This window comes from Silene latifolia, chromosome 4, assembly GCF_048544455.1.
Source record: "Silene latifolia isolate original U9 population chromosome 4, ASM4854445v1, whole genome shotgun sequence".
NCBI classification, from domain to species: domain Eukaryota; kingdom Viridiplantae; phylum Streptophyta; class Magnoliopsida; order Caryophyllales; family Caryophyllaceae; genus Silene; species Silene latifolia.
In genome coordinates, this window is record NC_133529.1 from 13,995,087 (window position 1) to 14,067,175 (window position 72,089).

At 36.4% G+C, this 72,089-nt stretch overlaps 6 protein-coding genes across 6 annotated transcripts; 3 read left to right on the forward strand and 3 right to left on the reverse strand.

Annotated features, from left to right (window-relative positions):
• Positions 1-3,904: 3,904 nt before the first annotated feature.
• LOC141653040 (peptidyl-prolyl cis-trans isomerase CYP63-like) lies at positions 3,905-10,457 on the forward strand. The gene is made up of 14 exons (XM_074460677.1): positions 3,905-4,108; positions 5,210-5,315; positions 5,820-5,874; positions 6,118-6,206; positions 6,623-6,647; positions 6,829-6,867; positions 6,961-7,078; positions 7,236-7,396; positions 8,005-8,350; positions 8,590-8,675; positions 8,836-9,022; positions 9,162-9,470; positions 9,637-9,708; positions 9,857-10,457. Exons 2-14 carry the CDS (start codon positions 5,238-5,240, stop codon positions 10,227-10,229), a joined length of 1,938 nt encoding a protein of 645 aa, XP_074316778.1. The 5' UTR covers positions 3,905-4,108; positions 5,210-5,237; the 3' UTR covers positions 10,230-10,457.
• Positions 10,458-13,206: 2,749 nt separating this feature from the next.
• Positions 13,207-15,660, reverse strand: LOC141653041 (2-methyl-6-phytyl-1,4-hydroquinone methyltransferase, chloroplastic-like). The gene is made up of 3 exons (XM_074460678.1): positions 14,913-15,660; positions 13,672-13,978; positions 13,207-13,590 (listed from the first exon to the last, which is right to left on the reverse strand). Exons 1-3 carry the CDS (start codon positions 15,440-15,442, stop codon positions 13,435-13,437), a joined length of 993 nt encoding a protein of 330 aa, XP_074316779.1. The 5' UTR covers positions 15,443-15,660; the 3' UTR covers positions 13,207-13,434.
• A 21,396-nt stretch (positions 15,661-37,056) lies between these two features.
• LOC141653042 (uncharacterized) lies at positions 37,057-43,192 on the forward strand. The gene is made up of 4 exons (XM_074460679.1): positions 37,057-37,452; positions 37,802-39,091; positions 39,279-39,513; positions 42,325-43,192. Exons 1-4 carry the CDS (start codon positions 37,285-37,287, stop codon positions 42,912-42,914), a joined length of 2,283 nt encoding a protein of 760 aa, XP_074316780.1. The 5' UTR covers positions 37,057-37,284; the 3' UTR covers positions 42,915-43,192.
• A 6,408-nt stretch (positions 43,193-49,600) lies between these two features.
• Positions 49,601-51,693, reverse strand: LOC141653043 (histone H2A variant 1). The gene is made up of 3 exons (XM_074460680.1): positions 51,574-51,693; positions 51,109-51,249; positions 49,601-50,154 (listed from the first exon to the last, which is right to left on the reverse strand). The coding sequence occupies exons 2-3, from the start codon at positions 51,214-51,216 to the stop codon at positions 49,858-49,860; spliced, it is 405 nt and encodes a 134-aa protein (XP_074316781.1). The 5' UTR covers positions 51,217-51,249; positions 51,574-51,693; the 3' UTR covers positions 49,601-49,857.
• A 993-nt stretch (positions 51,694-52,686) lies between these two features.
• On the reverse strand, positions 52,687-55,608 carry LOC141652097 (putative F-box/LRR-repeat protein At5g02930). Its single transcript, XM_074459737.1, has 2 exons — positions 55,493-55,608; positions 52,687-54,292 (listed from the first exon to the last, which is right to left on the reverse strand). The coding sequence occupies exon 2, from the start codon at positions 54,177-54,179 to the stop codon at positions 52,785-52,787; it is 1,395 nt and encodes a 464-aa protein (XP_074315838.1). The 5' UTR covers positions 54,180-54,292; positions 55,493-55,608; the 3' UTR covers positions 52,687-52,784.
• An 8,703-nt stretch (positions 55,609-64,311) lies between these two features.
• Positions 64,312-68,989, forward strand: LOC141653049 (acyl-acyl carrier protein thioesterase ATL4, chloroplastic-like). The gene is made up of 5 exons (XM_074460687.1): positions 64,312-64,722; positions 67,183-67,283; positions 67,437-67,543; positions 68,376-68,471; positions 68,594-68,989. Exons 1-5 carry the CDS (start codon positions 64,511-64,513, stop codon positions 68,702-68,704), a joined length of 627 nt encoding a protein of 208 aa, XP_074316788.1. The 5' UTR covers positions 64,312-64,510; the 3' UTR covers positions 68,705-68,989.
• The last annotated feature ends 3,100 nt before the right edge of the window (positions 68,990-72,089 follow it).

The following is a 72,089-nucleotide window of genomic DNA, read 5'->3' on the forward strand; positions in this document are numbered from 1 at the left end:
ATGGTTTTGATCCCACCATTATTAAAGATCCATTGTGGGGCGCCAGAAAGGTCGGGGTCCGCTTCAAAAAATCCATGCCGAGGACGATCTTGAAGTCATCCATCGGGACGCTGGTGAAGTCGAGCTTCCCCGTTCATTCGCCCATCTTGATCACCACTTCTCTAGCCACGCCCTGAATCGGCAAGGCTTTGGAGTTGACAGCTTTCATGCTTCCTCCTTCTCGGTTCAACTTCATTCCGAGTCTCTTCGCTTCGTCGGAGGTGACAAAATTATGGGAGGCTCCTGTATCTATCATTGCTCGAGTAGCCTTTTCATTGACGTTTATCTCCACGTACATCAGTTCCGTGGACTTGGTCTCGGAGCGCTCAGCGCCTTTGTCCATTGAGCACATCATGTGGACTGCTCCCATTCGAGCCATTTCTCCTTGCTCACTGGCCTCATCATCATCGCACCCCTCTGCATCATGGCCTATCCCCTCGAGATTCTGTTCTACCGACATCTTGAACAAATTCTTCTTAAGGGTGTTGAACTCCCCCTGGTGAGGGCACTCGGACATTCGGTGCGGTCCTCTACAAAGGAAGCACGCGAACGGCTTCCTAGCAGTCGACGCTTCAGAATTACTACCCTTAGAAGAGGTTGGAGTGGAATTCGTCGGACCCCATCTCCTATTATCACCTCCGGGACGGAACCGACTATTACCCGTAGAGGGAGGTCTTGCTTGTGAAGTCGTCCCTCCAAACCTTTGGTTGCCTCCGCCCGTTGCAGCGAATCCCTTCTTCTGGGAGGTTTCACGCTCCGTGTAATAGTCAACTAGCCTTTCAGCCGCTGTCATCGCAGCTGAGAGGGACTCAGGTCGCTGTTGCATGATTTCTCGCTGAGCCCACTCCTTCAAACCATCAATAAACTGAAACACTCGATCCTTCTCGGTCATGTCCGCTATCTCCAACATACAAGCCGAATACACTTTCACATAATCGCGAATCGAGCCTATATGTTTCAAGTTCTTTAATTTCCTTCGAGTTAGGAAATCGGTGTTCTCCGGGTAGAATTGTTCCTTGAAGAGTCGTTTGAAATCATCCCATGACTCTAGTCTAATGGTCCCTGCCTCGATCTCGGCATGCTTCGAGCGCCACCATTGTTTAGCGTCATCCGTTAGGTACATACTCACGGTACTGACCTTTAGACCTTCGTCGAGCGCACTCACTCGGAAGTATTGTTCCATGTCGAAGATGAAGTTATCGACTTCTTTCGAATCTCTCGCCCCACTATACTTGAGGGGTGTAGGCGGCTTCACTTTAGGAGTTCCACCAAAACTCCCGTCCGCGGCCATTTTCATCAAGGTATTGCACATGTTCTCGAGTTGCTCGACTTTTTCATAGAGATAACCCATATCCGAGTTATACTCTTTCGGAATCGCCTCTTCGACGGCCACAAGGCGGCTCTCATGCCCCTCTATGGACTCGTCTACGGCCTCGAAGTGGGCATCATGCCCCTTTACCGTCTCCTCAACTCCTTGGTGAGTATTCCCCAAACTCACAATGAGAGCCTCCAAGGATGGAATTTTCTCGTCCATCAATTTCTCTAAAGCCGCCACTTTGGCCTTAGTGTCACTTTTAGTCCCACTTGGTTCTACCGCCTTTGTTGCCATCGTATACAGCAGCCCGTCAAGAAGACCGGGCTCTGATACCAAATGTCACGGTCCGAAACTTTGAGTCGGGGCGTGACGCGCACCTTTGTCTAAACACTTTGACAAGAATGAAAGCGAGAGCGTTAGGCACTAGTGTTTGTCAAGCACTAGGCACTCGTAATCGGTCTCGGGTTGTGGGTGTCGAAATCCTAGTCTCGATCGACACACACGGGCTTGTTAGAGAGGTGAAGACAAGAGTCGTTCACAAGAAAGCAACAACAAGCAATAAGAAGGCAACTTAGTGGGAAGCAGATGTTTGATTGACTAGTACTCCCCAAAGAGGGAAATTTGATATTTACATCCTGGTAGCAGGAAACATTGATTTTACAAGTTTAGTTCAGAATAGCGATACACCCATTTAGGGAAAGAAAAAGCTAATGCTAACTATGCTAAACTAGGAAAGGAATTACTAAAAATATACAAGAGGAAATGAAACTACATAGCATAAATAAAACTAAGGGTTCGAAGTGTACGGATCGTCACACCCGGGTACTCCCGGCCACATGCTCACCACACGGTCGCAGGGTTGCTCTGATACCATTTATAACAACCCGACCCTCCACCGTCGTAACACACCCCCACCTAAAGGTAGGATATTCACTTTTGGGCCCGTTTTGTCCCCACTTAAGCCCAAAAGCACAAGGCCCTGTTATTAATTGGTATCAAAAGCTCCATATTTTCCCGATGTGGAACAACCTACTCTCAATCATCTCTTGGGGTGTTACAGGATTTGACTGAACTTGAGGTTCCTTCTTTCTTCCTATCTCGTCAGCTTCTCCGTTGCAAGGAGCACTCGCGTGAAAGGAGAAAAAGGCTATCAATCCTGAAGCACCACCACGAACACTACCGCACGTCCACCTGCAGTGGTGTAAGGCACCACCCTATTGTGCCAGTAACCAACTCCGGCGTGTCAGCTTAATTGTCCTCATCCAGCCACTTACTTGATGTCTAGCTTTCCAACTGGTATACGCTTTATTTTTCCCGGGCCAATGAAAAAGAAAGAAGTCTAAAAATTAGACAATGACAGAGCGGCGAGTGATAGATCGATTGACGTCCGAAGAAGGGCGATTCCATCCTAGATGACGGGCTCCCATCCCCGTCAATGTTCCCATAACAGCTTCCTCCCACACTGAAGTTGGAGGGTAGGCTTTTGGCGATCGTAAAGACGACAGTAGTCTCCTCAAATAATCTCAAGTTGTCAATGTTGTTTCAACTTTGCACACATCTTTGACACCTTTAATTTTTTGTTAAATAATTTGAAGGAAATATGAAAAATAAAATATATTTATTTTGTTCAAAAAACGGGTATTTCACTAATTAAAAACATACAAAAGTCCAAAATTGTTTGTTTAAAAAAACAATTTAAAAACAAAAGAATATTAATCAAAAAAAAATTTATAATTTAAAACAAAATGTTGTTTTTATCTTTTTTATTATCTCTAATTTTTACATAAATTATACCGTATAATATTTGTAATGTGTTTTATTGGAATTTGAATATACTTAGGCTTCATTTGGTTGTCCTAAAAAAAGGGTGAATTGGATAATCCATAATTTGGGAAAATGGAGATGTTTATTTGATACACATAAACATCACAAAATATGAGCTGGTTCGTTATTAGAAGGTATGGTGTTTAGGTTGGATTTAATTGAGATTATTGATAGGATGGAGTGATTATTGCAGACCACCAATAGGATGGATTATTGTTATGAAATAACCCTACCCTAAATCATGACATTTTCTTTTTTTCCCCATGAATTCTCAACTAATGGAGGTGTTTAATCACCTATTCTCATTAGGAAATGACACTGGTGATATTTGACGTTAATGTGGTAACATTTAGCTCGTTTTGCTTAAAATGGGTGGATATTTGGTCTGTCTAGCTATAGACGGATATGCACCGTCTATAATGAGAATTTGTACTAAGATAGTTGAAAACTTTGTGTTATTTCAACTCCAAAATATCAACCAAACGAGTTTTAGAGCAATAATGTCTTTTGTAAACCATGGGAAATTAATTTCCGTATACCAATCAAACGAGGCCTTACATTTCAAAATATGGAATTCCTTTGACGCGGAATGGTAGCAAAATTAGAACCATATTTACAACTTAGAATTTTTAAAAGAAAATTGTTACTCCGTACTTAATTACTTTTTTTTTTTTTTTTTTTTTTTTAACATTAGTATTTTATAAAAATAATAAAAAAAAAATTATCAAAAAAAATATCAATAAAATACTCAAATTTCAGAAGGCTTGTGAGCTCCAGCAGTCAATCTCACTTGTTCCTCAGACTTCTCTAATGGCCTCCTTGACGAACATCCCATCTCTTCTTCTTCTGATTTAACCCTAATTTTTTTTCTGCAACTACAATCACTCACCCACTCACACACACACTCTCTCTCTTCTTATAAATTCAAAGGTAAATCCCTCGATTTCTTTTATTTTATATGTTACCCTATTTTTGCAGCATAATATAGTGTATTTATTTATTTATTTATTTTTTATTTAATGTGCATAAATTTCATTGTTAAAAACCCAATTTTATGATGTAAAAATTGTATTGATTAATGTTAATTCGTGGGTTGTTTTAGTTTGAAGTTCGGGGTTGCTAGGATTTGGGGTTTTAGGGTTTATGACAGAAATTGTTGCTTTGGTTTTGGGTGTGGTTTAGTGTTATAAAATGTAAAAAAGGTTAATACTTTTTAACATTTGAGGTGGGTTTGTGAGAAATATCAATTTCTTGTTGATGAAAGACTTGAACTTGTAGAGTAGCCTTTACTTGATTCAGTTCTTTTGTGTTTTTGGTGGATTGTTTTGTGTGTAGTTTAGCTCAGAGCTTTACGGGTTCGCAGTTTACTGTGATTAGGATGCATAATTGAGTAGATAGTGTAATCTGATGAATTGATGAAGGGTGCATTTTATGATTTTAGAGGAGTTTTTTGACAGAAATGTCAGTACTTACAAAGTTACGATGTTGGTTGTTGGCGGTAGTTATATCGGCGGTAGAATATAGCTAAAGAAAGTACATTGGTGTATAGAACTTTGGGGTATTCAGATTCACAATTAGCGCCCATATTAACAAGCTCTGGGGCTCTAAAATAGCATTTCTGATCTGAATTTTATTACTTTACGTGTAAGGGTGTTTTTGGATAGCAAAAGTGGAGGGAAAGGGAGAAGAGGGAGAAGGGGGAAGAGAAATAGAGGGAAGGGAAGGGAAGGGAAGGGAAGGGGAAATGGGATATGGGTATTTGGATACAATTTCCTTCCAAATCTTGCCTATTGCGGAGAGATTTTGATTTGCCTTGGAAGAGGGAAAATGGATCCTTCCCAATCTCTCCCCCTCCATTTCTCTCCACCCTTATTTCCTATCCAAACAAGGGATTTTAAGTCCCCTACTTTCCCTCCCTTTCCTTTCCCTCCAAATCCATCAATCCAAACATACCCTAAGTGTTTCCTTCCATTACATTATTGTAACGTCATTGAAATTGAAACATGAATCTTAAAGGATTTGCTTTCTCAGGTTTTGAGGTTTTGTGCTCTAAGCTGAGATGTCCAAGAAAAAGAATCCACGTGTATTTCTAGATGTATCCATTGGTGGCGATCCTGTTGAAAGAATTGTTATTGAGGTAACTAATTTTAGCACTCTCTTATATACTCTGAGCATGTTTGTGAATACTTAGGACTAATCGTTTTTTACAACAAGCACCATATAGTTGAAAGTGATTAAAAAAACATTCAATTCTACTTATGAAATATGAAGTGTCATACTGTGTCTCATAGTATTATAACTCGGTTTCAGTCATGGTATCGGTTGTCGCAACCTAATATCGGTAAATACTGTCAATGATCATGGTAAACTCCAAACCATTCCTTAGTTCAGTCGGGTATCGGTGTTGCGGCCGATTTTTAAAACTATGCCATCATCTCTCCACTTGGAGTGCTAGCATCGATAGAGACCCGGGGTGATGATTATGATAGTGAATTTAGTGATGTTACGAAACCGTTCTAAAAGCTAGTGAAACACATACTTGGTGTGTACCTTTTTGTCTAAGTTTTTTATCAACTTATGTCCCTTTTCTTTTTTTAATGATTATTTCCACTATCTAAAGGAATCGATTTTCAATGTGCAGCTGTTTGCAGATGTTGTTCCAAAAACTGCTGAAAACTTCCGTGTACTCTGCACTGGTAATGTTTTACTTGTATTACTTGTGGTGATAGGGAGACTGTCAAACTTGAAAAAGTTATTGCCTTTATTTTCCGGAATAAACGTTTTTGCTATCCAGCTACATTAAGCTGCTTGTCGTTGAAAGTGGTAACTGGATGGATATTGATGTGTCTTGACCGTTTTAAGGCCCAAGTTTCTGTGCTTTGATCTTAGCTGTGGACTGTGCTCACAAGTTATCTCAAAATGTCATTTATTTGTCGCAGGAGAAAAGGGTGTGGGACTTACCACAGGGAAACCTCTACACTATAAAGGATCCAATTTCCACCGCATAATAAACAAATTCATGGCACAAGTAAGATTTCTACAGTTCTTGCAACTTGGAAGTTCTGAAGCTATCCGTATTCTGTAATTTAGACAAAAGTAAATCTTTTTAATGTTTTCTTCTGCAAACACGTAACTTGTAGTACGACTGTGAATATCATACCATTCCCTGTATTATTGTGGAATGCTCTACATGTTACATATCTAATCTGTGTACATGTATTGAGTGTGCTAAGGAGCTTTAGACTCTTTTCATAATACTGCTTTTATATTACCGTCTCTTAGGTAGATAAAGCATAGATCGTTTGATTTCGGTATCTTTAGCATGCCTGAATAAAGATGATTTCATTTTGTTTCGATTTTGTTGATTAGTGTACTGTTGCTACACTATGATTCAGCAGCATATGTTCAGACATTGAACATTGACGTTGTCACTTTTTTGTGCAGGGGGGTGATTTTTCAAAGGGGGATGGTATGTTGTTCCTATCTTTTTTTTTTTTTTTTTTTTTTTTTTTTTTTTTTAAATTCATTTTGCTTTCATTGATTCTCAATCATTCTGCCTTCTATGTTCAGTATTATGGTATGCTACAGCGACACCATGATACAACATTTTCATGGCGAGACCTATACTGAACAATTTCAATGTATTGCAGGCACGGGTGGAGAAAGCATCTATGGGGGGAAATTTGCAGGTACTGTTTGTTTATTAGGTTACCTAATGATTGTGATTGTTTAAGTGTTAGGTCACTTAGGTGCCTGACTCTTGTTGTTTCGATTTCTTGCAGATGAAAATTTTAAGTTGGAACATAGCGTCCCTGGACTTCTCTGTATGGCAAACGCAGGTCCCAATACCAACGGATCACAGTTCTTTATCACGTTTAAAGCGACTCCTCATCTTGATGGGTAATATTAATATTCATTTTGCGAGAAAAACCAAAATTTTAATCTACTTCTCATTTAATTATATGGGTGGTTAGTTAGTCTTACATAAAGAGGGTCTTGTATGATATTGTTTGTTATGAGTATGTGGACAATTGATGTTTAACCCATGATATGGCAGGAAGCATGTCGTTTTCGGCAAGGTAGTCCAAGGGATGGATATTGTCAAGAAAATGGAACATGTGGGAACTTCTGACGGGCGTCCTCTAAAACAAGTTAAAATTGTTGACTGTGGAGAAATTACAGCTGCTAAAGTTGAAGTTGCAGTTTTACCCGGGAAAGGTGAGGTTAGAAGTTTTGTTAAATGAGTGCTACTGCCACCATTCATTCTATGTTGTCCTCATTTGATTTTAATGGTCGACTTTGACCATTAATATCTCTCCAAATTATTTAGCGTTAAAATATAAAATCTGTTGCTTCTGATTTATTGGAACAACTATTTTGATATTGTGATTTGTGAGTTGTAATCTGTGTTACTCAGACACGTGTCGGCGTGTAGGACACGGCTGTTTGGGGCGAATTTTCCTGTTTTCTGGTCTAAATTGAAGTGTCGAAGTGTCGTGTCGTGTCGGGCACCGACACGTGTCTGACACGCGACAAGGCAGTTAAGTGAAGTGTCAGAGTAACATAGGTTGTAATTGGGGTAGGTTGTGAGAAAATATTGGTAAATATAAAATCTGTTGCTTTTGAATTACCGAAACAACTATTTTGATATTGTTATTTGTAAGAAGTTGTAAGTAATGTATGTTGTGAGAAAATACTGGTAAAAGTTTAATTGTTTGACCACTGTAGTCAATTGAGGATAATGTATATGGCATGGAGGAAAATTGTTAGTTTCTTATCATGTTCACATCACATTGTGATACCGCTTATATGTTCAAATTCTTCAGGGAAATTAAAGAAACCAAAAAAAGCTTTAAGCTCCGATGAAAGTTCAGATGACAAAAGGAAAAGGCAGCCTAAGAAATCTTCTAAAGACAGGAGGAAAAAGAAAAGGCGTTACTCATCCTCAGACTCTTATAGCAGCTCCTCATCAGAATCTCACAGTGATTCTGATTCTGATTCTGATTCAGATTCTTCCGTGTATGATTCTGATGACTCTAGCTCTTCAAGTGATGGTAGACGCCGAAAGAGAAAGAGACCCAGTAAAGTTACTAAGCGGGTGCCGAAAAAGAGTGATAGCAGCAAAAAGAAAAGAAGTCGGCGTGATGGAAGATTGGGGCGCAAATCTAAAAGGTATATTTACACCATACTTTAATCATGCTTTTTTTTTAAACCGCACAAGTTTCCTGCATTTCTACGACTTTGTTAGCTTTATTTGTATGTTGAGTAATTATCTTGTTTTTATTTCCTTTTTTTTTCCATTTCATTATTTGTCGTTAACGGTTTAAGGCTGTCTTGTTGTTAAAGGATTTCTGTAATTATGCTTTGTCAACTTTCCTTGCCTCACTACTTTGTGTTTGATAATCTTGTAGGAATTCTGATAGCTCTAGTGATAGTGAAACCACAAGCACCCAAAGCAGCTCTGAGGATGAAGAGCCTAGACGTCGTACTTCATCAAGTAAGATGGGATGACTGGCAATTCCTGATTCTTTCTATTAAATTTTGTGTGGCTTCGCTACTTTATTAGTGTGCTTTTATTGTATGATCGTGTCATGCGTAGTACATTTCCCCAAATCAAACACTAAACTTCAGTCTTCATTATTTTCATGTTTTTTCAGAGTTGAAGAAAATTTCTGAATCTGGTAAAGATCAAAAGAAGGCTGAGGTTCAGACGGCGATCAGCCCAGCTAAGGAAGAGGACGATTTTTCACGAAAGACCGAACATACGTCAAACAATGGGCATGAAAAGGAAACTAAATCTGCACGAGTCACGGAACCACCAGCTGACGGGAAAGAGAAAAACAGGTTCAGTTGCCGAACGACTAATTTCTTCTTTGATTTTAATGATTGCAGTACGTATAATAATGTGAACCAACCAGGAATGTGATCCCCAATCTAGATGGATGTCAATTACGTATCAACTTATCAATAGTTTTATCTCCAGGGTCCGATCTCTCAGTCCTAGAAGTCAAGAAATTGTCCCGAGTGATAGTGAGATTACAGATCGACATCAGAAGGCAAATGCTAAGTCACAACTTGATGATGTAGTTCCTGCTGTTGAAGGTGTCCCACCTCCTGCTAAAGAGTCTGGAAGCCCTTCTGGTAATGAACCAAAGCGCATAAGAAAGGGTCGAGGATTCACTGAGAAGTTTGCCTTTGCCCGACGGTATAAGACTCCTTCTCCTGAGCGATCACCACGAAGGCCTCCGTACAATTATGGTGGCAGAAATTACTACGACAGGAATCGTGACAGGTAATATGTGGGCATCTTGTTTTTGAGATTGAGAGAAACAACTTCCCGAAATCTCGTGTTTATTTCAGTTCTGTGAAGTGCTCAGACTTCAAGAGTTTGTAAGTTTGTTGCTTGACATCGGATGTAAAAGGCAACATCAAGATTAACTCACTATTATCTTTCTCAGATTTTCAAACTATCGTGGTTATTCAGATCGTGCACCTCGCTATAGAAGCCCTCCAAGAAGAAGATCCCCGAGGTACTTGCGTGATCCCTGGAATTATATTACAAAAGGAACCGTCAATAGATGTCTCGTTTTTATGGCAGAGCCAATGTTTTATCCCACAAACTTGTACGAAATGGTCTCGCATGTTAGCCACTAACCTTATAATTTCTGTTGTTTATAGGACCAGAAGAAGTCGAAGTCGCTCCGGAAGTCCAAATGATGAGCGAGGCCCAAGAAGACAGCGAAACCGAAGCGCAGACCGAAGCCCAGCCCGTCGTACCAATCTAAGAGAAAGACGTCCAATTAGCGAGAGGTTAGGATCTCGTGTTGGCACTAAAGCAGAAGATGAGCGACGTTCTCCTCCCAAAGCTAGATCAAGGTCCAGGTCAAGAGACCGAAATTTGTCACGTTCGAGCTCTCCAGAAGCTGGGTTGATAAGGCATCAACGGAAGAAAGGATCAGCATCACCAAGAAGGTCGATTTCAAGCTCACCAGTGGGTCAGAAGGGTCTAGTAGCCTATGGTGATGGTAGCCCGGATGCAGGTTCCAGGTAGATTTCAGTGTTAAACTTGGCATTTATGTTAAATTACCGTTGCTATCCTTTTGTGAATGTTGGACTCGAGTTGGGGAGTACTATGTATTTGTATCATGGATTTTTCCCTTAGTTTTAAGGTGTCAAATGAAAAAAAAAGTAGCATCTTTTTTTTCGCTTTTTTCGATCAACTGAATGAATTGGAGTTAGCATCATTTGCTGTCAACTAACAATGAATTGGCTTTTCAAAGACTTGGTTCGATGCTTTTTCGAGTATCTTGCATCTTTGGGTTATGGTGTGTGTCCTGTGGTTTTTGGCTTTTGTGAGTCAGCTCCAGCAACAACAAACGCTCGTGGCATAAATGGGTTGATGGGTGATGACCGACTCATCATCAGTGGGCGACTAACACGAGAGACCTCTGTAAATGTTTGCGGGTATGTATTTTTACGCGAATCATCAATCATAGAGAAGTATTTTTGATGGAACCATTGTTGAGTGACTGATTCAATACAATTGAGAGATCTATCTATAGAACCCGTCGGAAAAAAAAGCAGCGCTGTTTTTTCGCTTATTTTCACCCTACTTTAATTACCGATTCGATTGATTCATTCCATTCGATTCGATTGGCTCCATTCGATTCGGCTTTCATTTCACTCCATTCGATTGATTAATTTTCATTTCATTTCCATTAAGTTCAAATTTCATTTCAAATTTTTACTCATCTTAAATTTAATAGTTATTATTAATTTTGTTATCAATAATACTATTTTTTAATATTATTCTTTATCATTATTATTATTATTATTATTATTATTATTATTATTATTATTATTATTATTATTATTATTATTATTATATTTAATAATAGTGTTAATAATAATGTTATTAATAATTTATTTATTATTATTATTATTATGAATATTATTATTAAAATGAATAATATTGTTGTTGTTGTTGTTGTTAAAATGAATAATAATGTTAATAATGTTAATAATAATATTATTTATTATTATTATTGTTATTATTATTATTATTAGTAGTAGTATTGTTGTTGTTGTTGTTGTTGTTGTTATAATTATTGGTATTATTATTATTAAAATTAATAACATTTATTATTAATATTATTGATGGGGCACACCCAACCGACTTGACCCAGTAGCCCATACGGGGTCATACAAGTCAACACGCTTGCCAACATGGTTACGGATTCGCTTGATACTCTACGAATCACGAATTGTTAAAAGCGAATTCTATCAATCGACATCGAAAATACATATAACACATTTTCTATAAGCGAATCGCGAATCGATAAGGCGTATTCATAGCGAATATGGTAACTATGCTTGTCAGCCATCATTTGAGGTACACATAGAAATCTATAAATACCTCATTATTCACCCATCAATGGTAAAATACTTCTCACCAACAACTTCCACTCTCTAGAAGTAAGACTATTCGAGCTACTATGAGAGGGCACGGAAACCTTAGCTTCAAGCAAGGTCCCAACTATCCAACAAGATCAGTAAGGCATCGGAGAAGGACCTATTGCGAACCCTCTGAGGCCCTATTTGTTACGCGTGAAAGATCCATCCAGAGAGAGCAAGCATAGGTTCGAGGTGCCATCGTCTGAGAGGAGCGCGTTGACCCGACCCGGATTCGAGCAACGCTTACTTGAATGTTTTTATTCGAAACAATTATTTTTACTAATATCATTATTAATATTGACATTACTATTTATTATTGTTATTAGGAATATTATTAGTAAAAAATTACTATTTTTTCATTATTATAATTTATGATTATTCATATACTCCTCCCTCTATCCCACAATTCAATTGTTGTCTTTGGTTTTAGACAAAGACGAGGAAAGAGGAGTGGCCAATTATAAAATGACAAGCGAGACCAAATTGAGTGTGAATGATCAAATTGTTCATCAAGTTCATTCTTAAAATAGAAAGGACAATAATTGAATGAGACACCCCAAAATGGAATAGACAACAAATTAGGAAGAGAGGAGTATAATATTATAATTTTTTCTTAAAAATATTAATTTTAGTATAAATAGTATTATACTATGAATATTATTATTATTATTATTATTATTATTATTATTATTATTATTATTATTATTATTATTATTATAATTGATAATAACAATAATATTAATTATTATTATTATTATTATTATTATTATTATTATTATTATTATTATTATTATTATTATTATTATTATTATTATTATTATTTGATTCAAATTAATTCAATTTTTTATTCATTCGATTCGATTCAATTCATTCAAATTTATTCGATTGATTCGATCATTCGGCTCCATTCAGTTGATTGATTGATTCGATTCACTCATTGATTGATTCATTCGATTGATTGATTCATTTCATTCATTGATTGATTGATTCGATTCTAAAAAGCGGAAAAAAAGCAGCCAAGTTCAAAGGTTTGTCTTATGTGCAAATGCCTTCTTCTGACTTTTCACGAGTGCAAATTAGCCCCAATTGTTTACGTTTGGGTGCAAATTGCCCTCCATTTCATTAGTTTGGTTTCTATTCAATAAAATACGTTCTTTTCTCAATTGACTTTTCTTATTTATTAAGAATTTTGGTCTATGGACCAATCTACCCTCCCACACTCACATCACCATTGTCCATTTGAGAATTCTGTTTCGCTCTGCTGCCTCCTCACACTTGCAACTCGCAAGTGCTACAAGCCTACAACCACCACCTACGCCTCCACCACTACTTATGACGTCACCCGCCACCACCCACCGCACGCAACAACTTCGCTTGATCAACACACACCACATGACCACCCTAGCCTGTACTACATCCATTTTATTATTACAAAAGTTGAATAGTAGGATTAAATTGCACCAAAAGGTAAACATTTGGGGTTTAATTTGCACTCATGGAAAGTTATGGGGGGCAATTTACACATAAGTCCAAATCTTTGGGGCTTATTTGTTACTTCCCCGGATCTGCGTCTATACACCGTGAAACTCTTTTTTATAAATTGCCAGCAAATCCTGTTGACAGGGGCATAGTAGTGTTTTCAATACAATTGAGAGATCTATCTATAGATCTGCGTCTATACACCGCGAAAAACTCTTATAAATTGCCAGCAAATCTAGTTTTCGCTTTGCAAAGACTTATTACTAATTAACTACAGATCTTCGCACATCCGACTCGGTTTCTTCTTGAAATACTGACCCGTATTACAAGGGTAAACCTTTGGGGACGATTTTGTCTTTGATCCACATGTAAATTGGCAAGATTACAAAGTACGTCGAAGCCAACACCCCAAGCAGAAACCGGTATATGAACACGATTGGATTCACCGGTTCCTTCACATCCTCGACCTTGGGCCCGAGCTGCATCACATAAACCGGTTCATAAGTTCAGAACAAACTAATCGTATTAACAGGCCAGAAGAGAAAGAGATGTTAAATTACCTGCAATGGAGAATCCCCTGAGGCGGGTTTAACACCGGTTACAGAGCAACCCATAATAAGCCCATGACGACGAACCCCTCTATACCACTTAGGTCCGATCCTTTTTATTTGGACGTCCTTAAATCCCGCCTTCTCAAACCATTCGATATATTCTTCTTCTTTCGGGAAAAGCATCCATACGTCTGCAAAGAAGCGAGATAGCCAAAATGTCGGGTAGACCGGACCGATCAAGCAAGCTTTGCCTCCTAGTTTGAGTACCCTGTATGCTTCCTTTATGCCTCTTTGAGGGTCAGGCCAATATTCAATACTGATCACAATCAAGCATCAATACAAATCATATAAGTTACCTCATGATCACATCATTAGCTCAAGGCTACCTCATACAACAATTTGTGTATATATCTAGAAGAAAAAGATGTTTTGACCATTCCAAATATAATACATTAATACGTCACCCTTTTTATATTGTCCCCATTTGACTTTGGTAGTCTAACATCTGTTAACTTCAATAATTAACTCAAACCTGATAAATTTTAGGAAGTACATTATATCACAACCCAATTCAACTCTTTAGAGGCGGCACATAGGGCGTTCGATTAGGTTCTCAGAACCGGGGCCTACCAACTCACAGGGTCTCAAAATTGGAACTTCATTTGAAAGAGAGTTTTCGAGGAAAAACTTAAACAAGTTTTCCTAAGGCCGTTATTCTCACAAAACCCAACTCAAAATGAGTTATACGTTTACCAAGCACAAACCCAAACCACCTCCACGCAATAGTTATAGTTAGATTTAAATAAAAATAAATAAATAAAAAACTTATAATTGGATTACTTTGTTTCTCAATCATATATTGGACCATCAAGCCTCAACTTTGACAATTGGAACATGGCCTCCCATATACATTGGCCGCCCCGGTTACCCTTCATAGTTCGTATTACTCGACACCAGAATTCTTCATTTGAATAAAAAAACATGAGATTTTCACATAAGATGGTCGACTGAGACACTTAGACATGTACCCGTGTCATCAGATACTAACATAATCAGTGGTGGAGCTAGGGGGACCCCTGACGTATGAAATTTTCGGAATTTAGTTTTTCGAAAATTTTTCTAGTGTACCTTATGTTATTACCATTTCACCCCCCTAAAAATTTTCGTCCCCCTAAACTTGAATTCCGGCTCCGCCACTGAACATAATCACAACTACAAAAACATGATTGAAAAAGGCAAAAAAGCAATACCTTCCAGCAGAAACATATCTATCAGCATAATCAGTAGGAAATGGAAGATCCTCAGCATCACCTTCAATAATCCTACACTCTTTCAAAGGCTCCTTACTTTTCGCCTTGGCGAGCTGATGCGGTGACTGATCTAAAATGGTAACATTCTTAGCATCAACATGTTTAACAATACCTAAAGTAGTAAAACCAGTTCCACCACCAACATCAACCACTATCATTCTCCTATCATATAAATCAGCATTTTCTAGCGCCTCGTCTCTCATTTCTTCATTCCAATGTAATGGGTTTATTAACTTATCATACACTATTGATAAAAACTTATAAAACCAAAATGCTTCTTTTTTGTGTTGTATAAACCTTGGTTGTGTAACTTGCCTTGATATTGACACATTGCTACATTTTGTGATTAGGGTTTTGTATCTCTTGTTGCTTGTACTACTAATTGGTGTGGTTATTTTCAATTTAGGGATTTGTTGGAACCCTAATCCATTTACGAGTTTATCGGTTCCATTTAGCATTGAACAAGCCATTAATTTAAGTAATTAGAGATACCCAAATAAGAAAATGAACAAATTTGAGGAAATTGAGAGTGCCCAAATGGTAGTTTTGGTTTGATAATAGTGATTTGATTATGGGAAAGATGTTGGTTTTTAATGTGTGTATAGAAGAAAAGTTCATGCAACATAAGAAAACAAGGAGGGAGAGCTCACTAGAGTTGTCTAGAAAGAGTTGAGAGTAAATCATGCACCTTGGAAAGTCTCTGTGGACTAGAATGATACAAATAAGCCTTTCTATCACTTTCAATGGGCCTATAATATGGATATAATTATATCAGCACTAATGCACCGGATTCTATTAATAGGCTTATAATATGTCTGATGATAAAAGTGTTACTAGGTGGAACTGACATTCAGTACCACACTTTTTTTTTTGGTACGAACATTCAGTACCACACTTTCATATGCCCTTTGTAAGGTTTATTATTTTAACGAGTTCTACATGTTACATCTGAAAGGGTGGTACCAAGGCTTGATACCCTCAAAGGCGCCATAACATTTTCCCTAAAATATTTGATTTGAGGGTGAGTGAAAATAGCTAGGCATAATGCATAACCATCTTGTTAATTTGTCGAGGATTTGAAGTAATTCGTCGACAATGAATAGGATTGGATTTAGAAAGTGATACAATTTCTATTTTTCAGTTAATGGAGGATAGTTATATATGTGGGTTATATTGCAACAATTTATATATTGGACCTAGGGATGGCAATGGATCGGTCTGGGTCGGGTGAAGCCTCATTCATCATCCATCCGCTTCTATAAAATCTCATATGTCATCTGTTAAACTTATCATTCGTCATCCATCCATCATCCATGAATGAAACGGGTGAATCGAGTGATAAGAGGCGATTGCAAATATATATGTTTAAAGCCAAAGAACGACTTTTTATTCTCCAAAAAAATATATATTTTGATTATATCTTAACAATGCAGTATATATATTATTTTTTTTAAAAAAAAATAATAAACCGGGTGGAGGATAGATGACTGGTTAAATTTCTTCATCCAACCCATCATTCATCCGTCATCTATTTCATCCATCATCCATTTAAGTCGGATTTCCACCCATCTTTTAGAATCGGGTGAATCAATTTTTGATCGGGTGCTGGTAAAATTGACATCCGTACAATGGATCGTTGGTCGAATTTATCACTAACCTAGGCCCGTGGGTCACTTGGTTGTACTTACACTTTATGCTCTGTAAGGCCCATTTATAGAGTTTGGGTTCTATTGGGCTTTTTGGGCTGATCCTTTTATTTGTAAACAGTAGCTCAGTCCATTTGCAAGAGCTAAAATGAAGCTTCTCATTCTTCTGCTCTTGAATTAATTTTGACTCCAAAATAAGATTAATTAAGTTGTCGATATTTTTTTTTTTTTTTTTTTTTTTTTTTTTTTTTTTTTAATTAGGTAAGAAAACTAGGTTGATCCTCTAGGGTAGGACCAACCTATCTCATCCTTTCGAATGAGGGAGGTAAGTTGAAGCCACCGCTATCAAACCACTCGAAAGAGTTGGACATGAATGTCCAACGAAGCCATGAAGTCGAACCTTGTTGGCTTCACGAAAGCAATGTTTAATTATCACTTCATCGAAAAAATGAAGGTCTAATTTCACATCCTTGATAATACTAGAAATTTCCCACGGAATTTGCCAAGTACCTCGAATCGAGTTAATAACACATAAGTTATCACCCTCCACAATTAACTTTGAGATTCCTAAGTATTTAGCTGCTAAAATACCTTCTTTTAAAGCAAGTGCTTCCGCAACAAGGATCTTTGTTGGATCCGCACATTTTTGCTCCCAACAAAACGACTTTACCATTGTGATCTCTTATAGAATATCCTAAAGCAGCTTTATTACCTTCTATTCTCGATCCGTCAAAATTTAGCTTTAGAAAACCGTTTGTAGGTTTTTCCCACCAAATCTCTTCCTTACTAGAATTGTTTCTAGCTGACTCTTCTACCTCGGGATTGTTGAGATCCTTAAATCTAGTCACATTCCATGTCTTAGTGCTATTAATACATAAAGTAATAAGTTTGTTGATACATAAATTAACATTATTAAAGATGATATCATTTCTATGGAACCATGCATTCCACCAAATAAAAATAATCTTTATAAAGTCATCTTTTGGAATTAAATCCTTGAGATAATTAAGTTTCGTTAGAAAACTTTGACTTGTAATAGTACCATAATTTGACAAAAACTCGTTGAAACTAATAATGTCCGGTCTTGGATGAGGACCCAATCAAGGGACATTCGTAAAAGAAATGATCTTTGTTTTCAATAGGATTGTTGCACGTAACGCAATGAGGTGGGACATCAATATGACTCTTGAGAAGTCTACTTTTTGTTGGAAGGCGTCAACACAAAGCTTTCCAAAGAAAAAATTTCAATTTAGGAGGAATATTCAATTTCCAAATCCATTGAAATTCACATTTGTCAAGAGCTTGATCGAACAAACCTTGCGCTAACCAAGTTCTTTGTTTTGGTAGAGAAATTTCCATCTACGGACAACCCCAAACGAGGGTATCTGGAATATCATTATGTGGCACAGGAATGTTGGTAATCTGATTAACAATATCATTATTCACTAAACTGGATAATTTACAAACATCCCATTGCTTGTCTGAGGTTATGAAATCTTTAACCAAAAGATTAAGATCACGGTTACTATCATCATCAACCATACTACTTGTAAGTGGGTGTGAAAAAACCCAATTATCAGACCAAAACTTAATGTTGCTACCATTACCTACCTGCCATCTCAGTCCTTTTCTAAATAGAGTCCGAAGACTCATTAGTTTACGTCATTGCCAAGAAGAGGCTGCATTAGGCTTATGATCAAAGAGTAAACAATTTCTCAAGTAATAAACGTGACCAATAAATAAATAAATACATTCGTATCAGACAATAAACGAAAAAAATCTCATTTGATACGAATGTATTTATTTATTGTCTGATACGAATGTATTTATTTATTTATTGGTCACGTTTATTAGCCTACCATATTAAATTGATTAAAAGAACTGGGCTATGTAATAAACGAAAAAAAAAAATCTCAAATCTCATTTTATAAATGTAAGAATATTTTCATCTTTGATCAATACATAAAGTAGTAACCTTCTTCGTTCCTCTTTAATTTGTTACACAAAATCTAATTTGTGACGGCACGTATCCGTCACTTTGGAGTGACGGATACCATTTTCCCTCACAAATGACCCAAATAGAGGAGAGAGGGAAGCACATGGAGATGCCCAACTTATCCCCTCTATCCGTTTTGTGAGTGACATTATCCGTCACTTGCTCCGAGCCGTCTTCAGCAAGACTAATTGAATTTGTTAATAGCGAATATTTACGTGTAGCAGCTTACATAATAACAGTGGCGGATCTACTAAGGCCCTTCTGGGGTGCGCGGACACCGGAAACATAATTTTTTTTTGCGTATTTTCTCTAATTTTCAGGCTAAAAAGAAAAATTTTAACTTTTTTATGTGTATATAGATTTTAAATATTAATCCGGACCCCGGAAAGAATTTTTTCTGTATTCGCTATTGCATAATAATAGCTTTTCATACCATTTCATCCAAAAGCTTAGGAACCCTCATTTTCGTTTCTAACTAATCATTCGTGTAGTTTCCTACGGAGTATTATGATTTCATAATATTATCAATCAATGATCACTAATTAAATTAGTACGAAATTACGTACATTTGCATGCGCATTAAACAAGTCTTGTTTTGTGGTCATACACTAAGTTTAAAATTAATAAATGAAGTACTTTGCACTTGAGCGAGTTGGCAGAAAAAACTCAAATTATTAGTATTTTCTGACAATTTGTAAGTTGTAAGCAAACTGCACCACAGTTTGACACAATATTACTCCACTCTATAAAGGAAATACACACCAATTTCATTGCAACTAACAATAGTACTCCCAAGAGTTTGGTTAAACGGATTTATTTATCATAATATTAAAACGATTAATTTTTTTTTTTTACTTGTACATGTTATTTTCCCCCGATATATTTTACTTTTGTTTTATTCTAATTACTTGACTCGTTGAAGTTTAAAACATATATAGCCATATAGGCCATATTCTTTTGGACTGAAACTGTCTGAATTGAACTGAATAAAGCTGAACTGAACTGAAATGATCTGAAATTAAATCCAAAAAAATAGGGTCAATTGCCCTTAAACAAGAATTTGTGGAAAAATAAATCTTTTCTTCTACTCATTACTCTGTATTTATATTTACTACTCAATTCTTATATGAAACGGTTCTGATAAATTTATAGGAAGACCTATCAGATAATTGGTAGTTATGGAGTATTTTTTTATTTCATACTTTCTGACAATTTGTAAGATGTAAGCAAACTGAATATTACTCCACTTATTAAAAAAATACATGCAACAACACTATAAAATATAAAATTCGAGTATTCTTTTCTGTTACTCCGTATTTATACTCCTCATTCCTCATCAAGCAACTATTATGTATTTTATTAATAATTTTATACGTATAAAATTGAGTAGGTTGTTGGGAGTGGTGTAATGTACTATAGATGATCTAATACTTTTTTTTTAGTTTTTTTTTTATATATTTTATTTTTAACTTCAAGTGCCATTAAAAAAAATTAATACAAAAATATTCCAACTTGATAATAAATTGGTAAGTTGATGGTCCAAGTTCCTAGTTTGGTTGATCATCTTGGTAAAACTTCATTCTCATTCATACTATTTTTAGTGGTTTATGTAAATGTTGGTAGTTGACTTTATAATTTAATTAGATTGCATGATATTAAGTATTGAAAAATCAATAATGTAATTTAGGTTATGTTCTTTTCGATTTAATTTCATCTCTCATCCAACTCACATCAATTTAGTTCAGCTCAACTTATTTTAGCTCTATTTATCTCAGCAAATTTCACATCGCTTCAGCTCACTCAGTTCGATTGGTTTCGCTCACTTCTGCTCAATTCAGTTAAGTTCAGCTTCATTTATCTCGAAAGAATAGGGTCATAATTAACTACTTTGCTAACGGTTCATATCTACGAAAATGGTATTCCGTTCGTCATAATTATTTATCACTTTTTATTTTTATTTTTTGTAAATAATATTTTTATTAACAACAAAGAAAGTATCTCTAACATCACTATTATCAAAAATCAATAAGCGCAAATAATACGGCTAGATTATTGATCACTTCCAAAAAGCATTTCCCTCAATCATTGATTCATCTTCATAAATAGAAGGTGTTTATACGTATCCTTGTATTATAAATGTGTATCTTCACACAATTTGCTATTTGATTCCCTCAATAAATATTCATTTGTTGCTCTATCTTCACACTTCATACCCTTTATATGTTGTACTTGCTCATTGGTAATGCAATTCATGCAAGTAGTATTACCTAAAAATATATCTGTGATATTCTACAATGTACCCTTGTGTTTTTTTGGTTTTCTATGTTGTATCCCTATATTTTTGAAATTCTAAAGTGTATCCTTAAACTTCTTACTTATTCTCCATCATAACCTCCTTCAAATCTCCATTAATTTTATCACTATAAAACAACCGCAATATGACTTTTATATTGACCCATTAATGTTGTATCAGAATCCTATATGAGAACTATCACAAATCACTTTTAACAAGCACAAACTACTATTAAAAATCTCCGTTATTAAGCATGAAATGATAATGGCGATTTGATGAATTTAAGTTAAATTCGTATACTATTTGGTGGGTTAATGGTAATTCGGAGAACTAATAAGTAAATGAATAGGTATCGAGTAATTGGAATGATAAATAGACGATTTAATCGATCATTTTAGAAATTAAGCTAACAAAGACAACGAATAAGGTTATTGTATAGACTAATGTATAGAGTTTAGGGATATACCATAGAAATTCAAAAATATAGGGGTACAATATAGAAAACCGAAAAACTCGAGGATACAGCGTAGAATATCCCTATTTTAAAACAGCTGATCTTTCTTAAAACGGTCATATTTATTTAAAGTGTAAAAATGATCATAATTAAATGGATAACATAAGAATTTGTCATTTCCTATACATTAAGCTTCTGGTCTTATTCATCTATTTAACTCATTTTATTATTTAAGACGGATATATCGATTTTAAACAAGAATTGACGGATCTAAAAATCCTCATTCAATAATTCCGTCCTCAAGTTGATACCCTAGACTCCTAGAGGCCTAGATACGGATCATCAAGTTGATTGTACAAGTACCTTGTTTCATTTAAAAGAAGTGTCATATCTATAAATCCTCATTCAATAATAAACCATACGGAGTACAAAAAGCATATACTCCGTATCAACCTAAATTAAATTGCATGTGAAAAAGGCAAATTTACAAGCAAAATGACAGCCTAAAATTGTTAAGACCATTTACCAACTATTTCTACCATCAAGTTTGTCCTCACTTTTAACTCTTCTTAGAGGTCGATCTCTTCTACTAGGCCAGCTATGTAAGAATAATCATGACATTTTGCATTTATTTTCAGAAATCATTTTTATTTGTTTGTACTTGGCCGGAGTACAATATAAATGTCGCAAATTCACTATTCTAGATATTTAGGTGGTTCACCAACAAAATAACTAGTTACGTCTACCCTGAAAGAGTAGCAAATTCACTATTCTAGAGATAATTATAGTACAACAGTAAACCGATGTATACACACTTAATAAGAGCTGAAAGTACTATCCAATTCTACCCCAATCTACTCCAATCTACTCCAAATAGAGTTCAACCTAGAAATAACTCACCAACAAGATGAAGGAGAAATGGTTTTGAGACCTGCAGGCCAACCAAGATTCAAACAAACTCCTTTGATCTTCAAAGATAGCAGAACACCAACCATTTTGAGCTTAGAATAAACTAAAGCTTCCTCCCCGAAAAGAACATCACAAATAGACTCTCTTAAGATTGTGCTAACAAATTATCCCGCAACCACCACAACGTATGCAGCCTTCTCGACATGGGCGAATCTAGACTAATATAAGGGTTGATATATATTTATTTCACACTTAATAAGAGACTACTACCTAGAATAATTAGAAAACAAAGAAGAGGTAATTGCTAAGTTACATAAATCCCAATATGCAGTTAAAATGAGAAAATCGTTAGTTTGATGGTACACTTCGTGGAGTCGCACTCGTGTTGTATACTAGGACTGGTCAAACGAACGGGCCGGGCTGGGTTGAGGGCGAGCCGGCTTGGCCTGGGGGACCCAAAACCGACCCGAGATATGAGGTGGCTTTGGCCTGAGCTGCATGTGGGCCGGGAAAATGGTGACCGAGAGGCGGGTTTATGGCAGGGCTAGCTAGGGTGGGTCCAGTTTGGGGTAAGTCGAGCTTAGCTTAAGGGACCTAAAACCGGGCCGAGATAAAAACGACCGGATCAGATTAGCCCTTATGTTTGACCGGTCCTAGTGGCTAGTGTAAGTGTATACAAGACTACAAGATTATAATGTACTCCGTACGTCCATACAAAAGTACATGGTCCATTTGTCGAATTTCAAAGTGGGTATCCAAGGGAGGAGCTTCTAAATTGAGTAGTTGATAACAGTACATATTTTGCATGAGGTTCATAAATCAAACTGCGCATCACGGCAATGCCTCAGTAAAACACAATCATACGGTCTATCGGTCTGCCCTCATTGGTGAATACCTTATTAATCACTCTAAACTCGCTTTCCACGTTTTTTGTTTTTACTTTTTCAAGGAAAAATTGGAGACCACTTTTGTGATCATTTAGGCTACTTTGTAGTTATAGATACTAATATATGAGTGTTTAATTAATATAAGAATTATCCACTAATTGTTGTGGTGGAGTTAGGCGGGGTCATCGTACCTACTAAACAATGAAAAAATTGAATATTATAGTTGAAATTGTTGATTTTTTCCTAGTTTCTATATTTGTCATCCACAAAATCTTATTTAAGACGACACTATTAATCTTAAATTAAAATGAATCAAATATGATAGCTAAGACAAAAGAAGGATGTCTTAAGGATTAACATATAAGCGGAGTATATATATTTGATCGTTTTCAATCTTAAACGAATATTGTCGTTTTAAAAGAAATTAACTGTTTGACAATTATTAGGCCCTATTTGGACTTAATTTTAGTTTATATCAGTTTAGTTTAGCTGTACTTAGGCCCTATTCTTTTAGATGAAAAAAAGCTTAGCTGAAGTGAAATAAAGTGAAATGAAATAAGAGTAAATTTGTGAAGAGATAAGCTAAGCTGGACTAAATTAATTGGAGCTGAAATGAACTGGACCGAATAGAATCAGTGGTGGAGCCAGGGAGGGGCTAGCAGGGGCGGTCGTCCTCGCTGGCGTTTGAAAATTTCGAAATTTTTAGTTAAAATTTGCGATTTTTTTTTAGGCCCCCTTATAATATTACCGTTTCACCCCCACTGAAAATTTTCGCCTCCGCTGTCTTACATTTCTGGCTCCGCCATTGAATAGAATTGAACTGAATTGAAATGAGCTAAAATTAAGTCCAGAAAAATATGGCCTTAGTTCAGCTTCATTAAGTTCAATTCAATTCAGCTCAGTTTTTCACAAATTAAGGCTCTGTTCTTTCTGGCTTAATTTCAGCTCATTTCAGTTCAGTTTGGTTCTATTTAACTCAGTTCAACTTCATTCAATTCCGTTCATCTCAATTTAATTAGCTCATCTTCTCACAAATCAAATCTTAATTCAGCTCCATTCAATTCAACTCAGCGCTATTAAACTCTTATCAGTAAAAAAGAACAAGGTCTAACTCTTACTCCAATTCAATTAAGTTCGATTAAGCTCCATTAAATTCAGTTCAGTTTAACTTCCATTAAATTCAATCAACTCTTTTCAGTTAAAAAGAACAGGACTTTACTCCGTCTAACGTAAAATTGTACTCAAAGATAAATATATACCGAGCAAGAGGAATAATGAGTTTCTGTTAGGCAAATAATGAATGTCTGTCTATAGTCTACACAGAAAAGAGAGGAAGAAAGAAAAGAGATAGAGTAGTCTTCTAGGCGGTCTAACTACAATAGTCTAGTATACATAAATGGAGGAACTAAAAATCATATATCTATATATAATTGATGCACCATTTCCATATTCACTTGTGTCTATTTAAGACTAACATTTTTGTCAAAATTTTTGTGGTGATTAAGGAATGCATCAGTTATTCATAGCTATCATAGGTGAGCCTAAACCATAACTCAAATTATAATTATTATAGTAATAAATTTGATGCTAATTATGGAGGTTGTATGACTTGTATCTTGACATATTCAACTACCTAAGGTGGTTCGTTGGTTATAACTTGATATTGTTGCAAGTTTACAACTGTTATTATATAAAATCGTTTTACAGTATGCCAGTACAATATATGGAGAGATTAAACGGAAATTGGAACCCGTAACCTCATCGAATGAGTGACTGAATCACAAGAAATTAAAGCTAAAACCTAAAAGGGCTACGTATGACAATGAATAACTTGTCAAATACGAGTAAAAGAATAACTAATACTTCAAACTAATCACAATGATAAAATGGTTACCGTAATGAAACATATTCACTTAAGATATCAAAATGACAATTAAAAAGGGATACCTAATACCTTTACTATCTAGAATAATTTTACACAATCTGCGTAAGTCAATCTTACATACGAGTAAGTCTTTATGCTACGTAAATAAGTATACAACCATGCAGGCATACTTGAGTGATCGCATCTCAGGAGGCAAAATGAGGTTACAATCAGGAGAATTTGTTTACGTTTAAGTTATTTAGAACAACGTTAACTATTGTTAAATCAACACAAACCATACAAAACCATGTTTTGAAGACAGGAGTAAACAATTCTCAAATACTGTCAAGAAACCATCTCAACTAAAAACTTAAATTGAAACATGGTTGGAGTCTCAAGATTGGTTTTATACTCTAACACGCCTCTCACACGAATGCCCGTTGGACTTGAAGTGAAGATGCAACTGCAGGTCTCACCATATCTGGTGGTACTTAATATTCCACTTTACAAATGGGGGTAGTGAGTGTGAGATTTGATAATTGCTTGATAATATTAATGAAGATGATTACAAATATTTATAAGTGAATACAAGGTTAAGGAAGCTAACCCTAGAATAACTAGAAGATACAATGAATAAAATCTAGCTACAAAATAGGAACAAACTAACTAAGTTAGGAAAACAATAATATGAAGAATATTTACTAGATAATTACAACAAGGAAAATCTATCAAGTAATATTCTTAACAGGCTCCCTCAAGATGGACGGTCGAAGAGATAGGCCAATCTTGGAAGCAAGTACACGGAACCGTGCTTTAGGAAGGGGCTTCGTAAGCACGTCAGCGAGCTGATCATTGCCCGATATGTGACGAACGCGAATGGTACCGAGCTGGACCTGTTCACGGACAAAATGAAAAGATAGGGCAAGATGCTTCATACGAGAGTGGAAGATAGGGTTAGCGGAGTAGGACGTGGCACCAAGATTATCCGAGTAAATGGCAGGGGCAGTGGAGACGTTGATGCCAAGTTCTAAGAGGAGGTTGCGAAGCCATAGCACCTCGGCTGTCGTATCGGCGACGGCCCTAAACTCAGCTTCGGTGGAGGACCGGGAGAGAGCTCGTTGTTTCTTGGATGACCATGAGATCGGATTGCGACCCAAATAGACGATGAACCCGGATGTGGAAACATAGTCGACATTGTCACCGCCAAGGTCCGCATCACAATAAGCATGAAGACACAACGGAGTGGCTCGGTGGAGTTGGATACCGTGATGCAAAGTACCATTTAGATATCGGAGTAAACGTTTGAGGGCCGTCCAATGGTCGGAGGTGGGATGAGTGATGAACTGAGCTAGACGGTTGGTAGGATACGCAATGTCGGGCCTTGTTAAAGACAAGTATTGTAAACTACCAACAATAGCTCTATAGTTGGACTCATCCTCGATGGGTTTGTCGGGTTGTTTGCAAAGCAACGTTTCAGTGGACATTGGGGTAGATACGGGGCGGGAGTCGGCCATATTGTATCGCGTTAAAAGGTCGGATAAATATTTGGATTGATTGAGGTGGAGACCCGATAAGGTGGGTGTCACCTCAATACCCAAAAAATAAGAGAGGGGGCCGAGGTCCTTGAGCGAGAATCGAGAGGATATAGTAGTGATGAATCGGTCTATCTCAGGTGAACTCGACCCGGTAATAATGATGTCATCGACATAAACTAAAACGTAAATATGAACCGACCCATGAGTGTATATAAACAATGACGAGTCCGAGATAGAGTTTCTAAAACCATAGGTTAACAGGTAAGTTTTTAACTCAACGTACCAAGCCCGAGGGGCTTGTTTTAAACCATAGATAGCTTTGACTAACTTACACACGTGGTCGGGTTTGGCAGGGTCCACGAAACCTGGAGGTTGGGCCATGAAGACCGTATCCGAAAGAGAGCCCTGCAAGAAAGCGTTATTTATATCAATTTGTCGGAGGGGCCAACCTTGATTGACTGCGAGAGAGAGAATTAGGCGAATCGTTGTGGGCTTGACTACGGGACTAAATGTTTCGGAGTAGTCAATCCCCGGTCGTTGATGAAACCCTTTAGCCACAAGGCGGGCCTTGTGTTGCTTGAGGGTGCCATCCGGATTATATTTTACTCGGAATACCCACTTACAACCAACAACGTTTTGAGTATCGTCTTTGGGGACTAAGGACCACGTTCCATTCTTAAGTAGGGCATCGTGTTCAGCAATCATGGCAGCTCGCCATTGAGGATCAACGAGCGCCTGTTTTACGGTGTTGGGCGTGACGTGAGGACTAGGGGAGGCTTGGGCGATAGCTGTTTTGGCAGTTTTAGTGTACTTGGGGTTTGGTTTGCGGATGTTATGGGATAAACGAGTGGCATGAGGGTGAGGTGGAGGTGGTGGGGGGGGTGGGGGAGGAGAGGGAGAGGGAGAGGTGGGGGAGGCAGCAGCTGGTGTTGTCGGGGAGGGTTGGTTCGTGGGAGGAGGCTGGGAAGGAGGTGAGGGAGGAGCTTCAGCGGGTGGGTTCGAGGAAGAGGTTGGTGTAGGGGATGAAACAATGAGAGGGAGAGTCATCGTGCACCATGTGTCAGGGGTCATTGGGTTCGTGGTGGACTGTTTGGAGAAGGGGAATTCGGATTCCACAAAGCGGACATGGCGAGAGACATAGATGCGGCTTGTGGTGGGGTCGAGGCAAAGATAGGCGGACTGGGTGGTAGAGTATCCTAGGAAAACACAAGGAAGGGAACGGGGATCGAGCTTGTGTTGGGTGTAAGGACGGAGCCAGGGGAAGCATAGACAGCCGAAGCAACGGAGTTTGTTGTAGTTGGGATGTTGTGAGAACAGACGATGATAGGGAGTGTCGTTTTGGAGAGTGATGGTGGGGAGTCGATTGATTAAGTAGGCAGCCGTGGTGAAGGCGTGAGACCAATAAGTGATAGGCATGTGTGCGTGGCTGAGAAGTGAGAGGCCGGTTTCAACGATGTGGCGGTGACGACGCTCCGCAAAGCCATTATGTTCGGGCGTATGCGGAGGAGATGTGAGGTGCATGACACCGTTATCGAGGAGGGAGGGAGTGAGTTTCTTGAACTCACCACCATTGTCAGAGTAAAAGGTTTTAATAGGTAAATTGAAGTATTTTTCGACAATCGCTTGAAATTGTGTAAAGACAGTGATAGTGTCGGATTTTCGTTTAATTGGATATAGCCAGATGTAGTGAGTAAAGTGGTCAATAAAGATAACATAATAATTGTAGGAGTCATGAGACGGAATGGGAGCACACCAAACATCAGAATAAATTAATTCTAGAGGAGCAGTAGATTTTAATGTTGAAGCATGAAAGGGGAGCTTATGGCTCTTATTAATTAAGCACGCATGACATGAAGAAAAATTGGAAATACGGAATTGAAATTGCGAATTTAAAATCCTAAGAGCGGCCTCATTCGGATGGCCGAGCTTGTGGTGCCAGTGTTGAGTGTTGGAGGAGATGGCGGGGTGGGCTGCGGGTTGGACTGGACACCACTCGTAGGTGCCGTCAGTGCGACGGCCTTGAAGGAGAATCGACCCCGTGGAGATTTCCTTAATAACAAAAGAGTCGTGTGAGAAAGAAGCAACAGCATTGTTGTCATAGCAAAATTGCGAAACGGAAAATAAATTACGAGAAATAGACGGCACATGTAAAACATTAGTGAAGGATAAAGAAGAGGAGTTAGAAGAGAGTGAAAAGGAACCTATATGAGCGATTGGAAGGGAGGACCCATCCCCAATGACAAGATCATCGGGACCATCATAGGGGGAGTGTAGGGCTAGGGTATTGAGGTCGTTGGTGATGTGGTGGGAAGCACCAGTGTCGACGAGCCAGGGTTTCGATGAAGGGGCGGGTTGGTAGGTGGCGGTGTTGGCTTGTGGGGCTTGGGAACGGGGTGGACGGTTACGGGTAGGGAAGACAATGGTGGGATGGTCGCGTTTAAGGTCAGGGCAATCGGAGGCGACATGGCCCACGATGTCACAGTAGTGACAACGACCCTTATAGGGTTTCTTTTGGGAGGTGTTGGTATTGTCAGTGTTGGAGGAGCGGGGTGTGTAGGATTGACGTTGGTAGTTATTGTTGTTGGTGTTGTTTTGGTTGTAGTTGTTGTTGTGGCGATAGTTGTTGTTGGTGTTATTGTAGCGAGGGTAGGCGGGGTTGGCAGAGGGGGGGAAGGCAGTGGTGGTGGGGGTTTTCTTGTGGGTGAGAGAAAGCTCATGTTGAATGAGCTTCTCATGGAGGTCATCGAGAGTGATAGGCGAGTCACGAGCGCGGACAGCATCAATAATGGATTTGTAAAGGTCGGGGTCAAGGCCACGGAGGACTTTGTCCGTGATGTCCTCAGGGTCCACGGGTTTACCGAGTTGACGAAGAGAGTCGGAACAAGTTTTAATAGCATGGATGTAGTCTGTGATGGTGTCGGTATGGGTAATAGAGTCTAGGCGAGCCTTAAGTTGAAGGATATGTCCTCTAGACGGATTAGCGTAGGTGCGGGCTAGGATTTGCCATGCTTCGCGAGAAGTTTTGGCATCGGTGATAAGGGAGGCAACACTCGAGGACAACGTACCGGTTAGGGCACCGATAAGTAGTTGATCTTGTCGGTACCAGGTGGAGTAGGCTGGGTTGGGTGAGATGGTGGACGTGGTGGCAGGAGGGGTGGGTTCGGTGGTGATGGTTTTGGACGGGGGTGTGAGTGTGCCATCGAGATACGAGAACAGTTCGAGGCCATTAAGAATGGAGCGGATTTGAAATTCCCATTGGCGATACGTTTGGGCATCCTTTAGTTGGATGCAGTTCGTGAAGTTGAGGAAGGTAAGCGGGTTGGTAGGGTCGTTCTTGTTGTGAATGACGAGGTCTTTCGACATGATGGAGGTCGTTTTTGTGGCGTGAGGCCGGGAGTAGCGCGGAGGAAGTCGTGGATGTTAGATCGACTTTCCTGATACCATGTGAGATTTGATAATTGCTTGATAATATTAATGAAGATGATTACAAATATTTATAAGTGAATACAAGGTTAAGGAAGCTAACCCTAGAATAACTAGAAGATACAATGAATAAAATCTAGCTACAAAATAGGAACAAACTAACTAAGTTAGGAAAACAATAATATGAAGAATATTTACTAGATAATTACAACAAGGAAAATCTATCAAGTAATATTCTTAACAGTGAGCAGATTTGAACCCGTAACCTTTCAGGTACATAATTTGATACCATGTCAAGAAACCATCTTAACCAAAAGTTTAAGTAAATGGTTGAAGTCTCAAGATCAGTTTTATACTCTAACGAATACATCAATTTCACTAATACAAGCGTCCCTGCTAACTCCCTTAATTCGTTCCTTACATTCAAAATGCACTCCATATACTCCACAAAAGATTTGAACACCATAGAATTGGAGAAAACTAACATAATAATGGAGAATATAGTTGTGGTTTGGTTTTGAAGTGAGGATGTAACTACATGTCTCTTTTAGAATGTCCGTTGAACTTGAAGTGATGATGCAACTGCAAGTCTCACCATATCTAATACTTAATATTTCACTTTAGAAATGAGAGTGGTGAGCAAATTTGAACACGTAATGTTTCAGGCACATTCTGATAACATGTCAAGAAATCATCTTAAGTTCTTAATCAAAAAATTAAGCTGATATTTAAAGTACATCGATTTCACTAATGTAAGTGTCCCAACTAAGTCTCTTAATTCGATCCTACATTCAAATGGATATACTCCACAAAAGATTGAGCACCATAGAATTGGAGAAAACTAACATAATAATGTAAGAATATAGATGTGGTTTGGTCCATGGGAACAGTGGAATCATGATCCATGTCTACAAAAGCATTACAAAAGAAGTGCATAAACATTGAACAAGAAATGAAGGCACGTGGCTAAAGTAAATCATTGGTTCAAGCCCTTATCGTTCGGAAACTTTTTACATAAGGGTCACTCACGGGGCTCCTCTAAACCTAAAAGACTGTCTATATATCCCACTCCTTTCGCTTTCGCCACCCCATTCTTCTTATCCACGTGATAGACATTATATGTCCTTGTTCTTTGATTAAATAGAGTCCTTTGTGTTTTCAACATTATTCAACTAATTATATGTCATTGCTTTATTATGTCTAGTACAAACAACATTTTGTTCATTTTAGATGATGCCAAGGATCTTCCTAAAAGTGTTTATTAAGTAACATGGTGTGTATTCTTTAGTTGATTGAGTACTTGATTATGATAGTTTGGTATGCATGTTGTCTTAATAAAGCCCTATTTGACATATGGATTGATTGTTTGGAGTAATTTGTCGATAAGATAGGTATATGTGGAGATGCATTGTCTATATTAAACTAGATGATTTTAAACCGGTTGATCTGATATGATGAGTCAACGAATAACTAAATACAATTTTTGAGAAAACGTAATCAAAAATTTGAATTGATAGTTAGCGATACTAAATCGATGGTGCTTTATCTTAACACACTCCCATCACGCAAAAACATGTGCCTTGAAAGTGGATGATACACATGCTCTTCTTTAAAATATGCTGAAATTCCACTTTTGAGATTTGGTGTCTCTCAGAGTTTGAGCTTGGGACATCAGAATCATATGCTACGTTCCATTGCACGGTAAGGGACATGAGCCCTACATCGGTCGTACGGGGTGCATGCTTAATGTGGGATTTATATGGAATTTGGTTATACTAACCTTCGAATTAGCTTTTGGGATGGGGTATCCCAATCAATATGTATATCAATTCCACATCAGTCTCCCATACGACCTATGTGAAACTCATATCCCTTACCATTTAAATGGAATTCGCTATACTACCCTTTGAGCTAACTTTAGTGAAGATAGCTCGATTTGAGCTTCGGACATCAAAATCATTATGTTACGGTCCATTGCAATGATATGAGACATGATTCCCACATCGGTCGTATGGGAGACTTGTTGTAGGATCTATATGAAGTTTGGCTCTACTATCCGTTGAGCTAGTTTTTGGAATTGGTTTTTCCATCAATATCTATATCAATCCAACATCAAGCCTCTCATACGATCGATGTGATGAGACTCATGTCCTATACCATTCAATGGAACGTAACATTGGCAACATACTTTCATAGTCTTTGGTTGAAGTGAAGATAACCTGATTGATCCGTCTCGGCGAACGGATAAATTGGGTTATCAAACTAGAACATTGATATGGAGAGGCTAACCGAGCAAGTGATTGGCTCGCTAATCAGTGTATTTTTTTTGGTGAAATGTAAGTTGTCATATATCATCAAGAAAATTAATCAACAACCATACAACTAGTTTTTCAACCCTAGCAACTTATACAATTGTAATACTACGGTTTTCTGGGTACGGCTACTCGGCCGAATAGGGCTAACTCGGCCGAGTAAAGTGTCGTGTGTTTTCTAGTCAGGCTACTGTCCAGGAACACTCGGCCGAGTAGTGTAATACTCGTCCGAGTAAGGGGTACTAGGCCGAGTCCTCTTGGTACTCGACCGAGTAACCGGTCTGGCGGGATTTATTTGCGCGGTTTGATTAAGGATGATTAAAGGTTATATAAATCGTGTTTTTACAGTTTACATTCATTTTACCAAAACCTAATTATTCCACACTCCTCTAATCATTCTTAATCACTCTCAAGGCAATTGATTGTTCGTGAGTCTTTCGTTCATCTCTTTCGCGTGAGTTCGTCGGTAAGTCACTAGTTTCATATCTTTTGGTTAGAGTTGTCCTTTAGGGTTTTGCCCTAATGTTTGGATTTGGGAAAAAGGGTTGATTGGCATGTTTGTGATTAGGTTGTTGTGATTATTGTTAGGTGAAGGATTCATAGAGGAACGTTTCTAACTTCCGCTGTATACTCGTGTTTCGGATCAGTGATAAGGTAGGGTTTCCCTACTCGGTTTATCATTTAATTGATTTAAGATGGATTCTTTGTGATATTGGCATGATTAGTATGATTATTGGAATTGTCTTTCTTGGTTGTTGGAATTGTTGTTGTTTGTTTATGTTTGCGAGGTGCGTCCTCGGCTGAGTGGAGTCATTTTCGGGAATGACTTCGATTCACGCCCTTAATTCACCCCTTGTGGTTCCCGTCACAAAAGGGGATGCGCACATTAATGGACATGGATTATTGCTCGTTGCGATGAGCGGGGTTTGCCCACCAGTGGGGGACCGCAGCCTTGCCCACCAAAGCTCCGCTCATCGCAACAAGCAATAACCCATGTCCATTAATGTGCACATCCCCTTTGTGACGGGAACCACATGGGGCGAATCAAGGGCGTGGAACCATTCCCGAAAATGACTCCACTCAGCCGAGGACGCACCTCGCAAACATAGACAAGCAACAACAATTCCAACAACCAAGAAAGACAATTCCAACAACGATACTAATCATGCCAATACAACAACCAATTCATCTTAAATCAATAAAACAGACAACTGAGTAGGGAAACCCTACCTTATCACTGATCCGAATCACAATTACACAGCGAAAGCTAGAATCGTTCCTCTACGAATCCTTCACCTAACAACAATCACAACAATTCTAATCACAAACATGTCAATCTATATTTCCCCAAATTAATTAAATAATTAGGGCAAAACCCTAAAAGACAATTCTAATCAAAAGACACAATACTAGTGACTTACCGACGAAACTGATGCGAAAGAGATGAACGAAAGACTCACGAACGATCAATTGCCTTGAGAGAGATTAAGGGTGATTAGAGGAGTGAAGAACGTAGTTTAGGTTTTGGTAAAATGAATAGAAACGGTTAAACGAGGTTTATATAAATTTTAATCACCCTTAATCAAACCGCGGAAATTAATCCCGTCAGACCGGTTACTCGGTCGAGTACCGGGAGTACTCGGCCGAGTATTACACTACTCGGCCGAGTGTTCCTGGGCAGTAGCCTGACCAGAAAACACACGACACCTTACTAGGCCGAGTTAGCCCTATTCGACCGAGTAAGCTAGACTCAGAAAATCGTGGTATTACACTTACAGACCATTTTAAGGGAATACATTCGATCAAGTGGTCGCCACCCCTCGTATTTTAGCTACCGAGTTTTTTGTTTTATAAGTCCCCTCTATTGTACCCAAAAAAGTGATGATTAATAAATACGAAGAAATTGCTAAAATTTAAGAATTCCTCCTAAAGATCATGTATGGCTCAAAAACATCCGGAAAAGTAAAGACAATGAGAGTTGTATAATATCCTTAACCGTAGAGTTTGGCTTCCTAGCTACCTCACCTCGCTAATTCCCACCCAAGATTTTATTCCTAACTAAAAGAATTGTCCGTACTCTAATGAATTTATCCTAGTCATGCATGACCGACCGATAATTCTCCATAGGCCACAATTACACTAGTACATACGAGTATTCGACACTTCCGATTTTCATACCTTAATATCGAGCCCAATTTCTCTCCATTTCCTAAAAAGAAATGGAGAGGTAAGTTCCTATCAACGGTCCGAATCGCATTTTAACAATATCTAACGGTTCTAAATTTACGCATAAAAATAAAGGAAAATGAGAATGAAAGGGGATATTAATATTTAAAGAGATTGTGAGAGGAAATGGAGAGAAAGGAAATGGAGAGGATCCATTTCCCTTAATATCCATCTCTTTTTGCCGTAGATAAACGTATAATAATAAGACGTTAACGGATGGTATCAAATTTCGATATCATTCTCTTACATAGGTCCGGTCTTTTTAGCTTAATTTCAGTTTTCATTCAACCCAGTTCAGCTCGCCTCATTTCAAGGTCTATTCATCTTAACTCATTTCAATTCAATTCAGCTTTATTCAACTCACTTCAATTCAGTTCAACACAATTCAGTTCATTTCAGCTTCATTCAACTCAAATGAACAAGGTCATATATAGTATATGCCTACTTTACGAAAAGAAAACTTTAAAGTACGCAACATGTGTACCTCTCACCTGTGCATGTGAGAAAATGATATCGAATTCGGTAACACTAAAACTTGGGAGAGACGGTTTTCAATAAGTTATTGAGAGAACAATCTTCTGTACCCTTTTATTTCTATTTCGTGACCCTTTTGTTGTTGATCGGGACATAGTAATTTCGCACATTCTACATGATAAATATACTCATTTTATCTTTAATCATAATTTGTACCTATTTTTATTACCTTTACTACCATTTTTTTTTCTTAAAGTTTTAAAATAGTTTCTCGATAAACTTATTAAGAAACCGTCTTTCAGAAGACCTACTCAATCGGTAAACAATTAGTCTCATTGTAGACCCCGTCTAAAGATGTAGACGAGTCAAATATGTCATCACTTTCATAATAATACAACCCATCATCCCACTTGTTATTTGTCTTATTATGAAAGTAATAACATATTTAACTCGTTTACGTCTTTAGACGGATAATTTTCGTCTAAGAGATTTTGTGATGGGTAAAATATCAACAGGTAGTACTGTAGTAGGACAAAATGAGTAATTAACCGGCAGTGAAAACGAGGGTCAAAGTGGGTGAAAATCAAGGAAGTTGGATACTGACGGAGTAAGAACTAAAAGAAGATCTGTCACCCACGGAAAATAGAGAATATTCCTAGACAACTTGACTTAGTGACAAAAAGCTAGGAATTAACTAAATTAAGGATTATTAGATCCAACTAATATTGTTTGTAATGGTCGTAAATACGTGAATTATGACCATGATTTGACCGGAAATGAACCTATATTTGTGATTTCTATGGATTAAGGAATGCTATTTCTTGCATTTTGTAGTTACAAGTGTCATTCGAATCAGTAGCCATTGTGTACATTATGCACTTCAAACTAGATAGAAAACAAACCCACTATATATATTATTAATAAAAATGGAAAAGCCGATATTCTTACAAGTGCGCCCTCAAATTAAATCAGCTTATTACTTAAAATTGGAAAATAAAAAAGAGAAGATGACTTTTCATTGTCCATTTCCGTCTATTCACTCACTTTCTTAATTCTTGTGTCATTTTAACAATGGATCAGTTATCCAGAATAAGAGGGAGTATATTTTTTTTTTTTTTGAATTCGATGGACAATTCATTAATAAAATGGCATACAACACTTACAAAGGATATCTATTATCGAAAACGAATCTATTAGAAGCAAAAGAAAAATAAATTTCTTGTAACCTAGGGATTTCAAACCATGATCTGACAATTCGGCTCGTCCTCGTATCGCTATCTTCATGCAGCTTTTGAGGCGTTCGTTCGATTTATTGTAAAAGAAAAAGTACATCTTACTGGTTTCAAAGATCGTTGACATATAATTGCATCCATTGAAAGTATTGTGCGACGAATTATCAACGAATTACTCTTATCTATATTAAAATTGAAACTAAACCCAAGATTAACTGGAAAAACCCCGAAATAGAGGATAGAAAAACAATTATCCCCAAAAGAGAGACTTTTATTGACTAGATGATCGATATGCATACTATTGACGGAAAGATGAAGCATTTTTAGGGCTTACCATCAATTGATTATGATGGAAGCCCCGGATTTGATGGATGGAGGTTAAGAACAAATAGGTTTTCTATTTGCCTTATTTCCTAAACCTAACAGGTCTTTCATTTAGTGCAAAATAAGTAAATAACTGTATAAAGACGGAATATTAGCCTTTAAGATGAGAGAAAAAGATAAAAAATTATTTGAAGAGGCAAGATCGAAAATCATCTTTTAAATTTATAATCTCTAGTCTCTACCCACATATTAAAATACTACTTTCACCATATAGCAAATCACGTAAAATTCTTCTTTTCATTATTTTTCATTTGTTTTTGCGTCGTCTCAATACACTTCCAAACACAATAGGAAAAAAAAACCTCGACATACCTTTTTTTTTTTTTTTTTTAACCTCGACATACCTCATTAGTATGGAGTACTCAGTAATTAATTACCTATCTAAAAAAAAAGGAAAAATAGGATAGTGAAGGGTATAAAAGTAATTTAAATAAAGAAGCCTCCAAAGAGCCTTTAAAAGACCAGAAAAGCGGGAGCTAAAGATAAAGCCTTCAAATCTTCAGATTTACATCCAGCCAACAACACCGTTAGTGAAAAAGCATCATATACAACACAAAACCAATATACTATGAAAAAAGAGAGCACATCTCTGTCAATCTAATCTCATTTTTAACATTCTACTATTCATTTATTTTCCATAGATATTTAGATATTAATTTTCAAAGTATAAGATAAATATGACGACGAAAACAAGTAGAACGATACCCGACCCGAATCTTGAGAAACAAATGGGTGGTTGTATGGCCGGTTTCTTCAATCTTTTCGACCGTCATCATCTTCTTTCCGCTAAACGCCTTCATCCTAAACGTCTCCCTCCTCCTCCACCTTCTCCTCCTCCTCCTACGGTATGCTTTTTTTTGTTTTGTTTTCCGTCTTGGTCATTTCTTTACGTTTTCAGTATTTGTAGCGGCCTAACTTAGCTTGTTCTCTTGGTCATGTCAAAAAAATAAAACGTAAAGAAATGACCGGACAAATTGAGTAACAATTACTCGTGTAAGACCGCCTTACATAAGAGTTAGGCCGCTACAAACACATTGTAAAACTGGTCAGTTTGATCGATAATGGATCAGGACTGATTAAGTCCGTTATACACATCATTATTTATATAAAATCGTCTTACATTAGATTAGCTAATTAGAATTAGAATTGTTGATTGCTTGAATTTAATTAACTTTTATTTGTTCAATCAATCAGGTTAACGATTCGCCATTAAAACCTCAACAACAACAACAACAACAACAACCACCACCACCACAGCAACAACAACAACAACAACCGGAGATTCGATTGAAGGAAACAGCTCCAACACCAGCACCAGCTCCAACAGCGGAGTTGCCGACGAAATCGCCATGGAAGTTCGCGCGCGAAGCGCCGCGGCTTTCACTCGATAGCAGAGCAATTACAGACGGCAATGGCGGACTAAGGCCGAGAGAAATCCGGATTAAGACCGGAAACATGATCGACGATGACGAAGGAGAAACTCAACGACGCTCTCCGAGCGTCATTGCTCGGCTCATGGGACTCGAACCGATACCGAGCTCGAGCTCAACCGGTTCAGAAACTGAACCGGTGAAGAAAGTCGAGCTCCGCAGGTCGGCTTCCGAGTCGAGGTCGAGAGATTATCGGTTCGTTGAACCGGCTAGTTTTCTCACTCCTGTAGCCGGAGAGAGAAAGGTGATTAAGAAACAACCGATTAATAAAAACGTAATTAAGACTAATATTAACACTAATACTAATAATAATACGAATCCGAAAGCGAGGAATTCAAATCAGTTTAGTAATAATCATAGTAATTATAATAACAATTATAATAATCAGAGGAGATTAATGTTGGAGAGAAGAAGTTATTACGATACGGCGGATTTCTATCCGCCGGAAATAATGATGAAGAAACAACAGCAGCAACAACTACAACATCAACCGATTACAATATACGGAGAAATCGAGAGAAAATTGAGATTGAAAGGAATCGATGAACCGTCGAAAGATCTAGAAACTTTGAAGAATATTCTAGAAGCTCTGCAATTAAAAGGATTACTTCATTCCTCGACAACGGCGAACACTGCGACGAAAAATCGACACAATGTGGTTTACGATCGTACTCCGGCGAATCGCCGGCGAAATTGCCAGGTGTCAGTATCCAGCGGTGAGCCGTCTGTGAGTCCGAGAAGAGAGAGACCGGTGAGGACCGGTCGAGGTGAGAATCGGAGTTCAAGTCCGGTTTTACGACGAAAAGGCAGTTCATTGAGTGTCGAAACGACAGCGACGGTAGCAGCGAAACGAAGCTCGAATTCGCCTGTTCGATCACCAAGGGTGGCGAGACGGACTGATCAGACGGTTAGTAAGTCGCCTCGAGGAAGGAGATCGAGTGCGGAGACTAATCAAGGGGTGAGAGTACGTAGTAGTGGTCAGATATTTACTGAGGACGAAGTTTCTACCGTTTCAGAAAGTAGCTTCAGTACTTCCTCACACACCGACAATGAGGTACGATTTTACTCAGTATTACATTTGTTTCGCTTATTTCTTTAGGTTTCTGTTTTAGGCACGCGTAAATTTTTAATCCGCTGTTTTTTCACTTTTCGTGAGACTTTTTTACTTACATTATTAAGTTAAGATGAATGATTAAAAGAGATTGATTGGTGTTTAATTAAGTGCGTTTTTAATTAAGCAGAGATGGAGAGTGGAGGAGTACAGAGATGGGAGGAATCTTTTGGAGAGGTGTGACAAGTTGCTAAACAGTATAGCCGAGATTACAGCTAGCAATTGCTCGAATTCAAACTCAAACTCAAACTCAAACTCGTCCGAATTGCAGCAACCAAGTCCAGTATCGGTGCTTGACTCGTCTTTCTACAAGGAAGACGATTCATCACCTTCGCCTGTCAAGAAACGTACCATTCATTTCAAAGGTATATTCACACATTCATACATACTCGTACATGTTACTCCACTTGACTTGCATTTTAGAAATATCGTAGTCGTTTTTCTTGTTTTTTTTTTAATTTGATCGTATTAGGTGGAATACTTGACTTTCGATGATGACGCTTTCTTACCAAATCAAACTACAAATCTATGAGATTATGACTCTCATATAACCACCTCTATGATTAGTGATTAATTAATGTTAATAATCTACTACTACTAGTAGTAGACTACTTGTTTTATTGTGTAGATAGGAACTTGTTAATCTTGCAAAAGTATTTTTGGTACAATTGATCGTGATGGTTGCTTATGTATACTTTGATGTTGATGCAAATGTTAACTACCCCGTACTTGTTTAACACAAATGATTTCAATCGCTTCATGTCATATAAATTGTCCACATTTGATTTCGGTAATTTAATAAAATTATTAAATTAGGTAGCTGATGTTTGATTAACCGTACCCCGGACTATAATTAGTTGTTATTCTAATTTCTAACCCTGGTACTCCCTTTGTCAAGCTAATACCGAGGGGGACGGGACTTGCCAATGACTTTTCTTGCAGCAGTCCAAAATGTCTATATATCTTGATCATTATAAAAAATCTCGGTTTTTTTTACCTTATAATTAGTTATAAAAATAAAATAATTAAGAAAATTCTCAATTTGAAACGTAAGGATAGTATGGTTATATTTACAAGTCCCTTAGCATAGTACTTCCTGTCCCTCGGATTTATGGCTTCCCGGATTAGATTTGAAATGGAGACGATCCATTCCCCTTTGATGGCACAAATGCGCAATATCGGTACATAGTAATAAGGTCTTTAATTGAATATAGGTGTTTGATATTAGCACTGAAAATTTCTACTTTGATGAGCTTATCTCATTTTCATCTAGTTAATAGGATTACACAAAATCTCATTGAAGACGGACACTATCCGTCACAAGCTGAAGACGGATAATGCCCCTCTCACAAGATGCAAGTGGCAATATGCATGGGTGCTCCATTTCCCCTCCCACTTGCCAACCCACTTGCTTTATTCTGAGAGGTTTTCAGCTTGTGACGGATATTGTCCGTCACAAGCAAGACGCTTTGGATAGGATTAACTGAATTTGTGATGCAAGTAATAAGTAGTACTGTTTAAGGAAAGTGATCTAGTACTCCTATATGGGTTGTATTCAATACTCCCTACACTATTATACTGCTAATAGATGGGATGGGGTTGAGTAATAAGTGCTAGTAAAGTAATGCTTGCTTAAGGAGGTAACCTACACATAGGAATAGCATTTCTGTTTATTACCTATTGGTGGTTGTATTAATTAATTCACCAATGTTTAATAAGCGAAGCCAGTATTTCCTGTTAGGGAGCCGGAAATTTTCAAAAGAGCCGAAATACTAGTGAAATAAGGTAATTCACTAACGTTAATGAACGGAGCCATTATTTGCTGTTAGGGGCCGGAAATTTTCAAAAGAGCCGAAATACTGGTGAAATAAGGTATTGGGAGTCTATGTTACTTCACTTAGCTGCCATGTCACGTGTCCGTCACCTAGCGTCATTTAAGACCGTCTTAACAGGAAAGAAAATTGTGAGATGACTTAATTTAAGACGGTCTGAAGCAAGACTTCCTGTATCGGGAAAAGGGATTAGTCAATTATTATACTAATTGCTAATGTCAAATGCATAGCCCCTGTGAGCTGTGTTAATATGTGGAGGAATATGCATGTGATATGCTGAACTCAAGGAAGAAGAGGCTGGCAATTCAATTGGTCAAAATGCTTAATAATAATAATAACAGTAAAATTTATCAAAGTTATTAAATTAAACCAATCAAAAGGAGAGTTGAGAGGGGTCATGTTAGCCCAGGTCAGTAACCAGTGGGGTTGTTGTTTCTGAGGAAGATTTAAATAAACATTACCAGGTCAGGTTTGAGTGTTGGTTTCTTCAACACACACATGGTCACCTGACCCCATCACGTGGCCTGCTTTCTCTCTTTCCCTTATCTATCTTGATCATGACTTCTAACAGTTTGCCCACCTCAACTTTGTTTTCCTCAATTTGATTACCGTCTTAAACTTAAAACGAACTTAAAACGAGTTAAGTCTGGTGTGAAATGTTTTGTGTTTACCACACCTAAATCAATTTTATTTTGGTCAATCGGAAACAACCTTTTCTTATTGTTAAAGCACGATAAGGCTGTGTAAATCCGACCTCAATCCCACCATTTGATTGATATCATGAGACAGTGGAATAATACTGTGTTGTTGATGATGACGATTCAAATATAATGTTTGTGGTCCGACGCTTTTATGCTAATGTCATATTTTACCATTCGATTTAGACGTCGTTGTTTCTCGATTTCTACTATTTTGTCCCTTTCATGATGCTGATCCTTGCAACTTTGGTAAGGAGGGATATTATTCAATTTTGTTTTGGCTTCTTTTCATTACATAGAATGTAGACATGTAGTCCCATTCTTGATGTTGATACTGCATAATTATGCTGGTTGTATTTTTACTGTATATCTTCCAAAACTCAGGTGGTGGGTTGTTAAACCGTCTATACCGTGTTTAATTCGTCATTTGTTAATTGTTATTATAATTAACGACAGCAAAATCAGGAAATTTTTAGAAATTACTGTCTAAAAACATGGTTGAATGTTTAAGGAAAGTAGTTGAATTGCATTAAAACCTTCATTAACAGAATCCCAGAACTGTCATTTTATATAGTTTAATTGCATGCAAGTTTTTGGCACAGAAATTGAATCTCTGACTATAAACTCTCCTATTTCTGGTAACCAGATCAAGCAGCAACAGAACTGGAAGATGATCAGTGGAGCCCGGCATCGTCAACCCGATTATTAATCACTGATAACGACATTTATTCATCAGACGACTTTGAATTCAACTATATTTCAGAAGTGATCAGAGCATCAAATTATTTCCCAGATGACAATAATTTGTTTTTTATGCTTGAGAAGCAAATCTCAATTAGAGGCGACAATTCGAAGGCCTCGATTCTTCACAGGAAACTCCTTTTCGACACAATTACCGAGATTCTTGATCGAAACCAACATATTCCGCCATGGAAAGCGGTGTTCGGCCCCGAAAAGAGGTCAGTGTCGGAACAAATATTTTCCGAATTTCAAAAGATCCGGGAAACAAACCCGTCTGAGGATCTATTTGAGGTCATTTGTGGGGTGTTAAAGAAAGACATGGCCGAGGATTTAACCACCGGTTGGGCCGGTTGTCCGGTAGAGATGTCGGAAGCGGTGCTCGACATCGAACGGCTAGTATTCAAGGATCTAATAGGGGAAATCATCCGAGATCTGGCAGTCCTTGCAGGCAAAAGTGTGGGAGTACAAGCACCTCGTAGGAAGTTAGTTTTTTAAAAGGGCGGGAATAATTAATTGAAAAATTAGTTAAAAAATTTGAAGGAGCGTTAAAATTGTGGCAGCTTTTGGCGCGCTTTTCTTTGATTGTCTCAACTAAAGTAGTAAAAAGGGGCCCATTGTTTAGGCTTTTTTTTGTTATAGAATTATTACTGGTAATTATTATTGTACTAAATTTCCTTTTTTTTTTTTTTTTTTTTTTTTTTTTTTTTTAGTTTTTGTGGTAATTTTTTTATGGAATAGTGGACTTAGATTTGAAGTGTAGACTTTAACTCAAACCCGACCCAATCAAATGCCTATTTTCAGTGCTTCACTTCGTTAATAATTTTTTGTTACAGTGTAAAAAATGATGTTTATGAAGTAATATTATTGCCCTTTTGTTAGTCTTCAATCGAATATCGGTATTTCATTGTGTTGGTTAATGAGTAATATTTAAATCTTTACTCGAGTTTACATTGACTTAGACATGAAATGTTTATATCTTCTGAAATGTGAATTACGAAAGTTAAAAAGTCCTCAACGTTGGATCTTATCCATAAAATCATAACAATATGCATTGAACTACGAGAGTTATTAAAAATTACTTAATGTCGAACCCTGTCCCATAATAGCAAAAATATCCATTGACATAAGATTAATCCGAATTCGGAACTTACATAGATCTAAGTTATCTAACTAGGGAAAGTAACAAATCTAAATCTAGCAAAACAGAATTTGATGAAGAACCATTTGTTATCGCTAATATAAAGGAGATGTCATGTGAAATGTGAAGGGCATGTGGGTTAGCAACAAAGTGAAGATACTATTGACATTGCCTATGTGCGAATATAAAACAGAGCAATTCAGACAAAAGGTGATACGAGAAGAATAAAAACAAGTGGGTGCATTAGTGCACCTAATCATGTTTGCATTTGTGCGGTCACACAAAAAAAGCTTAACGGAACCGGAAATGTTTTAGTCTAGTGGTTAAGATGGAGGTATTGTGGACAAAAGGTCCCAGGTTCGAATCCCCCTCCCCTATATTGTAATGTGACTTTGTGCACGTTTCGATTGACCAAAAAAATAAACAAAAAGCTTGACGGATATTTTAACACGTGCTTTTAAGCCAAATATTAGAAAAATCTTATAAAAAAATATTCTATTGAAAAACTGTCAAATTAATTTAGTAATACAGTTTTTATGAGATTCTCTTCTAATAATTGAAAAATACTACTTCCTTCCTAATTTGTTTATAAAATATACGTTCTATTTTCAATATTTAACTATTTCATACTCGTAGATTTCATCTTATTTTATCCTATATTTACATTTTAGAGGTTTAATTTCATTTTCTTCCTAATTTTTTGTTTTTTGTTTTTTTTTTGGTGAAATGTGAGAGATTTTCATTAATCAATAAAGAGAATATTCAATTACAACATTACTTCAAAATTCTAGTACTAACCACAGCTAAAGTAAAATATCAAGTCTAGAAAGCCATTGCTGATCTTGGCTAGTAACAGGTTGTTGGATCATCTGACTGATTCGAGCATGAATCAATCTCTTCAATTCTTTAACAATATTGCTAGGCAATTCGTTAGTGCAATTCCAGCGACATTTGTTTCTCTCCAACGGATGGTGTACCAAAAAGCCAACTTTGCCATTCTCGCAAACATGTTGTCGAATCGAGAGCATCTCCTATCCGGGACCAAATTAAGTTGCAGCCAGGTCTCTATTTGTCCCAAAATTTGCTTGCTGTATAAGCAGTCTTCAAAAAGATGGGAGTGAGTTCCAATGCCATTTTCACACAGCACACAATCCTTAGAGTCACTTATCCCATGAGCATGTAACTTTTCTCGCGTATTGAGTGCCTTATGAGAAATCAACCAAGCTATAAAGGCATGCTTAGGGATATTCCATCTATCCCAGACATCAGAATACCAGGGCACGGGTGGATGTTGATCCTGTATCCAAGTATAACCAGACCCTACTGAATAGCCTTTAGGTCACTACCCAAAGATTATCCACAAAACCAAAGATTCGGTTTGCACACGATCTTACAAATGTTCCTCCAATTCCAATTGGAGTCACTAGGAGGGACATAGGTAGACCATCAAGATCTTTCGATAAATATGATGAATTCATCGAACCCGAGCCTATCAGCCTTAGTGTAGATCCAATTGACAAGCTTCTCAACATTACCAATGTTCCAACTTTCAAAGATCCTTCACACCCAATCCTCCGGTTTTTTTGCGGCAAACAAGTGGACCAAGACACAAGAGGAGCCCTCGGTACTGTGCCCCATCCCATAAAAAATTTCGCAAATGGCCACAATCCTCCTTATGATCATTTTAGGAATCAGAAAAATGGAGGCCCAATAATTATGAAGAGTATTGAGGATAGAATTAATCAAAACCACCGCGAGTAGCTAAGCTTCCTAGCCCCAATCCCTCTTATTCTAGTAACAATCCTTTCCACCAAAATATTACAGTCCTGTTTAGTGAGTCTACCAGGCAGGATAGGGATGCCAAGGTATTTAAAGGGTAGACAGCCTTCTTGAAAACCTGAGATCTGCAAAATATCATGTCTCAGTTCATCAGAAACCCCAGCAAAAACTACTTCAGACTTAGCCTCATTCACCACCAGTCTAGAAGTAGCAGAGAATGTAGAGAAGGCTCTAAGTAACAGCATAATAGATCTAACATCCCTCCTACATAAGAGTAATAAATCATCTGCAAACAGCAAGTGTGTCAATTTAAGGCTTCTACAAAGAGGGTGAAATCTGAAGAACCATTTCTGAGTAGCATACATCAAGACCCTAGACAAATACTCCATACAAATTGTAAAGAGCAAAGGAGAAATAGGGCCCCCTTGTCTTAAACCTCTTTTTCCAGCAAAATATCCAAAATGAGATTCATTCAGATGAAGTGAGTAATGAGGTGTCCTCACACAAGTCATAACCAAATGCTTAAATTTAGCAGGGAACTTCAAGGCTGTCAACATCTGCTCTATGAAATTCCATTCAATGGAGTCATAGGCTTTTTTGTAAATCCAGTTTAAACATACATCTAGGAGAGGCATTACCTCTGTTGTACATTCTTACCAGGTCTTGGCATATAAGAAAGTTTTCCAAAATACTTTTTCCTTGAATAAACGCACCCTGATTCCTACTTATAATGTCAGGAAGGACCACAGCCAATCTAGCACACATAATCTTGGAAATAGTCTTGTAAATGACATTACAGCAAGCAATGGGTCGAAAGTGCTTGACACTGGTTGGTCTATCAGTCTTAGGTATAAGAGTAATCATTGTAGCATTGATTTGAGTGAGCAGCTTACCACTATCAAAAAAGTCTAACACAGCAGCACACACCTCATTGCCAACTATGTCTCAGGCATCTCTATAAAATTGACTAGTGAAGCCATCCGGGCGGGGGACTTATCCTTAGGGATCTTTGAACAAATGTGACTTAACTTCCTCTACAAAGGTGTGACTTTACTCAAGACCTCCCGGTGAGCGAAGCTGACAAAGATTCCCCCAATCTGACTACCCTATCATTAACAGGGATAGTGCTCTTCTGAGATCCCAAGAGATCTAAATAATAATCCAAAAATGCCTGCTGAATATGAGACCCCTCAGTACAGGTCCTACCATCCTTATCCTCAATGCTTAGTACTTTATTTTGCAACATTCTTTTTTTGATTGAATTATGAAAATAAGCAGTATTCAAGTCTCCTTCAAGTGACCACTGAATCTTAGCTTTCTGAATCAGAAAGCTATCCCTAGCTGTCATAAGGTCCCTCAACTCAGTAGCCACCAACAACTCCTGTTGCATCAGCTCCATATCACCAGGATGGTCCACCAGATCCTTCTGATTTTTTTTCCAAGAGAGCAGCAGTAAGAGTTGTACTATTCTCAATATCAGAGAAACCATCTTTATTAAGAGCTTTTAGTCCAGGCTTCAGTGCTTTCAATTTTTTAACAACAGAGAACATTTTAGTCCCCTGATATACCTGGCACCAGATTTTCTTCACACAAGGAAGGAACAACTCAGATTTTCCCCACATGTTGAAATACTTAAAGCTTTTCCTTCCACCCATGTCAGCTTTTTTTTTTTTTTGTTATTAATAAATAAATACCAATTACTTATCCCCTATGACATTATAATCTTAGAACAACTGTTTTTCCTTTTGCATTTAGCCATTTCTTAAATTGTAGGAGTATCATTTTTGTATTTCCGAAGATAATTTTAAAAGCTAACAGAGTAAAAGAAATTTAAAATTCTTCTAAATAACACGAAAAACCAACGGTTATATTTTAGAAGATCAATCTAGTTCTCCTATCTTAAAAAAAATAAAAATAAAAATAAAAATAATAATTGTTTGATAATTTTGGTTGCATTATAGATTTATGGTGGAGTTTTATGTGTATGTGACTTGATTGTGAAGTTGTAATGATTTGTTATCGAGAAAAGGTGTGGAAAACATGGGCTTTCTGGTAAGATGACATAATCACATGGGACGATGACTGCAGTGGATTAATAGCAAGGCATGGCCCGTTGTTTACTCTTGTATGTATAAGGCTCTTGACCCAAAATGTTAGATCATCTTCCAAAGCACATGTACATGGTCCATTGACAAGATGGCTAATTTTTGAAGTTATCTTGAATAGTTTTCTTTCTCGTTTGAGTAAAAATTATCTTCAATATATTTGCTTAAGTTATATAATGAAATTTTGAACAAAATTAGAAATTTTAATATGGTTAGATTACAAATAATGTCATCTAGACTATACCTAATTTGGTTTAGTTCATTAATCCATTTAATAAATTAGTCATTATACAAGTTATTTGCTTACAATTTGATTTTCAGCTAATTACGGAGGTATCGGGTCAAATATCGTATTGTTTTGCATTTCTCTATGCATTTTGTTTATATTTTATCCATCCAACATGTATATGTTTGATCTGTCATAAGCTTAAGACGGATATACCCGTCTTAAATAAGAATTCACCGTTGATTTTTTTTATTTTTTTAAAATTTATGCAATAATTGGACACAAATTATTGCTTAAAGACGGATATGTCTAAAACTTATTACGGACTTATCATGTATATATGTCTTAACCTTAAAGAGGTTATATATGAGATAAAAGCAGATTGTCCAGAGAATAACAAAAAGTTTGTTCCACCTATTTAAATGGTGTGTTGTTTACCCGTTACTCCATAAAATCCAAAGATCACGTATTCTTATTTAAGATGAGACAAAAGAAAAATTAACGCATAGGGAATATAAAATATACATATAAGTGAAAACATATTTAACTTATTTTTTTCTTATGATACGTATTGTCGTCTTGAAGAGTTTTACTTACTTAAGATAAATATGTTTGTTTTAAAAGACATTAACTAAATTATGAATAGTTTAGCATGTCTTATTCTTTCTAACTTAATTTCAATTCATTTCAATTTAAATCGGTCAATTCAACTTCATTTACTTAACTTTAATTCATCTTTTCACAAATTAACTCTTACACTAAATTCATAAATTAATCTAACTCGGTTCAATTCAGTGCTTTCAACCGAAAAATAGGATCTACAAAGGGGCAAACTTAAGGTCCGTCCAAACCAAATGACATGACTAAGGTGGTAAGATAGCAGTCAAGTCAACCCAGAGATGAAGAAGCTGTGAAAAGATAAGAGGAGTAACATACTAACATGTAGTTGTTGATTGAAGTTACAAGTTTAGAATATAATGATAGCACTTGTTGTATATATGCTCACATGCTCACATGCCTATCTAATCGCCTTATTTATCCAATACCATAGATACTCATAGACGTCATCTCCCTCATGTGCTTCAGGCCAAACCTCACCTACTTGACCCGACCTGACCCCAATCCGATCCCTCATACTCTATAGATGGATGGAATGGGGCGTGGAGTTAGGGATGTCAGCGGGGCGGATATAAGTGGGTACCGTCCCGCACCTGCCCCAGTTGGGGCGGGGATAGGTGGAGCTTTGGCGGGTGGTGGGGCGGGTGTGGGTACAAAAATTGTACCCGCCACGGGTCATGGGACGGGGATGGATTTTGCATCTTACCCACCTAATACCCGTCAATCATTAAAAAAATTAGTAGGATTATGATAATTTATAAATCTTATTTAGTTATGATTAAAATATAATGTTAATAATAACTATTTTATAAAGTTTTTTAGTAACTTATTTGGTGAAAAAATAAAATTATAAAGATAAATTTAAAAAAATGGAAATTTATAGTGATTAAATCAACTTTTACGAAAACATTTATCGAATAAAATTATGGCGTAGCGGGTTAATAAATAAGCGAGGCGGGTACGGTTTTATATTTCCACCCGTTGGGGCGGGGATGGTTTTATAAACTCGTACCCGCCATGGGTGGTGGGGCGGGGATGGGTACGAGTTTTTCTTGGTGGGTACGGGTACGGGGGAGCCTATATCCACCACCGCCCCGCCCCAATGACATCCTTACGTGGAGTGAATATAGAGGAACTTTCTTTTTTGGATCACTTGTGCCATAAGCAGTTCAATATTAAGAGCCGGGAGATTCAAACTTGGAAGTTAATGTCAGTTAACTGATCTAACCCGACCCAAACGGTTACTCAGCCATCCTTACTTGTCATGATTAGTGGTGAGCTATTCAAGCTCTCATTGTTGTTGAGAGAATACAGATAAAAAGAAGCAGTCTAGAAGCTAAACCCACACAAATCACTGTTTTTCAGGTGTTACATAGTTTGCATTAATCTAATTAAAACTACACAAAGAAACAGAAAGGACTAAAGTAACAAGCCTACACAGTTTACTGATCATAGATTAAAACACACTCGAAAATTGCCTGAATTTGACAATCGATGTACTTAATACTACTCGATACCTTACTTCATACAATATAGATTCTGAAGCGATTTTACGGTGAGTAAGGCAATTACTTAATCCTTGGCAGATTTGTTAATGAGGGACTTGTGAATATGAGGAATAACACCGCCACCAGCGATAGTGCCCTTGATGAGGGTATCGAGCTCTTCATCTCCTCTAATAGCAAGCTGCAAATGCCTTGGAGTTATCCTCTTCACTTTAAGATCTTTGCTTGCATTTCCTGCTAGCTCTAGTACTTCTGCTGTCAGGTACTCGAGAATTGCAGCAGAGTAGATTGCTGCTGTTGCCCCAACACGGCCATGAGCTGAGACTCTTGCCTTCAGATGCCTGTGAATTCGTCCGACTGGGAACTGAAATAGTCTCGGAAAAAAGCTCAAAAATTAGAAAACCTGGTGAGTTTGAAGTTCAGAAAAAAAAAAGACACAGCCAGTTCAATAACCAACAACATCAGTATAATTGAAAAGCGCAGGAGCTTTGAGACGGTCAAATAAAGTAGCACAGTTGTACACAAAACACGACCTTAGCCTTAAAAATTTCGTCGACAGTAGCATCAAATAGCTACAATGGACAGTAGAAAACATCATATTGAACGAAACACGGCCAGTCCAGTGAAAGTTTCATTATATGACAGGAGTATAAGCCAAAATCTAAAAACATGTATTTGGCAGCATCAGAAGTTCATGTGAGTCGTAAAACACTACTCAGGTGAATGAAATAATTGACTCCAAACATCTTTGAACTGTAAGGTTTCGATGATCCTGATTCCTAGGGATAAAATCATGCTGATATGATTAGGATTGCTGTTACCGTATCTGGATACCAAATTAAATGGCTCGTTAGTATTAGTAAACAGCGTCTCTAGATAGTACTCCGTAATACGCTTTTTATCAGTATATACGACACTGGTATTAATCCATTTTCGTCTAGGAGCGCAATTTTTTACCTAAACGGTTTCAAACTGAAACAGATCTACCATAACTCGATCTTCACTAGTTAATATAAGCTCAAATTGCCCTGAGTCATTCATTTTAATTACTCTAGTACTCGACAAAACTATCCAGCAAGACGGTAAAAATAATCTACCATTCAAAACTGTAAATCCAAACTTGTTCATATCACTTTCATAAATAATACAGACTCCGGTCTCAATTTATTTACCCTTTTTATTCCTGGTGACGCGTATTTTAATCAAATGTAAACAAACGAAACCATTGACATAAACAACACTTGATATATCACAATCATAGTTCTGCACACATTAAAAACATAAACACAGACATGCAAAAGAAAGGAATAGCGGCAACCTGAAGACCAGCACGAGACGAGCGAGAAATCGGTCTCTTCTTCTCCTTGTCCTTGTTCGCTGCTGTCGTTTTCCCTGCTACTAATCCCTTCCCACCTTTTCCTGCCATTTCTTCTTACTTTACTTTCGCCTTCGTAATACCCTGAAAATTTGTTTAATTAATTAACTCAACCTAAACTTCAACATAAATGTATACTCCCTCCGTCCGAATCATTTGTTTACCTTTGATTAAAATGTAAACAAATGATTGGGACGGAGGGAGTATTGTTCGAAGATTAATGACCAAAAACAAAACAAGAATAAGTTAGTGATACTCAAATCTAGTCCTACCCCAAGTATCCACCTCTCCAAATTCCGTAATTTCACACGATTATTACAACAACAATAATCGTCGTACTCAAGTGCCTCAAAGACTCCGTAAATTAATGTACGCACACTCGATAAAACAATAAAAAAGATTAATTACCTAAGATAGATGGAAGCGTTAGAGAGATGAGAGATTGACAAAAAATAAAAAGGGAGATATAATAATTAATACGGAGCAAGTGGAGGAGATTGAAATTAAAAGGGGAGATTTGAAATATTAATTTTGGCGGTAAAATTGGTGTGTTTTGTTTTTTAAATAGCGCCAAAAAATTTGAATGAAATTTTCGTCATAGTTTTCCCGCTATTTTATGTGATGGGCCAATGTATTTGGTCCTTTTATTTGGGCTTATTTTATGGACTGATCATAATAGTTCAAGGTTCGATGACTTGGTGGAACATGGCCCAAAATATTGTTATTCCGTATCCCTCCCTTCATCCCATTTTTATTGTCCTTTTTTTTTTCGGTTTTAAAGGATTTTTGGAAAAAAAAGTGGTTAATTAGTAATTACAAACTTTACGACTTAAATAAAATAAGAGTTGAATCCCAGTTTTATGGTCGTAGACGTGACAGTTAGTTATCCGGAGCCAATATTAGATAATTAAAGTTTTTCATTACTAAATATAAAAACGAAAATTGTGAATGAAAGCAAGACAATAAAAAGCGGGATGGAGCCATGGACGGAGTACTACCGTATGTAGAGCTCGCAAGTCTGTCCTGATCCGAACCCGATATGACAGGACCCGAAACCCACCCGACCCGATGACGGCATGTAACCCGACACGCCCGATTATCAGTGACCCGAACCCGACCCACACCCGACCCGATATTGACCCGACCCACACCCGACCCGATATTGACCCGACCCGATGATAACCCGATTAAATTGATGACCCGACAACTATTTAGCTTAATTTTGATCAAAATGAAAGTGATTTTGAGTAATGATGTAATTAAACCAAATAATAGGTTAAAAACTAAATTTAATGGTAAAAAATTGTAGTAATGCGGTTAAGTTACCGGACCCGATAATGACCCCAAACCCGACCCGATCCGATACATCATTTGACCCTAAATGACCTGACCCGAAAGGGTATGCTGACCCGATATGACCCCACCCGACGTGACCCGACCCAAACCCGACCCGACTGACCGGATTGCCGCCTCTAACCGTATGTTCTCTCGAGTCTCAAACAATATGGTACAAACGATGTATGACGTACTACGACTATTGTTGTATTATAAACATCACACGCGAAAAAATGTCCAGTATTATGAACAATCTGCATTACGGAATCGATTTAATACACTGCTCAGCAGTCAATGAACTCTAACTTAGCTGTTGAAGGAAGTTCACAGGAAATCTGATCAACGCACTTCCGAATTTCAGCCAGCTGCTCCATATCCACCTCGACCAGCCCTATACGTAAACGTTGATTGAGATAAAACCTAATATGATACGGGTAAATGGTAAACTTTCTCAATCCAACCGCTACTTTGATCAGAAAGTGGACGAGTTTAATTTGCCCTTCTCCGCCTGTGAAGCCACTCAGTTCAATCTCTCGAATACAATTATGTCGAAATTTCTCAATGAACGCGACTTCTGATTCCTGAGTGACAAAATCCGGATCTTTCATATGCAATTCAAATTTGATCAAACACGGAGTCGCTCTAAGCAAGTTCACAATTCCGGCATAGCCATTACTCAGATAAGCGATTGACAACGTCAACACCTTTAAATTGGTCAGTGGCGGAAATACCTTGGCACCCAAGTCGAAATCCTGTAAGAAAATATGAAGATCCAACGCTAGATTTTGAAGAAGTAAGTTTTCGTTCATTAGACGGAGGAAGACTTCATCCAGACCACCTAGACGAAGAAGTCTAAGCTTCGAGATGTTACTGAACGAAAACTTGGCCGTCTCCCCAACGTAAGATAAAACGATAAGATTTGCTGCTTTTACTTCTATTTCGAGTAAACTAGGACAAAGATACACGTATAGAGATCTCAACCGAATCAGAAACTCAGGAATTTTTACAATCTTCAATTTCTCGGCTGAGCAGAGAAATAAGTCCTGAAGAAGTAAACAATTCGACAGTAAATCTTCAAACGCTTTATCTGTAACACTGACCGAAGACAGTGATACCAATTTGAGATTCTTGAAAGCCGCAAAACAAGGAACGATATTAACACCTCCTAGGAGTAGCTCATTTATAGAGTAAACCTTCTCGTTACTTCCCAATCGGGGAGGAAACGACCAACTAATAGTGTCGTATCTTCGAAAGAACATGATAAGTCGTTGAACATCATGTTCAACTGCAAATGACACCCATTGATCAATAAAAGAGACGTCTTTTCCGGCAATCTCGTAATACACTGACAGTGACAGAATGCCAGGTGAATGTTGCATCAACTGGCTCACAACCTTGCTAACCCGACTATCAAATTGGCGCGATTTCAGCCGTTGGTTTGCACTACTAAGCTCTTGGTCAAAGATATTAGGGCCATCAAAAGTCAAACAAGGGATTTTAGTCCATAGATTCATCCACCTTTTGGAAAGAACACTAGTTTTCACAGCTTGCCTCAATGACATGAAGGAAAATATCTGAACGAGAAGCTCATCGGGTATAAAACTAATTCTATCATGTTCATCTCGACCACGGTTTTCCTCACACAAGTCGCATAGCTTCGGGGTTTTGGTGTTAGCCATTGCACTACACCGTCAAGTCTTCAACCAACGCGCTACTATTGTTCTAAGTTGTAGCTACTTAGAGAAAAACCAACATGGAAAAGGACAACAAATGACCGGGACAGAGGGAGTATCTGCGAATAATAACGCTTAGCTGTTAACTCAAACATCAACCGAAAGTATGATAAAAGTTCGAGAGTGGCAAATTTTAACTTTTCCCTCAGAACTAATTATTTGTTTACCTTTAATAAAAATATTCTTACAAAGAATAAAAAAGTTAATTAATCAATCACAACACTTCTATTTAGTAGTTTATCTAAGGGGGCTACCAGAGTAGCAGGGGCGGGGGCGCTCGGCTCGCTTGACATTTGAAATTTCAAAGTTTTTAGTTAAAATTTTCGGATTTTTTCAAGTTTACTCTATGACAGATGACAGTACTAAACCTGTCAAAAGCAACCCGACCCGATTGACCCAATCCGAAAAGGCTGACCCGAGACCCGAAATTGACCCGAACTACATCACCCAAATGTGACCCAAAAACTCGAATTAACCCGACCCAACCCGAACATGACCCGAGCTTTCTTGACCCCTAGCTGACCCGATCAAAAAATAACCCGATTAGAAACCACCCAACCCGAAAACTACCCGACAAACCATGACTCTAATTGACCGAAGAGACTTGAAATGACTTTTTCTCTCTTATTCATTGACCCGAAAATAACCCGGCCCGAAATAACCCGACCCGCCTGACCCGAAAAGACCCAACTAACAAACCCGAAATAGACCCAAAACCCAAAACGACCCGAAATCAATAAAAGACTCGAACCGAACCCAACCCGATTGACTCATTTGTCAGGTCTAGACAGTACTAGACTACTAGATCACCTTTTGCAATTTCTCTCCCCCCTAACTCGGAATCCTGGCTCCGCCTTCTATTCAATGTCAATACTACCTAATTTTCATGACGGGTTATTCGAAAACATATTCTTTGTTTCCATAGCAATATAGCATAATGGTAACATGTGTTGTTAACCTAAGGGTAACACTGCATGCATACGATACGGTCTTTTAGAATAAGCAAACCATGTGAGTATGTGACCGTATCAAAAATATCAGATTACCCAGTTAATAATTATGATTAAATTGGGTAATTGGGAATTAGGAACTTACAGTTAACGAAAACCGATAATTAGGGTAAAAAGTTACTACCGTATGATTTTAGCCTAAGTAATTTCAGTTAATTCAATATACGGAGTACAAGATAGACAAAAAAGGGAAGGAGGAGGGGGGTAAAATTTAATAATTGTTCAGAGAGGATGAGCAATTAAATTTACCTTGTTACAGTGAATTGGAATTGAATAGAGTGGAAGACGGTGAAAGTTGTGGATTTACCGTCTTTCTTGAGCCGTGCTTCTTTTAACTCATCTGTCTGTTTATTCTTTCCAAAATCTTGTTGATCCGCACGGTGCTATTAACTTAAGTATCCTTATTTCCTTGATGTTGTGGTTTGAAAGCCAAGTCTTGCTTAACTTATAAATTATTCACGCTTAATTTGATCCACTTATTATCAAATAATAGTATTATTCTTCTTTCATTAATCTTTGTATTTAAATTAAAGATAAATAAATAAACGGAATGAACGAAATATTTTTTTACAACGTGCTTACCTTTATTTTATTCGCAAGTTTTTCAAAATCTATCAAATTAGGAATATATCATAAGGTATGTTATGAAAATGTGTATAATCAAAGGGAGTGATAATGTGATGTTAGTTATTTTATTAAATACGCGGGGCAATAGGGCTTTAAATCGAATTATAAGTTACATACAAAAAAAGAAAAAAAAAAGATACAGTACTTCCTTCGTCCTGCTCATTACTTCATTAGTCATTAGTAATCGTATTTGGCTATAAAATCGCATATTGTATTATTATAATAACGTATTTTACTATAAAGCTCGTGCTCCCTCCTATTCAAGGTGAAGTTTTCCTTTCAGTGGCGGACTGGTAGGTTTAGGGGGCTAGCAGAGTAGCAGGGGCGTTCGCCCCCACTAAAAATTAGGATGTGTATTATTGTTCTTTGTTAGTAATCGTATTTAGCTATAAAACAACATATTGAATGTGATTTTTTATCCCATTGACTTCAAGTATGATCCAACTCCATTATGATGTTATCACGAAATTTCACTTAAAGATGGTTTTATCTTTAATCAACAAAAAAATGAATTTTGTCTTATATGAGAGTTTAGGTATTAAAATGCATCCAATTTGTACAGAAGTGTGACCCAATTTAATTAGTTTTTACACAGGTTCAAAAACTAGTTTTAAACATTAATCTTCTAGTTAGTGGAAAATCTTAGTTATATCGGGAGGAGGTCTTGCCCTGCTGATTGTTCATATTATAATGTAAAATTATCAATTGGCCCCTCCTTATTTAATGATTATGTTAAATATTGACACACAATCAATAATTATTGAAACCTAATTAACCCTCTTTATTATTTACTTTAAGATCCGCCGGTACTTCTAGCTCACTTTATAGCATAAGAGAAAATAAAGTATCATACATGTGCGATTAGATGATGTACTTCAATGAGAAAATTTATGGAAAGGATAGTGATAGGGCGCCACCCGGTGACGCCCAAATTGGGTGCCACCCTCTCACAACCCTTTTTAATTGAAGGGGTCCCCACTCACCCCATGTGAGAGGGTGGCGCCCAAAGTGGGTGTCACCGGGTGGCGCCCTTTCATTTTCCTTTATGGAAAAGGGTGATTAGAAGAGATAGGATATGAAATGGAAAGTGATGACAGGTGAGGAAATGATCTCTAGTTTTTGTGGTGAGTGTTTGGAGACCGTCCAGTCGTCCATCATGCATTATACTTCTTCTTGGCGATTATAGGCTGCTACTTTCTTGACGGTTATGGTTAAATTATTGGAAAATAAGGAGATTATGAAAGTAGAAAGAATTATGCAAATGAGGACTTCTCGACTCCGTACATGATATTAGTACGCAAGTCTTGAAAAGGATTTATTATTTTTCTTTTCATTTTTGTACTATTTCCGCTGCTTGTGAACTTTTTTAGATTCTAGCCGTTGTAGGTCCCTTTTCTGTTAATCAAAAAAATAAAAGTGTTATGGGAAATTGAAGAAACATGCAAAGGGAAATATTGAATCATTTTAGATGTACTATTTATGTATGTAAGGTTACAATTAAAAAGGAAAGGTAGCCCAGTGGTCTCTTCAAACATTAACTACGTTGTCCTCCACTGTTCACCCACCACTGGGAAGCCTAATAAGTAATAACGCACAAATTGACATTCTGGACCAAAGGAATGAAGACGCAAGAGTGTTGGAAACGTACTTTACCAAGTCCCATTGCTATTTACTTTTGACCTAACATTTACATAGTATTCCCTCGTTCTAGTCATTTATTTAGGTTTAGTTTTAAAATAAAAGTTAAAATTTACAAAGGCTTAACTTGGCGGAGTCTAATGATTAAAGGTTGGGTGAAATTTCCAGGAGAGTCAGGCTAAAGCCTCCCCAAAAAAATCTTGTGGAATATTCTTGGTCTGAGTTCATGCCTAATATACTTCGAACCTGTCATCATCAGATAGCCTGAGGGTTTACCCACTCACACCGAAGATAGCAGCTGCGGATTCCCTCATCACCCAAAAAAAAGAAAAATTGTAAATTTACAAGGTCCTTCTATTCATTAAACCAGGTCAGTTAAAAACATGGTTTGAATGTCGCATATCTTAAAATTTACAAAGGCTCAAAATTATAATCTCTCCTCAACAAAAACCATCGTTTGATCACGTCTATCAATCACGTCAATCAAGTGGATAAGAATTAATCTAGGGTTGCATGGTCAATGAATAGAGAACATTTATTTGTAATGTTTCCACATTCATGAGCTAAGAAGCTTTGAATCACCATAAATTCGATGTTCTCACGTCCTTCTGTATGCATTGATTGTACTCACTTTCCTTTCATAAGAGAATTGATCAACGTATGCCTAGGCCCTGTCAACGGCCGCATCATCATTTGGTAATTGTTGCGGGTCTCTAACATTATTAATACTGTATTTCTTACGTCGGGTAAAACTATATATTGCTCCCTCTGTCACGTCAGTTATTCACATTTAGTTTTAGCGCAATAAGAAGGGTGGAGATGGTTATTTGTAAATATTATAATTTGATGGTTTTTAGGAGCAATATAATCAAACAAGGAGAGAAAAATATTGATAGAATATTTTGTGTTGTATTTTCTATATCAAAACAAGCTAATACATTAGCTATTTATACTAGTAGAAGAGCTTGCAACTTCCCTATAACATTTAAGGTGTAAGTCTAAACTCCCTCTACATTAAACTTATAGGACTAGTAACTCTAATGACATTGAGTATGACACAAAACTTCCAAGTAGTAGTAATGTGTAATGAGTTACTTTGTAACCTTATTAGATTAATTGTCATATTTCAACACTCCTCCTTGACAATTAATTCTGACATTCCTAGCCGATTCCTTAGTTCTTCGAACTTTTGCTTAGGTAATGCCTTAGTGAAAATATCAGCAAGTTGATCTTGTGTAGGACAATACTCGAGGTTGATTTCACCTTCTCTTTGTGTGTCTCTCACAAAATGGTACTTAATTAATCTTGAAGTGCTTGGTCATCTTGTGGCACACTGGATTCTTTGCAATGGCAATAGCTGATTGGTTATCACAAAATAACTTGGTTGGAGTAAATTGTTCCTTTCCCATATCTTTGAGAACTTTCCACAACCATATCGCTTGATTTACAGCTGCACATGCTGCTATGTAATCTGCTTCAGCTGTAGACTGAGCAACATTATCTTGCTTTTGTGATTGCCATGAAAATATTCCACTAACTAGAGTATATGCATATCCGGATGTACTTCTCTTGTCATCAACGGAACCACCCCAATCACTATCAGTGTACCCGACAAGTTCAGAGTTTTGAGTTGGTTTGTACCAAAGACCCAAATGTGTATTACCTCGAATGTACCTTAAAACTCTCTTCGCTGCGGTGTAGTGAAGTTGACTCGGATTTTGCATAAACCTTGATAAAAGACTTGCCGAGAACATTAGATCAGGTCTTGAAGCTGTTAGATAAAGCAAACATTCAACTATACCTCTATAAGTGGTAGGGTCTGCCTTTTCAGCCCCATCATCTTTAGAAAGCTTCTCATTTACTCCAAGTGGTGTTGACATAGCCTTGCAATTATCCATCTTGAATCTCTTAAGAATAGCTTCTGCATATTTCTTTTGTGAAATAAAGATGCCTTCGATGCTTGCTTAACTTCTAAACCGAGGAAAAAACTCATCACGCCTAGATCAGTCATCTCAAATTCCTTTTTCATATTCTTCTTGAATTCACTAATCATAGCTTGATTGTTTCCGGTTATAATCAAATCATCAACATAAAGAGAAAGGATCATCAAATCTGATTTTGTTTTCTTCACATATAACGTTGGCTCACTTGGACTTCTTTCAAAACCAAATTTTAGTAAATACTCATCAATTCGACTGTACCAGGCTCGTGGAGCTTGCTTCAACCCATAAAGGGCTTTCTTGAGCTTGAAAACTTGATTTTCCTTCCTTTTATGACATATCCTTCTGGTTGGTCAACATATATCTCTTCCTGGAGATAACCATTCAAGAATGCTGACTTTACATCCATTTGATAGATGTTCCACTTATGTTGAGAAACCAAAACAATTAAGGTTCGTATTGTATCATGTCTTGCAACAGGGGCAAACGTCTCCGTGTAATCAATACCGTACTGTTGAGAATAACCTTTCACGACGTGCCTTGCTTTGTACTTTTGAACTGAACCATCTGGATTGAATTTTGTTCTAAAGACCCACTTGACTCCAACAACATCCTTATGTTTTGGTCTTCCTGTGAGATCCCAAGTATGATTTTTTTCAATCATCTTAAGCTCCTCCTCCATTGCATCTCTCCATTCTTGATATTTAGAAGCTTCATTATAGTTGTTAGGTTCATAAACCGCAACAAAACATGATTTAAATGGATTCTCTTGGATTGCGACATTATTATCATACAAATCAGCTACAAGTTTTTTACCTCTCGGCCCCGTAGCATTTTGAGAATCTGGGGAAGATTCAACATCATTCCTGGAAGAACTTGCTTGATCTCTGTATACCTCTCTCGGAGTTGAAGGTGAATTTTGTGGTGTTTTAGGAGAATTTGGTGGGGACACATATTGAAAAAGATCCTCATTCTAATTTTGGCCTTGTGAATTTCCATCTTCCTGCATAAAATTCCAAGGTGTTGGTGGTTGTTTCACCACCTTCTCTTCTTCCCAATTCCAGTAGGAACTTTCATCAACTTCAATGTCTCTACTAATCACCAACTTTTGAGTCTTCAAGTTTAGAAGTCGATAACCTTTAGATTGGGAGCTATAACCCAAAAAGATGCCTTGTTCAGCCTTCTCTTGCAACTTATGCCTATTTACTGCAGGAACATGTATGTAACACAAAGAGCCGAATACTCTAAGGTGTTTTACAGTAGGCTTGTGATATGTCCATGCTTTAAAAGGTGTTTTATCTGTCATCGCCTTGGTTGGACACCTGTTAAGAAGATATACAGCTGTGTTTACAGCCTCAGTCCAAAACCTTTTAGGCATTTTCTTCTCAAACAACATGCATCGCGCCATCTCCATAACAGTTCTATTCTTCCTTTCGGACACACCATTTTGTTGTGGTGTATAACCAACGGTAAGCTGATGTGCTATACCTTCATCTTCACAAAATTTATCAAACTCGTTTGATGTATATTCCATGCCTCTGTCATATCTGATTCTTTTCATGCTACAACCACTTTGGTTTTCAGCCATAGCCTTGAACTTCTTGAAAATGGTGGGAACTTCTGAGCGTTCTCGAAGAAAGTAGACCTATGTCATTCTTGTCAGATCATCAATAAAAAGAATGAAATACCTATTTCTCTCATCAGTTAATGTTCGCATGGGGCCACAAACATCAGTATGCACTAACTCGAGTTTCTCTTTAGCTCTCCATGCTTGATCTTGCGGAAAAGAATCTCTATGCATTTTCCCCAATTGACAACCTTCACAAACGTCTTTTTCAAGATTCACCAAAGGCAAATCTCTCAGCATATCCTTTTTATGGAGAGTTTGTAAAGCATGAAAGTTATAGTGACCAAGTCTTTTATGCCATAGCCAAGAGTCATTATCTTCTACTCGGGCAACAATTTCTTTTGGGTACGTCCATGAAAGAGGGAAACTTTTGTTCTTCATTTCAATTCGAGCAATCTCCTTTCCATGATGATCATAAATGTTACATGTATTTCCTTCAAAGTTGACATTGTAACCATTTTGCATCATCTGGGGGACACTTAGCAAATTTGTGGCAAGATTAGGAACTAACAAGACATTGCTAATGTAACGCGTTCCTTTACCTTTTGCCTCTATAATGGAACCATCGCCCATCCTTACCGGAGTCTTCAATGAAGTATCGATATGAGTGAATATACTTTCATTGTTTGTCATGTGATTTGTACAACCACTATCAACTAGCCACATATCTTTATTGCTTTTCGTCGAGGCTTGACCGGCAACAAATAGATGATCTTCAAAGATTCCGCTTTCGGAAACATTAGCCTTTGCTTGTTGATCTCTAGACCAACAATCTTTTTGTTCATGTCCAAACTTTTTACAAATATCACATGGTGTTTTATCTTTGTTCCAACAATTTTTCTCCATGTGATTAGTCTTTTTGCAGATTCCACAAGGTGGAAATCTTCCTTTCTTTTCGGTACCATTAGTACTAGACTTGTCTTTGGACATTTTCTTATTTTTGTTATTTTTGAAATTTTGAGACTTTTGTTTATGTTTTGCTTGAAAAGCTCCTTCCGATGAACCTTCGTTTCTACCGGACACCTTTGACTCATGGGCTTGTAAAGACCCAAATAATTCTTGCGGAGACAATGTATCAACATCTTTTGACTCTTCTATAGCGGTAACAATGAAATTGAATTTGTTGTCGAGACTACAAAGAGTTTTGTTGACTATCCTCTTGTCGGAAATATCGTCGCCATAAATTTTCATTTGGTTTACTGTATCAATGATTCGAGACGTATACTCCTTCATTGATTCAGATGGTTTCATTTTCAAGTTTTCAAAATCTCTTCTCAAGTTTTGGAATTTAATAGCTCTTACTTTTTGTGAGCCTTGAAACTCCACCTTAAGAATGTCCCATATTTCTTTTGCCGAAGTTGCATTGACGATCCTTGGAAAAATCGCCTCTCCAATTGTAGAATGTGAGTATGCAATTGCTCTTGCATTCTTCGTCGTTTTCTCTTTTACTACCTTTTGTTCATCAGCTGATATCTTTTGTTCAACTGTTGATTCAGGCAGTTTAAACCCTTGTTCGATAATCACCCATAAATCTAGAGCAGTTAACAAAGCCTTCATCTTGATACACCAAAAATCATAATTTTCACCTACGAAAATTGGTGCGGAAGGCATTGCTGAACTTGATGAAGCCATGCTTATGTATCTATGTTTTTTTTTTTTTCTTTTTTGTGGGTGTTTTTTATTTTTGGTCCCGAAAGATCAAAAATGCTCTGATGCCACCTGATGGTTTTTAGGGGCAATATAATCAAACAAGGAGAGAAAGATATTGATAGAATATTTTGTGTTGTATTTTCTATATCAAAACAAGCTAATACATTAGCTATTTATACTAGTAGAAGGGCTTGCAACTTCCCTATAACCTTTAAGGTGTAAGTCTAACCTCCCTCTACATTAAACTTATAGGACTAGTAACTCTAATGACATTGAGTATGACACAAAACTTCCAAGTAGTAGTAATGTGTAATGAGTTACTTTGTAACCTTATTAGATTAATTGTCATATTTCAACATAATTAAATGACAAGTGGAAAATAAAAGACCGATGTGGGTAATCAAATTACCTATAAAAAACATTTATTAAATAAAAAGGTAAATAAATAAATGAGACACCTTAAAATAGAATAGGTACGTGACAGATGGAGTACATGTATGTCATTTATCAAGAATGATTGCTATTTGACATGTTTAAATTTTAAACGATATCAATTGGTTATTAGTCTTATACAGTGGCGGAGCCAGGAATTTAAGTAAGCGGGGGCGAAACGATAATATTATAAGGGGGACTCAAAAAAATTCAGAAATTTTAACTAAAAATTTCGCAATTTTCAAATGCCAGTGGGGGCGACCGTCCCTGTTAGCCCCTCCCTGGGTCCACAACTAGTCTTATATGAGACGATATTACAGTTATGAAAACAATTATCGATTATTTAACCAAAAATGTACTAATAATTTACAACCTGAATTAGCTATTATGTCTTTTAAACCTTGAGTCCATCATCCTTCATTCGTGCGAAGTAACAGTAATGTTGTACTCACGGAACAAAGACTTTCCTAATAAAATGCTTTGATTATACGTGTATGTGTTACGTTCTTTCGTACTCGTCCCATTACGCATGTGTAACGTCTTTTATTTCACCACCTTAGCATATGTTAGTCAATGCATGGGCATAAATTATTTGTTTGTTTTTGTTTTTGTCGTTTAGTTTAAATGAGCGCACTTATATTGCGGATTAGAATTGAATTCCAAACTTTATAGTTGGAGCAAAATAATTCTTACCACTTAAACTAACTCTTGTTTATCTTTCTGATCATTTTAGGGCGTGTCTCAGTCAATTGTTTACTTTTCTATTTTGGAAATGGATATGAAGAACAATTTTCTCCTATGCACTTAATTTGGTCACTTACCATCTAATAATTGTCCTCTCCTCTTTCCTAGGTCTTTATGCCAATTCAAACAATAAACAAATGATCGGGACAAAAGGACCCGTGAATACAAAGTACTCTATTTTCAATTTCATTGAATTTTGTATAAGGTTTTTATACTTAAATAGTTGGATATATATATATACTCTCTCCGTTCCAATTATTTGTTTACCTTCGATTAAAATATCTTTCATAAAAAAGTAAATAAATGATTGAGATGGAGTACGTACAACTTAAGAGAGTCATTATCATTACTTCATGACTTTACCAACAAAACCGAATTAAATCTCGACCAGACGAAATTTAAATTATTACACGTTGATCGAATAAATTAACTACGTACATTTTATAGTTGTATTGGTTTCAATATTTGAATTTCTTTACTATAAAACTTTTTGTTTGCATTGATTGCGATTGTACCAAGAAAGTTGGCATATATACGTACTATATAATCTAGGGAGTTGCATGAGTTGGAAGTTTAGAACGAACATACAGAAAATAACGTTAAACAAAAATGTTACTCCATGCAGTTACCAACCCCGTCGTCATTCCTATGCAAGCCACACCAATTTCTGTGTCACATCCTATCCGTCAATCCTCGTCGCCGCTATCTCAGCCTTTGATCCAGGACCGTCGATTGCCCGTCAGCCTATATCACCGGCCATTGCTTCCTCCGGCGCACTGTGTTAACGGACAGCTTTCTATTGATGTTGAAAATACCCCTAGGTGATTTTTCTCCTTTCTTCTTTTACCTTGTTATTTAATTTTTACAACATTCTTAATTAAGGATTTAAAGATAAAAACTATGGTAAAATTTATGTGAAAATATAAATGTACTGAACGATATTAATTAAACAAGTATGTGTGAAAATTAGGAATTTTACTGTATTTATATATTGGTCAATTTCACATGGTTTTTAAACAAATACTCCTTATATAAAATGATATTAAACAAGTATATGTGATTCGGTTATATTAACGGTAAAATTCAAGGTGTTATGGTTGTTCTAATTGATAGTCTCGTTCCCTTCAAAAAAAAAAAAAAAAAAAAAATTGATAGTCTCGTTCTTACAAACTTTTATCAACATTTTGGTGAGACGAGATTAATTTGCTAGATGTAAAAATTTGAGATTTAGATAGTATGATCCAAAATAATATAAAATTATTTTGGTAATTTTTCGTAAGAAAATATTTTTTATTATGTCTAATTTCTCGTTATTATTGTGTGCCGAGTTGACACATGTTAGAACCGATTTGCTAGTATACATGCATTAGTAATTTATTAGCTTGTGAGAAATTGGAGTATGAGTATATTAGGGTAGATTTAGCTTGTGAATTTTGTGTATAAATATTATTGCTATTTTAATGAAGTTTATTAAACAATTATTTCCAAAGTGTTTCTATGTTTAGTGAACTAATACGCGTATTAATGAGTATTGTCATCATTCTATTAAAGAAGTATATATATTGATTATATTCAATCCAAAAAGTTTGTTTTCGTTAGATTAACATTTATGATTTATTTCACAAATTCAAACGGTTTTCCAATGTGTGTCCTGAAGGCACCCATTAAAAATTTAACCAAAGAAAGTATTACAAGAACTCAAGAATCTTTCACTAAATATGGTATAAATGAGTTGATACTTGCATTTTTAATGATATATTCTTCTAATACTCTCTTTATTTAGACTCTTAATAATGTGTGTCCTTATGGCACACGTTAAAAAAAAAAAAACGAATAGAATAACTATAAATTTCAATATTGTCTTTAATTTAGTAAGGGTAACATAAATTTAATTTCCCATTTGTAGTGTTTTTTTTAAAGTTTTTTAAAGAAAAAAACTTTCATTTAGCTGAACTGCTCAACACTGAAAATGACAAATTTTAGGTTAAAGTGACACATTGTATTATTTGATATTCGAGTGCTGCTTAACATAATTTCAAAGTTCTTAATTAAGTATGAACTTTGTTGCTTTCCGTATACTTATAAGTATAGATCTTGACAATGTTTAGGTTCTCATTAACATTAGGGGCTTAGGGCTACCCAATAGTATGATCAAAAGGTTCTTAAAATCGAGACCCCAAAAATTTATAGAGCTTAATTTACTAGCGAAATTTCCATGTTCGGGTACCATTTACTACAAAAAATAAGTTTATTATTACTGTTATATGGAGCTCCAAAAGGCCTTTGAAACCGAACCTCTCAAATTTATTTCTCGGTGTTAATTACCATAATTGAACTCTTTTTCACGTGTTTTGTTGAATTACAGCTATAAAAATATCAACATTAAATGTTTAACGGTAAGTCCATAACTACGCATTTTGCTTGCAATAGTTATTGTGTGAGACGATCTAAGTAGGCAGTCTATTTGTATAAAAATCACTCTTTTATTATTAGCAATAAATGAATGAATTTTTATTAAAAAAATGACTTTTTCATAATATAAGACTGTCTTATTCTTATGTTTTGCTTGAACCTGAACTATTTCAACAAATTAATTATTTTTTAATATTTTTCTCGAAAATTAAGTTAGGCACACTTTGTTATCACTTTCGACACAATAAATGAGACTTGGTAACTTAATAAATTGACTAGTCCCACATACCAAATTATTTAAGGCGAATAATTAAGTTTGTGTTGTGTATGTACATAACTTACAGAAACCCTAAGACTCCGTACACTTACATAAGGAATTCTAGGTCATATATACTCATACGTAGTACGGAGCATCAGACATCAGCGGCGTTCATTGAGGTTATATAGTAAATTTAAGAACTATCTATAAAATTAACGGTGTTTTACATAATAAAATTCGGTAATGATTTTACACATGACCGCTTTTTATTTGGCAAGACTACAAAAACCTGTGCGGTCTCTAGACCACCCCACGGCCACACCAATACGCCATTGTGTGCAATGGCCCCATAAATCGGACACAAAATAAATATATGTGTAATAATGTTCGTTGTTTAATTATTAATTTACGAAGATGTATATAGAATTGGAACACAAAATTAGTAACATTTTGATTCATTAAAAAAAATTGCATTGATATTACTATAGCCATTATATATGTACTCCGTAACATTATTATTTATCCATTATAGTCATGTAATACAATAAAATTTCGATAAAAGAAGTAATATGTTATGAACAATAGTTGACGTACTTTTCATAATATGCAGATTGATGGATTTTATTGAAATCGAACTCAAAGTACGTGATTATGAAGTGGATCACTATGGTGTTGTTAACAATGCAGTCTATTCCAGCTATTGCCAACATGGTACGTACTTACACAGTTATACATAATTATAAAACAAATTATTTTTCCATATATCCCTTGTATTATGTTAATACTATAATATTTTGTTCGATAATATAAAATTTGGATCCGTCGATTATTTATTAATTATCCTTTTTTGTCATTATTAATTAGCACATCATGAATTATTGGGATATCTTGGGGTAAATCTTGAAGCATGTGGTCGTAGTCAACCGCTAGCAGTTTCGGACTTGGCTTTCAAATTTCTTGCACCTCTTAGGGTATGTCACTTGCTTCCCTTTTCTAGTTTGGCATTAAATTATCATCATTATTGGCTTTTTTCAATTCTTCACGTAAAAATCTTTTGATTTTTGAAAAAGAGCTAGTTAACCAAGTTTTGTATGAAACCAACAAAGAACAAACTATTGTTGGGGTAAGACCAAACCGGATTAAAGACCGAAAATAAAAATTAGGTTAACTGAATATCAACCTAAAGTTCCTCAATCATGAATCGGATTGACCCGAATTATAAATGTCTGGTCTGGTCTTATACCACAATGGACCATACTCCGTATTTTTTTTTAGAATACTTAGTATTTATATACGGAGGATATGGGTTATTTGGACATTTTTCTAGTAATAGCTAGCCTAATAGGGTTTTGTAACAAAAATTATTTTTCAAACAAGTGTATTTATTTTCATTACGTAAAATTAAAAATCAAGTATTTTATGTTACTCCATATATTGGTTTAAGTTACGACACTAAAATTTGAGAGAGACGATTTTTCAATAAGTTATTAAGAGATCAAGCTTCTGTATCCTTTTATTTGTATTTCATGACCCTTTTATTGTTGATCGTGACATAGTAATTTCGTGCATATTTACATAAAAAATGTACCCATTTTATCTTTAATCATGATTTATATCTATTTTATTATCTTTAATACCACTTTTTCTTAAAATTGTAAAATAGTCTCTCAATTAACTTATTGAGAGACCGTCTCTCAGGAGACCTACTCAAGTTACGATTTCCATAATACCGTAAACATTTTTTAGTTAGTATTATTAATCGACTATTATTATTATTATCGACTGATATTTAATGTGTAACAGAATAGGGACAGATTTATGATAAAGGTGAGGGTGTCACACTTCTCAGTTGCTCGCATTTTCATTGAACACTACTTCTACAAGTTACCGGACTACCAGGTAATTATTTCCATTGGCTGGCTTGTTATCATCACATGAGCAGTCATGAGGTAAATTGGTAAAATGGTAAATGGTGTAGTGAATTTTCACTAAAGTTACTGTGTTGTTTCTTTGGTATACAGCCTATTCTTGAAGCTAAGTCTACCTTGGTGTGGCTTGACGAAAATCACCGCCCTATTCGCATACCGTCGGAGGTCAAATCCAAGCTAACCCAACTCGGATTATACAAGTAACTACAAGTTATTAATATCGGTTTCGCGATAAATTATTTTTAAGCTTGAAATTGTGTTTAGTAGTATAAGACATTTATTTGCAAGGTTTATGGACTTAAAATACTTAATGTGTGTGGATTCTACTAGTTTGATTGATCAAATTGAATTTATGGTTACTATATCTTGTACTTAATGTGTGGATTTTCGGTCACTATTTGTACGCATTAAGCCACATAGATGCGTGTTACGATTAAGGTCTTGTTCTTTCTGGCTTAATTTTATCTCATTTAAGTTTAGTTCATCTCTGTTTAGTTCAATTTTGTTCAGTTTCAGTCAGTTCGATTTAGCTTCAGTTAGTTCTATATGGACTACGGAGTAACTTGTTGTATTGGATTAGCCCACATGAGTTATTACTTGTTGCCTTGTTGGGCGGCCCAGAGATTCGACATAGTGCTAGAAAATACGTGGGTTGGGTCCATAATGCAATGCTTGTCTACATGTAACTTGTATCCAATGGGCCATGACTCCATTGGCCCATAATAAAGGGTATGTAGGATTGTAGGTACACAAATCGATTCCCTTTTTTTTGAGTAATTTTTTGAAAATGTTGATTTTATTATAAAGAAAATTTGGTTCATCCATTCGAGTAGGACAATATATCTCATTCTTTTGGATAACAGAGGAGAGTAAAACTCAATGACTTTCAAGCCACAACGAAGAAACATGATATTAATATCCTCGCTGTAAAGTAAGCTGCTTTATTATCCTTACATAAAATGAGAATGCTTCATTTCAGTGAAAGAAGAAAATTAGTTCCTAATATCGATGATCACAAAAGAAATTTGCTAAGGTGTCTTCCACGTTCCAAGGATAGTGTTAATAACACACATATTATCTCCTACAATATAATTTAAAGGTTAAAACCCAAAATTTTAGCAGCAGTTATGTTTTCTTTAAAAGTAAGTGTTCTAACATAAAAGAACACTAACTTGACCGCAATTTTAGCACATAATAACAATTTTTTATCATCAAGATCTCTAATGTTAAAGCCTATAGTTGCATTTTTATCACATATCGTTGTGAACCATCAAATTTGACCTTAATAAAATTATTTGGCGGCAATAGTAAAAGTAATCTTTTTCAATGGTCATTGAAGGTAATCATAATGGGTAGACAGCATAATCTCTTTAAAATTTACTAATTTGGCTTTTCATTTCCAAGCTTAAAGAAACGAATTGGTGATCGTAACAACCATCCTAAATGGCTAATATATTGTTCACCCCGAATGTTAATCCAAAGAGAATATTAGAACCAAATAATAAAAACTTTTGCCATAATAATCCCCCCTACTATTAAGAGAATAAAAATTCTCAAAAGTTTTCCCTCCAAACTTCACCTACTTATATAAGGAAAGAAATAAAATTTTCCCATTAAACTATAATCTTTTTCTTAAAGCATGACTTTTTTTTATTAAATTATAAATTATAATTATATAATGTTTTGATCAAAATAAAATAAAAGGAGTATAAAATTATAAAATACAAAATCGTTAATTTTTCTTCGAAAATGACTTAATGCATACTTAAACTGTATAAAACAATAAAATAATATTATTACCTACGTGAAAAAAAATCATTAAGATAATTTAAGCAAAGTTATAAAATAAAATCATTAACTTTATATTAAAAAAAAATTCATGACATACTACGTTTTTTTTCTCATATTAAAATACAATTAGGCGAAATATAAAAATTTGAAGGTATGAAATTAGGAATGAATCCTCCTATATACTAAGAGAATAAAATTCTCCAATGTTTTCCTCCAAAAGGAATCAAGCTAAATAAGAAAATAAAAATACTTCTTTCTTTAAATTATTATCATTTCATCAAAATATAACCTTTTAATCAAATAATAGTATTTTCTTTGAAAATCTAAATTATAATATTTTAATTAAAGAAGATAAATTCACTATAATTTTATAAACTGTAAATCTCTAAATTTTTGTTATGTATTATTATATATGAGAGAATGACTTGACACATTTTGTATAAAACAAAATATTAAACTGATATAATTAGCTTCATCACAAAAAAAAAAAAAAAAAAATCATTAACATAGTTTGAGAAAATTTATTATTTGTAATCATTAGTTTTATGTTAAAAAAAAAATTATTAAACATATTTTATAACTTTACTAAAATCTCTTGATTAGTTCATAGTTCATTTTTTTCTCATATCGAAATACGATGAGGTATATGAAAAATATGAAAAATTAATAATGTATCAATTTAAAATATTTAAATAATAACTAAAAACAAAACATCTATATATCCCGCAAATGTGCGGGATTTACACTATTAAATACCAATAGTATAATTGTTACATTCTCTAATATCCCTATCTAAAAAACCGCGCATTTGCGCGGGATCTATACTAGTTTGAAATAAACTGAATTTGCTTGGATATTTAAGAATGCAACTATGTATCAATAGGTGAATAACCCAATCTTATACCTATGCAAAATATGTAATTATGGATTCAATAGGTCTTGGTATAGACGGGTGGGGCGAACAGACGGGTAAAGACCTCTAATAAAATGGGTAGGGGGGACAAGGTGGGACACCCCCATGTGCTTTCCACTTTATGGCAAATGGGTATTTTGTGAGGAGAAATGGTATCCATCTATACGTATAGACGGATAACAACCGTCTTTGTGTTATGGATTAGTAGTCTAGTACTTGTACTACTCTATAGTACGTAATGACAATTACTCATTACGATGTACTATCCACCTCTTAAAGTCGTTTCACTCTTTAGACACATTCACACATATATAACACTTTTTTTTTTATAAGGTAATAAAAACTAGATTGATCATCTAAAGTAGAACTTACCTATTTCATGCTTTCGAATGATACAGCTAAGTTGAAGTCACCGGCTTTTAAACCACCTCGAAAGAGTTGTACATAAATGTCCAATAAAAGCCATAAAATCGGCAATTTTATTAGCTTCACGAAAACAATGTTAAATTAAATCTTCAATTCTTTAATGAATTGATAATATGTAATACAGGTTAGACTTAGGAATTAAGATCCATCTTCTCACATACCTATTTAAATTTATTCCTCAATACTACAAAGTACTTTTTTTAAAGTTATCCATAGTAGATGAGTTGGTAAGTATTCCTCATATACTTCATAGCCACTTACATTAGTAGGGCCCTATTCTTTTTTATTGATAAAAACTAAATTAAGGTTAATTTGAATTGATTGAAACTGAATTGAACTATATGAAGATGAAGATGAAGATGAAGCAATAATTAATGGGTCCTGCTATACTTCGTCGACAAATTACTAAATATCGTCGACAATTAACGTAAAATTCCAAGTTTGCCCTCCATATCATGA

Excerpts from the sequence above, each read along its gene's own strand:
- LOC141653042 (XM_074460679.1), top strand. The coding sequence starts at position 37,285 with ATGACGACGAAAACAAGTAGAACGATACCCGACCCGAATCTTGAGAAA. Across the intron at positions 37,453-37,801 it reads CTTCTCCTCCTCCTCCTACG|GTTAACGATTCGCCATTAAA; the intron begins GTATGCTTTTTT and ends TCAATCAATCAG. Across the intron at positions 39,514-42,324 it reads ACGTACCATTCATTTCAAAG|ATCAAGCAGCAACAGAACTG; the intron begins GTATATTCACAC and ends TCTGGTAACCAG.
- LOC141653041 (XM_074460678.1), bottom strand. The coding sequence starts at position 15,442 with ATGGCTTGTTCAATGCTAAATGGAACCGATAAACTCGTAAATGGATTA. Across the intron at positions 13,979-14,912 it reads AGATATGTTTCTGCTGGAAG|TATTGAATATTGGCCTGACC; the intron begins GTATTGCTTTTT and ends GATTGTGATCAG. Across the intron at positions 13,591-13,671 it reads CAGGGGATTCTCCATTGCAG|CTCGGGCCCAAGGTCGAGGA; the intron begins GTAATTTAACAT and ends TATGTGATGCAG.
- LOC141653040 (XM_074460677.1), top strand. The coding sequence starts at position 5,238 with ATGTCCAAGAAAAAGAATCCACGTGTATTTCTAGATGTATCCATTGGT. Across the intron at positions 6,648-6,828 it reads TGATTTTTCAAAGGGGGATG|GCACGGGTGGAGAAAGCATC; the intron begins GTATGTTGTTCC and ends AATGTATTGCAG. Across the intron at positions 7,079-7,235 it reads GCGACTCCTCATCTTGATGG|GAAGCATGTCGTTTTCGGCA; the intron begins GTAATATTAATA and ends ATGATATGGCAG.
- LOC141653043 (XM_074460680.1), bottom strand. The coding sequence starts at position 51,216 with ATGGCAGGAAAAGGTGGGAAGGGATTAGTAGCAGGGAAAACGACAGCA. Across the intron at positions 50,155-51,108 it reads CGTCTCGTGCTGGTCTTCAG|TTCCCAGTCGGACGAATTCA; the intron begins GTTGCCGCTATT and ends AGACTATTTCAG.
- LOC141652097 (XM_074459737.1), bottom strand. The coding sequence starts at position 54,179 with ATGGCTAACACCAAAACCCCGAAGCTATGCGACTTGTGTGAGGAAAAC.
- LOC141653049 (XM_074460687.1), top strand. The coding sequence starts at position 64,511 with ATGTTACTCCATGCAGTTACCAACCCCGTCGTCATTCCTATGCAAGCC. Across the intron at positions 67,284-67,436 it reads TTCCAGCTATTGCCAACATG|CACATCATGAATTATTGGGA; the intron begins GTACGTACTTAC and ends ATTATTAATTAG. Across the intron at positions 68,472-68,593 it reads ACAAGTTACCGGACTACCAG|CCTATTCTTGAAGCTAAGTC; the intron begins GTAATTATTTCC and ends TTTGGTATACAG.